General features: G+C 44.7%; 1 protein-coding gene across 1 annotated transcript; it reads right to left on the reverse strand.

The window, feature by feature from the left end:
* Positions 1-2,305: 2,305 nt before the first annotated feature.
* On the reverse strand, positions 2,306-42,594 carry LOC137370307 (potassium voltage-gated channel subfamily G member 2-like). The gene is made up of 2 exons (XM_068032687.1): positions 41,857-42,594; positions 2,306-3,085 (listed from the first exon to the last, which is right to left on the reverse strand). The coding sequence occupies exons 1-2, from the start codon at positions 42,592-42,594 to the stop codon at positions 2,306-2,308; spliced, it is 1,518 nt and encodes a 505-aa protein (XP_067888788.1).
* Positions 42,595-64,107: the final 21,513 nt, after the last annotated feature.

Below are 64,107 nucleotides of genomic sequence, written 5' to 3' on the forward strand. Positions count from 1 at the left end.
TAGCAAATGTCACTCCATTTTGTAGAAACAGAGAAATCAGGTTACTTTAATCCTCTCAGTTTAACATTGATTACAGGAAGGTTACTGGAATCTTAGTGACTGAATACTTGGACAAGTATTAGATGATCAAAGAGAGTAGCATGGAGTTATGAAGGAATCTTGGCTTATTCATGTCTGACTAATCTAGTTGAATTTTTTTTCTGGAGATCACGAGCATGGCGGAGAGGGGAGTGTCTGACAATATTGTTTATACCGACTTCCAGAAGGCATTTAATAAAATTCAGCATAAGAGATAATTAGCAAACAGGTAACCATGGAGGTAACCATGCAACATGGGTTCGTAATTGATTGTGAGGTAGGAGAAAAGAAGTAAGGATAAAGGATTTATTCTATGATTAGTAGGATGTGACAAGAGGTGTTTCTCAGGGATTTGTACTGGCGCCTTAATCTTTCACCATATAGATCAATAACTTGTATGAAAAAATAGTTACATATCCAAGTTTGCTGCTGACATTAAGTTAGAAGGTACAGAAAGTTGTGTGGATGGGAAGAGCAAGTTACAAAAGGACATAGACAGACTAAATGAGTGGGCAAAACTATGGCAGATGGAGTTCATTGTAGGGAAGGGAGAGGCCGGAATATTTTTTAATAGTGAGATTAGAAGCTGTGGGAGAGCAAAGAGATTTAGTGATCTGTGTGCATGGACATCTAAAATCTAGTAGACAGATACAAGAAGTGATCAAAAGGGTTACTTATCACAAGGGTATTGGAATAAATAAGTTAAGATGTAATGTTTCAGTGGTACAGAGCTTTGGTCAAACTCCACCTGGCGTATTGCATTCAGTTTTACCCACCAAACCTCAGAAAATATAGTTTGGCCTTAGAAGGTGTACAGCACAGATTCATCAGAATATTACCAGGGCTTACAAGGACATGATACATAAACTTTGCTTTTATTCCCTTGAGTTTAGAAAGTTGAGGACAAATTAAGGTGTTTGAAATTATACTGGGATGTGATAAGGTAGACACAGAGGAACTTTTTTTTTTCTGGTGGAGGAATCCAGAATAAGAGAGAATAATCTTAAAATTGGAGCCTGGCCATTTAGGAGTGAAATCGGGAGACTTTTTCACACAAGGGGCAGTGGAAATATGGAACTCACTCCTCCAAAAGGCTGGGAATGCTGGTCCGTTTGAAACTTCCAAGAGTGAGATTGATAGGTTTATTTAAAGTAATGGTAATGAGAGAAATGGTACAAAGGTGGATACATGGAGTTGAGGTACAGATCAGACTGATCAAATTGAAGAGTGGAGCAGACTCAAGGGGCTTAATAGCATAATCCTGTTTCTATGTTCCCGCTATAGGTTGGAAAACTTTGCCAGTAGGTCTGTGTACCTGATTCTTGGTGTTCCAGATTTTCTAGGCTTTTTTTTTTTAATATTGATTGGAAAATCTGGATTGCAATGAATTCAGCACATTGGTGCTTGTGCTTCTGATTCTCCCAATTGCATTGAGTGTGAATCCTCTGAAAATTTATTGGCAAATGCTAATTTATTCCATCACCCAGTGCCCAGCTGCTAGCATTTATTTAAGGTTGCCAAATATCTTATGAGAATAAGCATAATGATTACTTCTAATTAGGTCAGATGAAGCTTTGTGCAATTTTAGGAAACTGTGTTATCCAAGTTTGGAATTTGCAATTTTAACACATACAGCAGATTCGATAATAGTTAATTCTCAGTACTTCAGTCTAATCTTCCACATGGTGGGACTTTGGTAGACATTATTAGACAAGAAGTAAAAGTCTGCTGCAATCCATAATAAAAAAAAAAAGAGAATTTTAATATATCATGAATTCAAATTCATCTCCACCTCCAAATAAAATGTTAATCTGTCAGAAAGTGCAGGTCCTCATTATTAAATCAGTTAAAGAATAGACCAGCTAGAATTAAACAAAAGTAGAATATCAGAAAATGCACTGTGCCAGCAATATCAGTTTATCAGGAATCTTTAACTGCCAAGCACTTGAGCATAATTTGATTTTCCGCTTGAAATTCTACAAAGCTAACATGTAAAATGAGGTTCCCAGTAAGGTTATTTCTATGCAACATACAGGTGACAAATGGTCAACCCTATTCCCTTTCCTAGTGTTTTACATTGGGCATTAGCCCAGCCATAGTAGCACATCAATCACAAATATAGATTGGGTCAGATAGACATCTGTTTCAGCGACCTTGTATGTGGAGCTGGTGGTCATTCCCCTAAACAGCTGGAGATCCTTGATTAATGCTCTTCAACACTCTATAGTTATTCTCCTGTATTCTGAAGTGGAGAGCCTCCAAGGTCTGTTGGAAATGAGATGTCTGTTTCCTGAGAGCTGTCACTATTTTGAGACTTGGAGTTTCCTTTAAATTGGGCTTTGTTGCTTGAAATGCGCTGCTGCTGATCTTTCAGTTCCATGTAAGAACGTGAGAAGGTGTGAAAGATCGAAGTAACCGGGAAGGCCATGAGGAGAATGCCACTCAGGATGCTGCTCAAAGCTACCACCTGTCCAGGTATACTACGTGGGACCATGTCTCCATAACCCACAGTTGTCATAGAGATCACTGCCCACCAGTAGCTGCTTGGGACGCTGGTGAAATCATTTTTGGCACCCAATTCACTCTCCGCTAAAAATACCAGAGGCGAGAAAAGTGCCATGGCCACACAGAGAAAGAGGAGAAGGAGGCCAAATTCCCTTGTGCATCGTTGGACTGTGAGTCCCAGAGTTTGAAGCCCAAGGGAATGACGAACCAATCTCATCACATACAAAATCCTCAAAGCACGCAGAACTCGGAGGACTAGGCCTATTTTCTCCAAATCTAGGTTTCCAGGACCTCTTGGTTTCCCATCAACTGAAACGGCATCTATAATTAGGCTGATGTAGTAAGGCAAAATGGCTATTATGTCGATGATGTTCAGAGGAGTTCTCAGAAATGCACATTTGCTCTGTGCTTGGATAAACCGCAGCAGGAACTCCAACGAAAACCAGGCCACACAGACTGTTTCTAGAACAAAGATGTTGTAGCACTTCTGGGAACATTCACCCTAGAAAAAGAGAAAAAAGAAAATCAAAATAATTGTGTGTGAATACCGGGTGAGGATGATAAAATTTCTGTAACTTAATGATTTTTGATTGATAAGCTGATTACCACATTTCCCTAGTGACCTCATGGTATGGGACTGAGCCATACAGAACAAGAAAGGTCCCAAGTTTGATTCTTGGTCAGGGTTGAGGTTTGCTGACTTTGGCTGGGTCAGCAGTTAGATAGGGTACTATAATTAGGGGGGAAATCAGCCATGGGTCCTGCAATCCAGTAACCGCTGCTGAAAAGAGAGTATGACATCGATTTGGATGTCTGGCAATGATGGAGTTATGCTTGACTATGATGTCTCTCATGGTGGAACAGCCTTCTGGCACTCCCTGTCCAACTTGCACATAAAGAATGTCTTCTGCAAAGAATATCTAAAGGCTGCTACATTCATGGTACTCGGGAGGGAAAAGAGAGAAATAAAACAATATGATAGTATGGGATCCATTACAGGGGATTTTTTTTCATTAACATTTCTCTTCCTTATGGGTAGTTTAACTGGGAACTGCGCTCTCAGATTGCTGCTCATTTAGAGATGCAGCCTTATGAATGGCTATTAAAACCCTTTCAGAGCTGCTAAAGTATTGCGAGTGAAGGAAGTTGTGATTTCTGCCCAGCAGTTTTGATTGCAGATGATGCTGGTCAGATCCCCTTGCAGCCAGTACAATTGTGGGCTGTGCAACAAAGCTTATAAAGAAAATAATTAGCTGTGAACTAATGGTTCTGATATTGGAGTGCTCGAATGTTCATAAATCAACGAGCCAGTATGAAATGCATCTGGGAGAACTGAGAGAACTCGGGGTGGAGGTGCATACAGGGGCATTGGAAATTTGTGCAAAGCTCAGAAGAAATGTGATGGTACCAAAGGACTAGAAAGCAGCTAATGTGATTCTATACTTTAAAAGGTCAGGTCAGAAGCATGTACCTGTTAATTATACATCCGTTAGTCTGACATTTACAGTGGGAACTGTCTAGTAAAAGCACATAATAAAAGAGTCTAGGCAATAAATCCAAACCAACAATGCTTTATGAAAAGTAAACCATACTGCACGAATTTATTGGAATCTTTGTTTCATGGAGTCTTACAATCCATTTTCTCGCCTCCTTTCCTGATTGTGTTGGCTTATATTGAAATATCTTTCACAAATGCTGGCCATTGTCTGGTTCCCTCATCCCAAGGGGACATCCTTTATTGATGAATCAACAGAGTGGGGAGCCTGCTGGCGCACAATCATGGGAAGCATCACACCCAAACTGACACCAACAATGGCCAGAGCCATCCTCAAGTCCGCTCCCGTCTGACCTTTTCAGGCTGCCCAACATAAACCTTGTCTACGCTGCATATCCTGTGAAGTTACAGCAGTGCAGCATGAGTGGCACTGAGGAAATTCCCAGTCAATCTCTTAGCAGCAAAAGTCACTACACTGTAATCAGAGGGCTCAGTTCCACACTAAATAATGCATTTTCCAACTGAGAATATTAAAAAAAAATGTATTTGTTCGTGCGATACGAGCGTTGCTGGTTAGACCAGCATTTATTGCCCATCCCTAATTGCCATTGAGAAGGTGATGGTGAGCTGCCTTCTTGAACCACTGCAGGCCTTGGGGTGTAGGTACACCCACAGTGCTGTTAGGAAGGGAGTTCCAGGATTTTGACCCAGCGACAGTGAAGGAACGGTGATATAGTTCCAAGTCAGGATGGTATGTGGCTTGGAGGGGACCTTGAAGGTGGTGGTGTTCCCATGCATTTGCTGACCTTGTCCTGCTAAGTGGTAGAGGTCGTGGGTTTGGAAGATGCTGTCTAAGGAGCCTTGCTGCGTTGCTGCAGTGCATTTTGTAGATGGTACACACTGCTGCCACTGTGCGTTGGTGATGGAGCGAGTGAATGTTTGTGGCATCCCATCCAATCAAGCGGGCTGCTTTGTCCCGGATGGTGTTGAGCTTCTTGAGTGTTGTTGGAGCTGCACCCATCCAGGCAAGTGGAGAGTATTCCATCACACTCCTGACTTGTGCCTTGTAGATGGTGGACAGGCTTTGGGGAGGCAGGAGGTGAGTTACTCGTCGCAGGATTCCTAACCTCTGTGGAGAGGAATCCTCTAAGATCCTCTTAAGTCCCCGAAGGAGCCGGACCATATAGGTTTACAGCCTAGAAGGCAATCATTTGACCCATTTGGGTTTGTGCTGCTGTTTACTACAGCAATCCAAAACTACCACACTGCACTGATCACTTCTGATAAATATTTGAATAAAATAATGATGCACTGTTAGAAGATTTTCCCTTAAAATTTGTCCATAATCTCTGTTTTCTGTTGATGATTCCTCATCACTGCCTCCCCAACCTGAGGAAATACTATCAAAACTCTGAATAATTCTGAAAGCTTTTGTTAAATCTTCTCTTACCCTTCTCTTTTCCAGTGGAAATAGTCCAGTATCTCAAATCTCTCCTCATAATTATAGGCTCCTATGCCTGGCATTATCCTGTTGAATCTGCACTGCATTATCCCAATGATTCCATTATCTCTTTTCTAATAACACTAAACTCTTCTATAACTGTCCAAAACTTCAACTGTGACCAAACCAATGACTTGTATAAATTTAATATTTCTTTTCTCTTGCACTCTATATAGCAACTTGCATTTAGATAGCACCTTTAACAACTTCCAAGGCATTTCACAGGATCAATCCTCAAACAAGATGTGACACTGAGCCACAAAAGGGAATATTAGGGCAGATGATCTAAAGCTTAGTCAAATAGATTTTATCCCATTAATTATGAAACCCTAATGCTGTTGTCCTTTTTTGTGGCTTTATCTACCTGCACTTGCACTTTCAGCGAATTATGATTTGCAACTCTGTACTCTGTTAATCAATAGTCTTTGACTGCAAACTCCAATTCCTTGTTATTCCGTCCAAGATCTATTACACTCATTCTCCACATTAAATAGCATTTGCCATCTGTCTGTCCATTCCCCTAATCTACTTCTGTCTTACTGAAGTCTTTTATGGTCCTCCCTTGATGTTTGCAATCCCCCCCTTCTGTGCCTTCAGCAAATTTTGAGATAGTGTTCTCAAGCCTGCACCATCTGTAGATACTGAGAACAAAAGTAGACCCAACACTGTACTCTGGTGTACACCACTTCCAATCTGAGCAACATCCAGTAACCTCCAACCCTTTCCTTCCTGTCCGTTAATCGACTTTCTATCCCTGCTGCTACATTTCCTCATACCATACACTTATATCTTCATAACAAGTCTGCGAGACAACTAGGTAAATTATTTAGAAATCTAAATACATTTAGCAACTATGGAAGTGAATGGCAGATATTAATACTGAAAAAGGAAAGATTATGTAAATCAGTGCTAAGAAAGCAAAGCTGACTGAACAATTATTAAAATATTTGGGTATGCTAATTGTACACACACTATCAGCGTTAAAAGACAAAAGTTAGGAAAGTTTCCAGTAGAACCACATCCAAATGAGGAAGTCGATGTTTTGAGAAGGAAATTGTAAAATTGTAAAGGTCATGAAGAATAAGCTTAGCACCTGGAGTTATCCAGTTATGGCATCAGCTACCAGAGAGCAGTGAATGTGAACCATCAAAATTTAAATGAATGTAGTCTTCTTTCAATAACAAATGGAAGAATCTAAAACAGGCTAAACAACCAGTTGAGTGGAAGGTTGAAAACTAATTTGTATGGATTAAATTTAGATCTAAATGAGGAGATGGATTTCCTTCTCTCTACTATTGGCTGCCTAGGCACAAAACTCTGGAATTCCCTTCTTAAACCTCTCTGACCATCTACCTCACTTTCCTCCTTTTAGTCTCTCCTTAAAATCTACCTCTTTGACAAAACTTTTGGTCACCTGTTCTAATATCTTCTTATGTGATCGGTATCAAATTTTGGCTTACAATACTCCTGTGAAGCACCTTGGGACGTTTTACTGTATTAAAAGTACTATAGAAATGTAAGCTGCTGCTGTTGTTGAAATGTTTGACCTATTAAGTTATGATTCATGAGTACAGCAAACCATCAACATGATTGCAAAGAGTCCTGCTAATTGAGTGTGGCTCATCACATAACTTCTATTAGAGAAGATCCTGCTATATCTAGAGTAAAAACATTTTACAGCATATAAATAATAGAGGTGTGACCTTAGGGTAGGAAAATTCCATCTCACAACGGGCATTAAGTTTTTCAAAGCTTTTCTTCTGTAGGGGAGTGTGTGGGGAATGAGACAAATTTCTTATTTTGTATTTCCTCCCCTTCCCTTTTTTTTTTTAAGATCTCCTAATTTCATGAACCTTTCAGTGCCTGAATTATTTGGCATAGGATCTGCTTTTTGGCCATTCAGCAAAAGGCCACCAGAGTGAACCAGTTTGTCTTGTGAGCAACCCAGGTTAAACATGTAGAGACTAACTTTCTCTACTGAGCGGTGTCTAACCTGTATCACACATTTTGCCACCATGAAACACTGATTCAGTGGAAGCTTCACGCTGAAAATTGTGGGCACAAACACATCTTCTGGCACCTTGGCCTGATGCATTGGAACGCTATAGGGTTGTGCTAACAGAGTCCTAGAACACATTATGGAGTCTATTACAGCAAAAATGTACCGGCCTGCCAATAGTCTCAGTATGTTAATTCCCCACGCTTCATCTTGGAATACTGTGCACAGTTCTGGTTTGCATATTATAGAAATGACAGAGGCAGTGGAGAAAGTACAAAAAAGATTTAATAGAATAAAGCTGTGGTTAGGCCATAACTGGAGTATTGCATCCAGTTCTGGTCACCATACTTTAGGAACAATGTGAGGGCTCTTGAAAGGGTGCAGAGGAGATTTACTAGAATGGTTCCAGGGATGAGGGATTTTAGCTACAATGTTAGGTTGGAAAAGCTGGGGTTGTTCTCCCTGGAGCAAAGGAGATTGAGGGAAGATTTGATGGAGGTCTACAAGATTATGACCAACATAGACAAGGTAGACCAAGAAAAGCTGTTCCCATTAGCTGATGGTACAAGGACTAGGGGACACAGATTTAAGGCTTTGGGCAGGAAATGCAGGGGACACTTGAGGAAGAACTTTCTTGCACAGCATGTGGTAATGACCTGGAACTCGCTGCCTATAACGGTGGTAGAAGCAGACGCAATCAATGATTTCAAAAGGAAATTGGATGGGCACTTGAAGGAATAAAGTTGCAGGTCTACTGGGATAAAGCGAGGGAGTGGGAGTGACTGGATTGCTCTAGAGAGCCAGCATGGATTTGATGGGCTGAATGGCCACCTTTTGTGCCATGTGACTCTCTAATCCTTCCTAGTTTCTTTCACTAATTTTAGTGTCTGATCCTCTGAGACCCCTGGCTGCTCTTCCATATGCATGAGTTATCTTCTCATCGATAACAAGGGAGTAATTTATTCCTTTTTAAGAGTTTACTTTTCTCTATTTTAAGATCTAGTAATTGTTTTTGGTGTGAAATGTCAATTTTTGCCTCTTCAAATGTCTGCTTTTCCACTGACCTCCTGGAAACAGTTTAGAGCCACCAATAATTTTCCTGTATCTCAACCAAATGGCCATTCTTAGTTTTCTCGATATTCATTCATGTGAAGTGGCCATTGTGGGAATTTATTACCCATCCCTAATTGCCCTTGAGAAGGTGATGGTGGGTCACCTTCTTGAACTACTCCAGACTGTGTAGTGTAGGTACACCCATAGTGCTATTCGGGAGGCAGTTCCAGGTTTTTGACCCAGTGACGATGAAGGAACAGCGATATATTTCCAAGTCAGGATGATGAGTGACTTGGGGGTACTTGCAGGTGGTGGTGTTCACATATGCCTGATGCCCTTGTTCTTCGAGGTGGTAGAGGTTGTGGGTTTGCAAATTGCTATTGAAACAGTCTTGGCAAGTTGCTGCAGTGCAACTTGTAGCTGGTACACACTGCAGCCACCGTGCACTGGTGATGGAGGAGGGAATGAGTGTAGGAGCAGAGATGTCTTACTGCAGTTATACAGGGCCTTGGTGAGACCACATCTGGAGTATCGTGTGCAGTTTTGGTCTGCTTATCTGAGGAAGGATGTTCTTGCCATGGAGGGAGTGCAAAGAAGATTTATTAGGCTGATTCCTGGGATGGCAGGATTGACGTATGAGGAGAGATTGGGTCGACTAGGCCTATATTCACTAGAGTTTAGAAGAATGAGGGGGATCTCATGGAAACCTATAAAATTCTAACAGGACTAGACAGGCTAGATAGAGGAAGGATGTTCCCAATGGCTGGGGAGTTCAGAACCAGGGGTCACAGTCTCAGGATATGGGGTATGTCATTTAGAACAGAGATGAGGAGAGATTTCTTCACTCAGAGGGTAGTGAACCTGTGGAATTCTCTACCACAGCAGGCAGTGGAGGCCAAGTCATTAAATATATTCAGGAAGGAAATGGATATATTTCTTAATGCCAAAGGGATCAAGGGATATGGGGGAGAAAGCGGGAACAGGGTACTGAATTAGACAATCAGCCATGGTCTTTTTTTGAATGGCGGAGCAGGCCCGAAGGGCCAAACGGCCTACTCCTGCTCCTATTTTTCTATGTTTCTATGTTTGAAGTAGTAGATGGGGTGCCAATCAAGCAGGCTGGATGGTGTGGAGCTTCTTGAGTGTTGTTGGAGCTGCACTCATCCAGGCAAGTGGAAAGTATTCCATCACACTTCTGACTTGTGCTTTGTAGATGGTGGACAGTCTTTGGGGAATCAGGAGGTGAGTTACTCACCACAGAATTCCCAGCCTCTGACCTGCTGTTGTAGCCACTGTATTTATGTAGCTGGCCCAGTTAAGTTTCTGGTCAAGTTTCTTAGTGCATGAATCTAGAGTGTGAGTGTCAATGGGTTATTGGTCAGGGTACCATACAACTACATACACACACAATTAATTTAATCATCTTCACACACTGACTGACCAAGCAGTGAATATATTTAGAAGCATTTTTCTGTACTGTTTGAGCTACTGCAAAGATCTGATTACTAACTTTGAGGGTTGTTGGAGATAAAATTCTCATGCAGAAAGCTCAATAACATGTTGTGACTGTATTGTACTCACTATTTTATATATATATAGATTATCATTAATACTAGTAAGTAGTCCAAGTTTACACACTGGGGCAGAGATTAGCCTCAAAATGACAGTTCCTGATATTAACAGACATTGCTCTGTCTGCAATTATAACAGAGCCAGTAAACCATTTATTTTAAATAAATTAACGTCCCTATTCAAATAATGTTCCTAGATTATAGATTTATTTTATAAATGTATTTTAAATTAATGCTTCCATTAACACAGCAAATGGAGGAACATTATACAAATATTAAGCATTTGTTCACTAATATTAGAAATAGTAATTTCTTGGTTATGATCTACTTTGCTCAGAGAACAAAGGAACAGAAAGCATAGACAAATGTTAATCAATTATGGCATTCTGTTACTGAAGAAATCGTTTCAGACATTAATTAAATATATATATATATATATATATATAAAAAACACGCTCTCTGAGAACTTTATACTTTTTTATTTATTCATTCATGGGGTCTGAGCATCGCCAGCATAACCAGCATTTTTGCCATATCGAACTGCCCTTGAGAACATGATGGTGAGCTGCCGCCTTGAACTGCTGCAGTTTCTATGGTGAAGATGCTCCTACACTGCTATTAGATAGGGAGTTCTAGGTTTTTGATCCAGTGGCGATGAAGGAACGCTGACATATTTCCAAATCAGAATGGCGTGTTTTGCAGATGGCGGTGTTCCCGGCCACCTGCTGCCATTGACCTTTTGGGGAGGTGCTGTCTATGAGGCCTTGGTGAGTTGCTGCGGTGCACTCTGTAGATGTTACACACTGCAGCAGCCACATTGTGCTGGCGATAAAGGGAGTGGATGTTTAAGGGATGTCAATCAAGCAAACTGCTTTGTCCTAAGCTTCTTGAGTGTTGTTGGAGCTGCACTCATCCAGGCAAGTGGACAGTATTCCATCACACTGGTGACCAATGCATTGTAGATGATAGAAAAGCTTTCGGCAGTCAGGCGGTGAGAGTTATTTATTGCAGAATTCCCAGCATCTGACCTGCTCTTGAAGCCACAGTATTTATGTGGCTGGTCCAGTTCAGTTTCTGGTCCATAGTAAGCCCCATAATGTTGATTCTGGAGGAATTGGTGACGGTGATTCCATTGAATGTCAAGGGGAGGTGGCTAGACGCTCTTGTTGGTTTAGTTTAGTTTAGTTTAGAGATACAGCACTGAAACAGGCCCTTCGGCCCACTGAGTCTGTGCCGACCATCAACCACCCATTTATACTAATTCTGCACTAATTCCATATTCCTACCACATCCCCACCTGTCCCTATATTTCCCTACCACCTAACTATACTAGGGGCAATTGCTAATGGCCAATTTACCTATCAACCTGCAAGTCTTTGGCATGTGGGAGGAAACCGGAGCACCCGGAGGAAACCCACGCAGACACAGGGAGAACTTGCAAACTCCACACAGGCAGTACCCAGAATTGAACCCGGGTCGCTGGAGCTGTGAGGCTGCGGTAGTCATTTTCCTGGCACATGTGTGGCACAAATGTTACTAGCCACTTATTAGTCCAAGCCTGGATGTTTTCCAGCTCTTGCTGCATGCAGGCACAGACTGCTTCATTATCTGAGAAATTGGGAATGAAACTGAACACTGCAATCATCAGCGAACATCCCCACTTCTAACCCTATGTTGGAGGGAAACAGCTGAAGCTAGTTGGGCTGAAGACACTACCCCAAGGAACTCCTACAGTGATGTCCTGGTGATGAGATGATTGGCCTCCAACAAAAACAACCATCTTCCTTTGAGCTAGGTATGACTCCAACCAGTGGAGAGTTTTCCCCCTTGATCTGCATTTACTTCAATTTTACTAGGGCTCCTTTGTGCCACACTCAGTCAAATTCCAGTTTTGTTTTTAACAGGAAAGGAAATTATACTATGAATATGGGAAAAATAAGCAAGACTAGCCATCTACAGGAATATGAGAGAAAATGTCTATTTAAGAGTGCATTAACTGGCTGTAATGTTATTAAAGACAGAACATTCTTTTGCAGATCACAGGATTAGCACATTCTTAATAATGACACATCTAGTCAACATCTTCTAATTTCAATGCAGGCCATTTTCTGGAACTTGTACATTCATGAGGCACAACAGTCTTAATCAATGCAATTAAATATTCATATAACTCATGCCACTAACCAGTTTGCAAAATATCAGAACAATGTAATAACTTTTATACCTAGCAAGATTTTATCTTTATGCCTTTATTGTCATACAAGATTAAGCACAGGAAATCATCAATAAAGGAAGCATAGTCTAACAGGAACAAGATTAAGATCTGGGAACAAAATTAATAGATTTTGCTGAATGGAGATGACTTGACAACTGGGATGATTTAATTTTCATCACAGAATTCCATTTAACAACCATTAATTATCCATTATGTGCAGGAACTACAGCTGTGCCAGAAGAGACCTGCGCAAGTCTTAATTCTTAGCTGCAGAGTTATCTGGGATTACAATGTAAAGGGTAAAACAACCAAAGGACTGGCCAAGTGTTTTACACCATACTGGTATATCAGACTTGTGGTAGAAGAATTCTATTGTGCTCTGACAGATAGCGGTCAAAGAGGCATATACAGTCAGAAAAACAGTACTGTATACAGGCCTTGCACTCTTATAAGCAGGTGCCTTTTAAAGACAAAAACAGAAAGTGCTGGAGATCCTCAGCAGATCTGAAACATTAACTCTGTTTCTATCTCCACAGATGCTGCCAGACCTGCTGAGTATTTCCAGCACTTTCGGTTTTTATTTCAGATTTCTGGCATCTGCAGTATTTTGCCTTTTAAAGACATTTTGTTGTTTGCTGAAGGGAAACAAAGCAATCCCTTTGTCGAATCATAGACTCTTAGAACCTTATACTACAGATGGGGGCCATTCAGTCCATCATGCCTGTACCAGCTCTTTGAAAGAGCTATCCAATTAGTCCCACTCCCCTGCTCTTTCCCAATAGGCCTGCAAATGTTTCCTTTTCAAGAATTTATCCAATTCCCTTTTGAAAGTTATTATTGAATCCACTTCCATCACCCTTTCAGGCAGTGCATTAAAGATCACAACTCGCTGCATAAAAAAAGTTTCCCTCATCTCGATAAACTAGAAACTAAGGGATTGTGCTGTTATATTTGTCTTCATGTACAGTTATTGGCAGGTTTAAAATTAACATTCAAATAATCAGTATTCTAAAACAGATGCTTGCTTGTTAGAGCTCATTGACTGGTAATGATTTTCTAGCGTGTAACTGCAAAAGAGGTTCAGATAATTAGCAAGCTTGTTTATCACATTCTTTACCGTGGGGGTTGTTCTAATCAAAATTCATTTTTGTTAGGGCATGCTGTGTCACCAGCAGGATTAAACTACTTTCTTCTGCTAATGAGACTAGTTATCTATTTAAATTTCAAAGATCTGTGATACAAGGAATAATTCCAGCAAAAAGAAAGCTGGTTTCCTTTTGTAGATTATCTATCTGAATTTCACCACGTACCAGTTTGATCTTTGATAAATGTCCCAAGACATAATCATTATACATATTCAGTAATGATCCTAGTTCCAGGATCCATGAATAGTTGGTAATGGATAACAATTGCTATCATATCCAAAAAGTAAGTACTACACAGTCCTCATAAGGTTAGTCTCACCTAAAACGTTTGTACAACATGACAAAACTTAGAAGTATTGTGAACTGTGAGGAGGATAGTGATAGACTTCAAGAGGACATAGACAGGCTGGTGGAATGGGCAGACAAATGGCAGATGGAATTTAATGCAGAAAAGTGTGTTGTGATTCATTTTGGTAAAAAGAACAAGGAGAGGCAATATTAACTAAAAGGTACAATTCTATAGGGGATGCAGGAGCAAAGGGACTTGGGGGTATATGTGCACAAAACAATGAAGGTTGCAGGGCAGGTTGAGAAAGTGGCTAATAAAGCATGTGGGATGCTGGGTTTTATAAATAGGGGCATTGAGTACAAAAACAAGGAAGTTATGATGAACCTGTATAAAACACTAGTTGGGCTTCAATTGGAGTATTGTGTCCAACTCTAGGCACCACACTTTCGGAAGGATGTTAAGGCATTGGAGAGCGTGCAGAAAAGATTCATGAGAATGGTTCCACGGATGAGCAACTTCAGTTATATGGTTAGGTTGGAGAAGCTGGGGCCATTCTCCTTGGAGAAGAGATGTTTAAGAGGACATTTGATGGAGGTGTTCAAGATCATGAGGGGTCTCAACAGAGTAGATAGGGAGAAATTGTTCCCACTGGCTGAAAGATCCCAAACCGGAGGACACCGACTTAATTTGATTGGTAAAAGAAGCTACAGTGATATGAGGAAAATCTTTTTTATGCAGCAATTGTTAGGATCTGGAATGCACTGCCTTAAAGTGTGGTGGAGGCAGAATCAATGGAAGCCTTCAAAAGTGAACTGGATAATTATCTGAAGAGAAAACAAAATTGTAGGACTACAGGGAGAAGGCAGGCCCGTGGGACTAGGTGATTTTCTCTTGTAGACAGCCTGCAAGGACATGACAGACCGAATGGCTGCCTTCTGTGTTGTAACCATTCTACGATTCTATAAGTTTAAAATGATGCAGGTCTTCAACACTTCGGAATCAGGAAAGGAGCAGTCACATGGAATTGTTCGTTTTCCGATGGAACATAATCGTATGCATCAAGCTGTTCTAGTACAGCTACAACACCGGCATCTATCCAGCAATGTGGAAAATTGCTCAGTTATGTCCTGTGCACAAAATGCAGGACAAATCCAACCCGGTCAATTACCACCCTATCAGTCTACTCTCGGTCATCAGCAGTGATTGAAGGTATCGTCGACAGTGCTGTCAAGCAGCATATGCTAAGCAATAACCTGCTTGCTGACACTCCGTTTGGGTTCCGCCAGGGCCACTCAACTCCTGACTTCATTACAGCCTTGGTCCAAACATGAACAAAAGAGCTGAAAAGAGTTGAGGTGAGAGCGACTGCCCTTGACATCAAGGCAGCATTTGACCGAGTATGGCATCAAGGAGCCTGAGCAAAACTGGAGTCAATGGGAATCAGGGGGAAACTCTCTGATGGTTGGACTCATATCTAGCACAAAGGAAGATAGTTGTGGTTGTTGGAGGTCAATCATCTCAGTCCCAGGTCATCAGGGGCATATGCGTGGAAAGTTCTTTACGCAGAGGGTGGTGGGTGCCTGGAACATGTTGCCAGCGGAGGTGGTAGACGCGGGCACAATAGCGTCTTTTAAGATGTATCTAGTCAGATACATGAATGGGCAGGAAGCAAAGAGATACAGACCCTTAGAAAATAGGCGACAGGTTTAGATAGAAGATCTGGATCGGCGCAGGCTTGGAGGGCCGAAGGGCCTGTTCCTGTGCTGTAATTTTCTTTGTTCTTTATCACTGCAGGAGTTCCTCAGGGTAGTGTCCTAGGCACAACCATCTTCAGCTGCTTCATCAATGACCTTCGCTCCATCTTAAGATCAGAAGTGGGGATGTTCGCTGATGATTTCACAATGTTGAGCACCATTTGCAACTCCTCAGATACTGAAGCAGCCCATGCCCAGATACAGCAAGACCTGGACAATCTCCAGGCTTGGGCTGATAAGTGGCAAGTAACGTTCGCGCTACACCAAGTGCCAGGCAATGACCATCTGAAACGAGAGAATCTAACCATCTCCCCTGATGTTCAAGGCATTATCATTACTGAATCCCCCACTATCAACATCCTGAGGGTCACCATTGACCAGAACCTGAACTGGACCAGCCACATAAATACTGTGGCTGCTAGAGCAGGTCAGAGGCTGGGAATTCTGTGGTGAGTAACTCACCTCCTGACTCCCCAATGCCTGTCCACCATCGACAAGGCACAAGTCAGGAATGTGATGGAATACTTTCCACTTGACTGGAAGGGTGCAGCTCCAACAACACTTGAGAAGCTCGACGCCATCCAGGACAAAACATCTCGCTGGATTGGCACCCCATTCAACACCTTCATCATTCACTCCCTTCACCACTAACACACAGTGGCAGCAGTGTGTACCATCTACAAGATGCACTGCAGCAACTCAACCAAGGCTCCTTTGACAGCACCTTCCAAACCTGCAAACTCTACCACCTAGAAGGACAAGGGCAGAAGATGCATGGAACACCACCACCTGCAAATTCCCCTCCAAGTCACACACCATCCTGACTTGCAACTATATCGCCGTTCCTTCGCTGTCACTGGGTCAAAATCCTGGAACTCCCTTCCTAACAGCATTGTGGGTGTACCTACCTCACATGGACTGCAGCGGTTCAAGAAGGCAGCTCACCACCACCTTCTCAAGGGCAATTAGGAATGGGCAATAAATGCTGGCTTAGCCAGTGATGCCCATATCCCACAAATGAATAAAAAACACTAGCACTGTTGAGTCAAAATAGCTTCTATTGCCAAGACCGCCTACTTCCTCTTAATATTCCATGTGATATTGCCAGTCACCCATCATCTGCTGTTGAAAGCTTCATCCATTCCTTTGTTATCTCTAGACTTGACTATTCCAACACTCTCCTGGTCAGCTTCACACCTTCCACTCTCCATGAACTTCAGTTCGTCCTATACTCTGCTGCCCATATCCTAACACACACCAAGTCCTTTTCACCCATCACCCCTGAGCTTGATGACTAACATGAGCTCCCAGTTCAACAATGCCTCATTTTAAACATTTTCATTCTTGTTCTCAAATCCCTCCATGGCCTCACCCCTCGTATCTCTATAGTCTTCTCCAGCCCTTCAACCCTCCGAGATCGCTGTAATCCAATTCTGGCCTCTTGCGCATCCCCGATTTTAATTACTCCAGCATTGATGATTGTGCCTTCAGCTGCTTAGGCCCTAAGCTCTGAAACTCCCTCCCTAAATCCTTCCACCTCTCTGCATCTCCCACCTACTTTAAGATGCTCCTTAAAATTGACCTCTTTGATCAAGCCTTTGGCCGCCTCATTATGTGGTTCAGTGTCAAATTTTGTTTGATAACGCTTCTGTGAAGCACCTTGGGACATTTCAGTACGTTAAAAGGCACTGTATAAACGTGTTGAAACTAAAATAATAAAGCTGGATTGACTTGGACACCAATTCATGCACAACAAAGGCTCAATAGATATCTCAGACCTTCCTTCCTTGTTCTTCTTCCCCCCACTCCTCCCTTTCACTTGCTCGAAGACTGTTACATTTCTAACTTTTCCCAGTTCTGATGAAGGGTCATGGACCTGAAATGTTAACTCTGTTTCTCTCTCCACGGATACTGCCAGACCTGCTGAGTATTTCTGGCACTTTCTGTTCTCATTTCAGAGATCCAGCATCTGCAGTATTTTACTCTTATTTTAGTGTTTAATTCACAGACACTTCTCTTCCAGGAATGCCTACCTTGAAGAAGTTTTGCTCTTCTCTCTGACAGGATTTCCGTTTGTCTCTTTTATTTTGCTCACATTTGTTGTTTTCCATTTCCCTCCTGGTGTGTGATAAGGTGTCTGCCAAAACTCATTTTCACAGCCACATTTCCTTCCTCAGTGACTGTCTCTGGCTCCGACTTACTCCGCATAGATTCCAACTGAAATTCCATCCTTCATGCTTAGAATCCACCCTGGATTACAGGTATCTCTGAGAAATGCAATGTTCCTCGGACTGCTGTTCTCTCCGCATCCTGAGATCCACACTCAGTGCCATCCACTGGCACATGTACACACTCGACCTCCCTCTCCAGCAGCACTGACTCACCCTATCTCAAAGCTTTCCTGCTCTGCAGTTTCATTTCATCCTTCGTCTTATCCGACACATTAAAAAAAAACTTTTTCTCTTCCTTTCAGGTGTTAAGGAACGCAAGCTCCAGCAGCTCATGGGGACCAATGCCCCTCACTTCCCTCTGACCCCACCCCTTCTCCTAATCTCACCCCTGGCTGTGTATTCACAATACCCTCTGACTTTCCTCTCTCTGATGCTGAATGATCTGTACTTAGCAGAGACTCAGTTTTATACCCTTACGCCCCCACCTCAATGAATTTCACACTCAGCGTGACGTTGAGCTCCTTTTCCATTGCTTTAGTCTCTGGGCTCACTTCTTTGGCCAGCAGTCCTCCCCTGACCAGCAGATCCATTCACCTGCCTCCAGTATTCTCCCTCCACCTGGACCCCTTCCTCTGGCTTCTTACCCGCTCTTGATCTTTTCATTGAAAACTGTTGACGTGACATCGGCCATCTTAATTTCTCTGCTCCCCTCACTCACTCTAATCTGTCTCCCTTTGAACTTGCTGCACTCCGTTCTCTCAGAGCTAACCCCGACATTGTGATCAAACCTGCAGACAAGGGTGATGCTGTTGTTGTCTGGTACACCGACCTTTACCTTGCAAAGGCTAAGCGCCAACTCTCAGACACTTCTTCCTACCTCCCTCTGGATCATGTCCCCACCACCAAACATCAAGTTACTGTCCACAGGACTGTCACTGACCTTATCTCCTCTGGAGATCTTCCCTCTACAGCTTCCAACCTCATAGTCCTGCAACCCCTGACAGCATGCATCTACCTCCTTCCTAAAACCCACAAATAGGACTGTCCCCTACTAGACTCATCATTTCAGCCTGTTCCTGTCCCACTAAACTTATTTTCTCCGATCTTGAGTATTTTTTTCTCCCCCTAGTCCAGTCTCTTCCCACCTACATCCATGAATCTTTTGATACCCTACGTCATTTCAACAGTTTCCAGTTTCCTGACCCTAACCGCCTCCTCTTCACTATGGACGTCCAGTCTCTCTACACCTCTATCTCCCACCAGGGCGTTCTGGGGCTCTCCGCTTCTTCCTTGAACAGACACCCAACCAGTCCCCATCCACCACCACCCTCCTCCGCCTGGCTGAACTTGTACTACTTTCAATTTAGTAGACTGTATTTGCCACTCACAATATGGTCTCCTCTACATTGGGCAAACCAAATGCAGTCTGGTCAAAAAAACTCATGGGATACAGGGGAATATGGCAAGTTAGATCCAAAATTGGCTCAGTGACAGGAAACAAAGGCTAGTGTTCGGATGCTTTTGCGAATGGAAAGCAGTTTCCAGTGGCATTGCACAGGGCTTAGTGTTGAGTCCCTTGCTGTTTGTGGTATATATTAATGATCTGGACTTAAATGTGGGAGACATGGTTGTGAAATTTACAGATGACACAAAAATTGGCCGTGTATTTGATAGTGAAGAGGATAGCTGTAGACTCCAGAATGATATAATTGGTTTGGTTGAGTGGGTCGAAAAGTGGCAAAAGGAATTCAATCCAGATAAGTGTGAGGTAATGCATTTGGGGAGGGCAAATAAAGCAAGGGAATACACAGTAAATGGGAGGATATTGAGAGGGGTAGAAGAAGTGAGAGACCTTGGAGTGCATGTCCACAGGTCCTGGAAGGTGGCAGGACAGGTGGATAGAGTGGTGAAGAAGGCATATGGAATGCTATCCTTTATTGACCGAGGTATAAAATTCAAAAGCAGGGATGCAATGCTGGAACTGTATAAAACGCTGATTAGGCCACAGTTGGAGTATTGCATACAGTTCTGGTCACCATGTTACAGAAAGGACATAATTTTTCTGGAGAGAGCACAGAGGAGATTTACAAGAATGTTGCCAGGCCTTGCAAGTTGCAGCTATGAGGAAGGATTGGATCGGCTAGGGTTGTTTTCCTTAGAACAGAGGAGGCTGAGGGGTGACTTAATTGAGGTGTACAAAATTATGAGGGGCCTAGATAGAGTAGACAGGAAGGACCTGTTTCCCCTAGCAGAGAGGTCAATTACCAGGGGGCACAGATTTAAGGTGATTGTTAGAGGGATTAGAGGGGATATGAGGAAAATCTTTTTCACCTAAAGGGTGATGAGTGTCTGGAATTCACTGTCAGGATTGGTGGTGGAGGCAGAAACCCTCAACTCATGTAAAAGATACCTGGATATGCACCTGAAATGCTGCAACCTGCAAGGCTATGGACCAGGTGCTGGAAGGTGGGATTAGATTGGGGCTAGTTTTTTCAGCCGGCGTGGACACGATGGGCTGAATGACCTCCTTCTGTGCCGTAACTTTTCTATGATTCTATGGATGACCGCTTTTCAGAACACCTCCGCTCAGTCTGCAGGCATGACTCCGAACTTCTGCTTGCTTTTCATTTTAATTCACCAGCCTGCTCTCATGCCCAGATTTCTGTCCTTGGCCTCCTCTGTTCTAAGGGATCAGGATTCTTGAGGTGCATTCAGGTGAACCTTTTTGGCCAGTATGTAGCAAGTCCAACAAGAGAGGGCATAGTTCTGGAGAAGGGTCACTGACCCGAAACGTTAACTCTGCTTCTCTTTCCACAGATGCTTCCAGACCTGCTGAGTGATTCCAGCATTTCTTGTTCTTGTTTTTGTTTCAGATTTACAGCATCCGCAGTATTTTGCTTTTATTATATTGGCATAGTTCTGGACTTGGTTTTAGGTAATGAAGATGGGCAGGTGGAAGGAGTGGCAGTGGGAGAGCATTTTGGTGGTAGTGATCATAATTCAGTCAGTTTTAACATAATTTTGGAAAAGGACAAGGATAGAACAGTAGTTAGAGTTCTCAATTGGGGCAAGGCCAATTTTACTAAGCTGAGGAGTGATTGAGCAATAGTGGACTGGAAACAGCTACTTGAAGGTAAATCAGTGTCAGAGCAGTGGGAGGCATTCAAAGGGGAGATTCAAGGGGTTCAGAGTAAACATGTTCTCACAAAGAAAAGGGTGGGACAGCCAAATCTAGAGCCCATTGGATGTCAAGGAGCTTACAGGGTAAGATAAGGCAGAAAAGGAAAGCTTATGTCCAACACCGAGAACTCAATACTACTGAAAGCTGAGAGGAGTATAGGAAGTGGAGGGGTGAAATCACAAAGAAAATTAGGAAAGATAAGAGAGGGCATGAAAGAATTTTGGCAAGCAAAGTCAAGGTGAACCTAAAGATGTCTTATCAATACATTAAGAGTAAGAGGATAACTAAGGAAAGAGTAGGGCCCATAAAAGACCAAAAAGGTAACCTATGTGTAGCGGTGGAAGATGTTGGTATTGTTCTTTATGAATACTTTGTGTCTGTCTTCACAAAAGAAGGGGACAATGCAGATATTGTAGTTAAGAAAAAGGGGTATGAAGTATTGGATGTGATAAACATAGGGAGAGAGGAAGTATTAATGGGATTAGCATCCTTGAGAGTGGATAAATCACCAGGGCCAGATGAAATGTACCCCAGGCTGTTAAAAGAAGCAAGAAAGGAAATATCAGAGCATCTGACCATCATTTTCTGTTCCTCACTGGATACAAGTGTGGTGTCGGAGGATTGGAAGACTACTAACATTGTACCTCTGTTTAAAAAGGGAGCAAGGGATAGACCGAATAATTACAGGCCAGTCAGTCTAACCTCAGCAGTGGGCAAATTATTGGAATCAATTCTGAGACACAGGATAAACTGTCACTTAGAAGGGCACAGATTAATCAAGGATAGTCAGCATGGATTTGTTAATGGGAGGTCATGTCTGACCAACTTGACTGAATTTTTTGAAGTTGTGACAAGGAAGATAGATGAGGGTAGTGCAGTTGATGTGGTCTACATGGATTTTAGCAAGGCTTTTGACGAGGTCCCACATGGCAGACTGGTTGGTTAAAAAAATTGTATCCCATGGGATCCAGGGAAATGTAGCAAGGTGGATACAAAATTGGCTCAGTGCAGGAAACAAAGGGTAATTGTTGACAGGTGTTTTTGCAACTGGAGGGCTGTTTCCAGGGGGGTTCTACAGGGCTCAGGACTGGGTTCCCAGCTTTTTGTGGTGTATATTAATGATTTGGATGTCGATGTATGGGGCATGATCAAAAGGTTTGCAGACGACAAAAGACTGGCCATGTGGTAGATAGCGAGGAGGATAGCTGTAGGCTGCAGAAAGATATTGCTGGTCTGGTCAAGTGGGCAGAGAAGTAGCAAATGGAATTCAACCCAGAGAGGTATGAGGTGATGCATTTGGGGAGGTCAAACAAGGCAAAGGAATACATGATTAATGGGAGAATACTGTTACAAAAATGCTTCCAGTTTCTTAATTTTTTTTTTTAAGGACTTGTGTTAAAACTGAAAAGATTTCATGGATGTGTTTTCTTTTTACCAAGTTCACCAACAGGACAAGTTGATGTTTGAAAGCCACCTGTGTTGGTGGTCATCTGTAACCTGGTTCAGAGAACAGCAGAACCCTTGATGACCTGGGTAAAAATGGCTACAGAGAATCCACATGTCAAGGTTTGTGGAGGTCAGGAGGTCAACTCTTTCTTTGGGGTTTGAACATTGGTTTCAGTTTTCGTTGTTGTGCTGTGAACTGTTTGAAGACAGTTGGTGTTTTCCTGCCAAGGAGAAAGAAACCACCCAGCTCACCACCTCCGCTAGCTTTTTGAAGAAATCCTGCCAAGATCCAGTGTGGGAGAAAAATCCCTGGTGCTGCCTAGCCCGAGTAGCTGGGGAAAAAAAACCATGCAATTCAAGTGTGTGCGAGCAGAAAACCCTGATGCCACATTTCTCCTAGAAAGCCTACTAGAATAATTCTCGACATCTCCAGAATGGACTGTTTCTGTAACAATCCCAGTGACCCATCTCCATATTCCAGGATGCCAGACCAAAAAAGGGACAACTAATTTCCTTCCATATCTTTTTTGTCAAGAATTAGCAAGTATTTGGCCAAAGTAGTTTTTTGTCTTGCTTTTTGTAACAGACCTCTGCAGAGTTAATTTCTGTACTTTTTTTCCAGTGTGTGTGTGTGTGTGTGTGTGTAATTGGAGAATTTTAAAATATTTTAATTGGTGTGTTAATGCTTTGCTTCGTTACTGGTTAAGTCTTATTTCATAATAAACTGACAATTTTGTTGTTTGTTAAAGAAACCTGGTTGGTGTATTTTATTGAGGGGTTAAAAAAAAAGTATATGATTGGCTGTATCGGTAACCAGGTAAACATTTAAGTAGATGTTGTGACCTGTGGAGAAGTGGAACTAGAAAAGACGATGCACTCCTCCCACCTCGGTCGTAATACTGAGAAGTGTAGAGGAAGTGAGGGACCTTGGAGCGAATGTCCACAGATCCCTGAAGGTAGCAGGACAGCTCGATAAGGTGGTTAAGAAGGCATATGGAATCTTTCCTTTATTAGCCGCTGTATAGAATATAAGAGCAGGGAGGTTATGCTGGAACTGTATAAATCATTGGTTCGGCCACAACTTGAGTACTGTGTGCAGTTCTGGTCACCTCATTACAGAAAGGATGGAATTGCACTAGAGAGGGCACAGAGGAGATTTACGAGGATGTTGCCAGGACTGGAAAAATGCAGCTATGAGGAAAGATTGGATAGGCTGGGGTTGTTCTCCCCGGAACAAAGAAGGCTGAGGGGAGATCTAATTGAAATGTACAAAATTTTGAGGGGCCTGGATAGAGTTAATGTGAAGGGCCTCTTTACCTTAGCAGAGAGGTCAGTGAATAGGGGGCATAGATTTGAAGTGATTGGTAGAAAGATTAGAGGGGATATGAGGAAATTTTTTTCACCCAGAGGGTGGTGGGAGTCTGGAACTCACTGCCTGAAGAGGTGGTAGAGGCAGAAACCCTCAACTCATTTAAAAGATGTCTGGATATGCAACTCAAGTGCCATAATCTGCAGGGCAATGGACCAAATGCTGGAATGTGGGATTAGGCAGGGTGGCTCATTTTTTGGCGGGCACAGAAACGATGGCTTCTTTCTGTGCTGTAAACTTTCTATAATTCTAAGAGGTCTCATGGCATCAGGTCAAACGTGGACAAGGAAACCTCCTGTTCATTACCAATACCGCCCTCCCTCAGCTGATGAATCAGTACTCCTCCATCTTGAACACCACTTGGAAGCAGCACTGAGTGTAATAAGGGCACTGCATGTACTTTGGTTGGGGAACTTCAATATCTGTCACAAAGAGTGGCTTGGTCACATAACTACTGACCGAGCTGGCCAAATCCTGAAGGACATACCTGCCAGACTGGGCCTGTAGCAAGTCGTGAGAGAACCAACATAAGGGAAAAACCCATTTGATCCCGTCCTCACCAATCTACCTATGTAGATGCATCAGTCCATGACAATATTAGTAGGAGTGATGACCGCAGAGTCCTCTGGAGACAAAGTCCCATCTTCACACTGAGGCCACCCTTCATGTTGTGTGGGACTGTAACTATGTTGAACGGGATAGATTCAGAATAGATCTAGCAGCTTGAAACTGGACATCCATGAGGTACTATGAACCATCAGCAGCAGCAGGGTTGTATTCCACCACAATCTGTAACCTCATGGCCCTCCCGTCATATCCGTCATTCTGCCATTACAATCATGCCAGGAACCAACCTGCTTCAATGAGGAGTGTGGAAGAGCATGCCTGGAGCTAGAAATGAGGTGCCAACCTGGTGACGCTACAATATAGATTCAGCTGTAATACAATATGCATGCTAAACAGTGGAAACTGCATGCTATCTGCAGAGCTAAGCAATCCCAAAACCAACGGAGCAGTTTAAAATGTCTGCAGTCCTGCCACATCCAATCATGAATGATGGTGGACAATTCATCAACTAATGGAAGGAGATGGGTCCACAAACATCCCCATCCTCAATGATGGGGGATTCCAGCACGTGCAAAAGACAAGGCTGAAGCATTTGCAACCATCTTCAGCCAGAAGTGCTGATCCATCTTGGCCTCCTCTCGAGGTCCTCAGCATCACAGAAGCCAGTCTTCAGCCATATGATTCAATTCATTCCATGTGATATCAAGAAATGGCTGAGCGCACTGGAGACAGCAAAGGCTATGGGCCCTATCAACATCCTAGCTGTAGTACTGAAGAATTGTGCTCCGGAACTAACCATACCCCTAGCCAAATTATTCCAATACAATTACAATACTGACATCTACCCGACAAAGTGGAAAATTGTTCAGGTATAACTGTCTTCACAAAGCAAGCAAATTATCACCCCATTAGCATACTCCCAATTATTACCAAAGTGATGGAAGGTGTTGTAGACTCTGCTATCAGTCAGCACTTACTCAACAATAACCTGTTCAGCAAACCTCAGTTTGGGTTCTGTCAGGGCCACTCTGCTCCAGGCCTCATTCCAGCATTGATCCAAACAGGAACAAAAGAGCTAAATTTCAGAGGTGAGGTGATACTGACATCCCTCGGCACCAAGGCAGCATTTGACTGAGTGTGACATTAAGGTGCCCTAGCAAAATTGAAGTCAATGGGAATTGAGGAGAAAAATCTCTCCACTGGCTGGAGTCATACCTAGCATAAAAGGAAGATGGCTGTAGTTGTTGGCCAATTATCCCAGCCCTAGGATATTGGTTCAGGAGTTTCTTGGGGTAGTGTCTTAGGCCCAACCATCTTCAGCTGCTTCATCAATGACCTTCCCTTTAACATAAAATCAGAAGTGGAGATGTTTGTTGATAATTGCACAATGTTCAATAATTCGCAACTCATCAGATAACAAAGAAGTTCGTGTCCATATGCAGCATGATCTGGACAACATTCAGGCTTGGACTGATAAGTGGCGGGTAATATTTAAGCCACACAAGTGCCAGGTGAATGACCATCTCCAAAAAGAGAAAGCCTTACCATTGTCAAAACCCGCACTATCAATTCCTGGGGGTTGCCATTGTTCAGAAACTTAACTGAACAAGCCACATAATTGCTGTGGCTATAAGGACAGGTCCGAGACTAGGAATTCTGTGGTAAGCGACTCACCTCCCAACTCCCTAAACCCTGTCCACCATCTACAATGCACCAGTCAGGAGTGTGATGGAATACTCTCCACTTGCCTGGATGAGTGTGGTTCCAACAACACTCGAGAAGCTCAACACCATCCAGGACAAAGCAACCCAATTGATTGGCACCCCATCCACCACCTTCAACATTTACTGCCTCCATCACCAGTACACCATGGCAACAGTGTGTTCCATCTACAAGATGCACTACAGCAACTTGCCAAGGCTTCTTCGACAGCACCTCCCAAACCCATGACCTCTACCACCTCGTAGAACAAGGGCAGGGGGCATATGAGAGCCCAGCGCCTCCACGTCACATGTCATCCTGACTTAGAAATATATTGACGTTCCTTCATTGTCACTGGGTCAAAATCCTGTAACACTCCAACAGCACTGTGGATGTACCATCAGCACACAGACTTCAGCAGTTCTAGATTATGGTAAGGTTCCATCTGACTGGAAAGTAGCAAATATAATCCCTCTGTTCAAGAAGTGGGGGAGGGGCAGAAAACAAGTATCTAGAGGCCAGTTAGCTTGACATCTGTCATGGGGAAAGTGTTAGAATCGGTCATTAAGGAGGTTGTAGCTGGGCACTTAGAAAAACTCAAGGTAATCGGAAATAGTCAGCATGGTTTTGTGAAAGGGAAATCATATTTAACCAATTTATTGAAGTTCTTTGAAGGAGTGACATGTGCTGTGGATAAAGGGGAGCCCGTTGACCTACTGTACTTGTCTTTCCAGAAGGCATTTGACAAGATGCCGCATAAAAGGTTATTGAGTAAAGTAGGAGCTCATGGTGTAGGGGGTAACATATTAGCATGGATAGAAGACTGGCTAGTTGGCAGAAAACAGAAAGTATGCATAAATGGGTCCTTTTCAGACTGGTAGGATGTGACGAGTGGAGCCCGCAGGGGTCTGTGCTGGGGCCTCAACTTTTTACAATGTATATCAATAACTTACATGAGGGGAGCGATGGCATGGTAGCTAAATTTGCTGATGACACAAAGATAAGTAGGAAAATATGTTGTGAAGAGGACATAGGGAGATTGCAGACTGATATAGATAGGTTGAGTGAATGGGCAAAAATCTGGCAGATGGAGTATAATGTGGTAAAGTGTGAAGTTGTTCACTTTGGCAGGAAGAATAAAAAAGCAGAGTATTACTTAAACTGAGAACAACTGCAGAATTCCGAAGTGCAGAGGGATCTAGGTGTTCTAGTGCAGGAGTCACAAAAAGTTAATATGCAGGTACAGCAGGTAATAAAGAAGGTGAATGGAATGCTATCCTTTACTACGAGAGGAATTGAAAATAAAAGTAAAGATGTTTTGCTTCAGTTGTACAGGGTATTTGTGAGACCACATCTCACATACTGGGTACAGGTTTGGCCTTTTTTAAGAAAGGATGTAAATGCGTTGGCGGCGGTTCAGAGTTGATTTACTAGATTGATACCTGGAATGAGCAGGTTGTCTTATGAGGAAAGGTTGGACAGACTGGGCTTGTTTTCACTGAAGTTTAGAAGAGTGAGGAGAGACTTGATTTGAAGTTTTATAAGATCCTGAACGGTCTTAACAAGGTGGATGTGGAAAGGATGTTTCCTGTTGTGGGCGAGTCCAGAACTAGGGGTCACTGTTTTAAAATTAGGAGTTGCCCTTTTAGGACAGAGATGAGGAGAACGTTTTTCTTTGACGGTTGTGCGACTTTGGAACTCTCTGCCTCAGAAGGTGGTGGAGGCAGGGTCATTGAATATTTTTAAGGCGGAGGTAGGGAGATTCCTGTTAGGCAAAGGAATCAAGGGTTATCGGGGGTAGATGGCAGTGTGAAATTCAAAGCACAAACACATCAGCCATGATCTTATTGAATGGCGGAGCAGGATCGAGGGGCCGAATGGCCTACTTCTCCTAATTCGTATGTTCATATGTTCATAGAAGGTAGCTTATCACCAGCTTCCCAAGGGCAATTAGGGATGGGCAACAAATGCTGGCCTTTCCAGCAATACCCACATCCCATGCTCATAAGAACATAAGAAACAGGAGCAGGAGGAAGCCATTCAGCCCTTTGACCCACTCCCCATTCAATAAGATCATGACTGATTTTCTACTTCAACACCATTTTCCTGCGCTAGACCTGTAACCCTTCATGTTTTTAATATGTAGAAATCTATTAATCTCAGTCATGAACATACTCAACAACTGAGCCTCCACACTCCTCTGGGGCAGAGAATTCCAAAGATTTACCAACCTCTGAGTGAAGAAATTCCTCCTCAGCTCAGTCCTAAATGGCCTGCCCCTTATTCTGAGTCTGTTTCTTTATTCGTTCGTGGGATATGAGCGTCACTGACCAGGCCAGCATTTATCGCCCATCCCTAATTGCCCTTGGGGAAGGAGATGGTGAGCTGCCTTCTTGAACTGCTGCAGTCCTTGGGGTGTAGGTACACCCATAGTGCTGCTAGGGAGGGAGTTCCAGGATTTTGACCCACTGACAGTGATGGAACGGCGATATAGCTCCAACTCAGGATGGTGTGTGACTTGGAGGGGAACTTGCAGGTGGTGCTGCTCCCATACAGCCGCTGCCCTTGTCCTTCTAAATGGTAGAGGTCAGGGGTTTGGAAGGTGCTGTCTAAGGAGCCTCAGTGCATTGCTGCAGTGCATCTTGGAGATGGTACACACTGCTGCCACTGTGCGTCGGTGGTGGAGGGAGTGAATGTTTCTGGATGGGGTGCCAATCAAGTGTGCTACTTTGTTCTGGATGGTGTCGAGCTTCTTGAGTGTTGTTGGAGCTGCACCCATCCAGGCAAGTGGAGAGTATTCCATCACACTCCTGACTCGTACCTTGTAGATGGTGGACAGGCTTTGGGGAGTCAGGAGGCGAGTTACTCCCTGCAGGATTCCTATCCTCTGACCTGCTCTTGTAGCTACGGTATTTATATGGCTATTCCAGTTCAGTTTCTGGTCAATGGAAACCCCCCAAGATGTTGATAGTGGGGGATTCTACCATTGTAATGCCATTGAATGTCAAGGGGAGATGGTTAGATTCTGTCTTGTTTGAGATAGTTATTGCCTGGCACTTTGTGTAGTGCAAATGCTACTTGCCACTTATCAGCCCAAGTCTGGATATATTCCAGGTCTTGCTGCATTTCTACACGGACTGCTTCAGTATCTGAGAAGTCGTGAATGGTGCTGAACATTGTGCAATCATCAGCGAACGTCCCCACTGCTGATCTTAAGATGGAGGGAAGGTCATTGAGGAAGCAGCTGAAAATGGTTGGGCCTAGGACTCTGAGGAACTCCTGCAGTGATGTCCTGCAGCTGAGATGATTGACCTCCAACAACCACAACTATCTTCCTTTGCACTAGGTATGACTCCAGCTAGCGGAGAGTATTCCCACTGATTCCCATTGACTTCAGTTTTGCTAGGGCTTCTTGATGCCATACGCAGTCAAAAGCTGCCATGATGTCAAGGGCAGTCACTCTCACCTCACCTCTTGAGTTCAGCTCATTTGTCCATGTTTGAACCAAGGTCAGGAGATGAGTGGCCCAGGCGGAACCCAAACGGAGCGTGACTGACCAGGTTATTGCTAAGCAATTGCCGCTTGATAGCACTGTTCGCGATACCTTCCATCACTTTACTGATCATTGAGAGTAGACTGATGGGGCGGTAATTGGCCGGGTTGGATTTGTCCTGCTTTTTGTATACAGGACATACCTGGGCAAATTTCCACATTACCAGGTAGATGCCAGTGTTGTGGCTGTACTGGAAGAGCTTGGCTAGGGGCACGACAAGTTCTGGAGCACAAGTCTTCAGTACTATTGCCAGAATGTTGTCAGGGCCCATAGCCTTTGCAGTATCCAGTGCCTTCAGTCACTTCTTGATATCACATGGAGTAAATCGAATTGGCTGAAGATTGGCATCTGTGATGCTGGGGACATCCAAGGAGGCTGAGATGGACCATCCACTCAGCACTTCTGGTTGAAGATTGTTGCAAATGCTTCTGCCTTATCTTTTGCACTGATGTGCTGGGCTCCTCCATCATTGAGGATGGGAATATTTGTCGAGCCACCTCCTCCAGTTAGTTGTCCTCTGGTTCTGGACTGCCCAGCCGTCGAAACATCTTTCCTGCATCAACCCTGTCATGAACTGTAAGAATTTTGTATGTTTGAATGAGATCACATCTCATTCTTCTAAACTCCAGAGAATAGAGGCCCAGTCTATTTCATCTTTCTTCATAGGACAATCCATCCATCCCAGGAATTAGTTGGTGAACCTTCGATGCACTCCCTCTATGGCAAGTATATCTTTTCTCAGGTAAGGAGACCAAAACTGCACACAATACTCCAGGTGCGGTCTCATCAAGGCTCAATATAATTGCATTAAGATGTCTTTACTCTTGTACTCAAGTCTTCTTGTAATGAAGACCAGCATACAATTTGCTTTCTTAATTGCTTGCTTGCTAGTTTTTAAGTGAACATGAACAAGGATACCCAAGTCCCTTTGAAATTCAACAATTCGCAGCTTCTCACCATTTAAGAAATACGTTGTAGTTCTGTTTTTCCTAACAAAGTGGATAACCTCACATTTCTCCACATTGTATTCCATCTGCCAAATTTTTGCCCACTCACTTAGCTCTCTAAATCCCCTTGAAGTGTCTTTGCATCCTCCTCACAACTCACACCTAGTTTTGTGACATCTGCAAACTTGGAAATATTACATTTAATCCCCACATCCAATCATTGATATAGATTGTGAATAACTGGGACCCAAGCACTGATCCTTGCGGTACCCCACTAGCCATAGCCTGCCAATCTCAAAATGACCTATTTAGTCCTATTCTCTGTTTACTCTCTGTGAACCAGTTCTCAGTCATTGCAAGTATATTCCCCCCAAACCCATGTGTTCTAATTTTGTTTACCAACCTCTTGTGGGACCTTATCAAAAGATTTCTGAAAATCTAAATATACCATTTCTAGTTACATCCTCAAAAACGCCAACAGGTTTGTTAAACATGATTTCCCTTTCATAAATCCATGTTGACTCTGCCCAATCCTACCATTATTTTCTAAGTGTCTTGGTTATCACATCCTTTATTATAGATTCTAGCATTTTTCCTCCGACTGATGTTCGACTAACAGGTCTGTAGATCCCCGTTTTCTCTCTTCCCTCCTTTCTTAAATATAGTGGGGTTACATTTGTAATAGTGGTCAATGATCTAAAAAAAAGCTGTTGTTGTATAGTCACCAGTTCAGTACATTTGTTTGCCTGTTTCTTCACAGATTAATAACTTCCCTGCCTGTTAGTTTTGTTGGTGCTCTGGACAAGATCGTATAGAATTGAAGCAATTGGCTCCCCTTGCTTTTGATCCAGAGGAGACCTGCCCACTAGCATGTGTTGAAGCTAGCTTGCCAAAGCTAAATAGAGACACACAATATTCTGGATATGTATTTTGCTCTATGTATATAGTTAAGGAAAAATCTTATTAAACATTGGGGATTTAAAATAACAATTTAGCATAATAAATTTTCTTTACATTTACAGAGGGAGTGATAAATACTGCCCGGAGTTATGCTTGATTGCCTATAGAGATCATGTAGTACTGATGCGGAACTATCATTAAGACACTTGGCAATTCTAAGATTTAAATGCTCTATGATTGATTTTACAGCTGCAAGCAATTTAAATCAACAAAACTAATCTGAGAAAGAAAAAATGATACTAGTGCTCATTATGAACTTTTCTGAAGCGGGTTTGGTAAGAAGTTTTACTTTAAGTTGTGCAGAACAGTTCGAGTATTCTAAATCAGTTATCCCATTCAATCTCTTTTTAAAAATAACTTGAGCTTCTTTAAGTCACACAGCAAAGAGCCAATTCCTTATCTGGAAAATGGGATCTCTCTAATAATCATGTTAAGCAACCCAAGACAAAAATAAACCAGGAAAGGAGCAACATCTGCTGCCTGAATTTATCTAAAATTCTTTGAGGGGTTGTTAAGCTGGATGTTTTTATTGGGTTCAGTACATTACTGACCATTCCCATAGATGTACCTCACATTATGCACAAGTGTATACCTTTACCTAGCCAATATCTAGATAAATGTAGGAAGACTGACAGGGCAAACAGAGAACCCTCATCATTTGGGGCGGCACAGTGGCGCAGTGGTTAGCACCGCAGCCTCACAGCTCCAGCGACCCGGGTTCAATTCTGGGTACTGCCTGTGTGGAGCTTGCAAGTTCTCCCCGTGTCTGCGTGGGTTTCCTCCGGGTGCTCCAGTTTCCTCCCACAGCCAAAAAAAAGACTTGCAGGTTGATAGGTAAATTGGCCATTATAAATTGCCCCTAGTATAGGTAGGTGGTAGGGACAGGTGAGGATGTGGTAGGAATATGGGATTAGTGTAGGATTAGTATAAATGGGTGGTTGTTGGTCGGCACAGACTCGGTGGGCCGAAGGGCCTGTTTCAGTGCTGTATCTCTAAATCTAAATCTACTCAAATCCCTCTATGGGCTTGTCATTCGCTAACCCCCTGCAGTCCTCCAACCCTCCAAGATCTCTGCACTCCTCCAATTATGATCTATTGTGCATCACCAATTTTAATTACTCCAGCATTGGTGGCAGTGCCATCAGCTGCCTTAAGGTCTTAAGCTCTGGAATTCCCTCCCGAAGCGCCTCTATCTCTCTCTGCTCCTTTAAGATGCTCCTAAAAACCTACCTGACCTGTTCAAATATCCCCTTACATGGCTTGGTGTCAATTTTTTTTTTAAAGAGATACAGCACTGAAACAGGCCCTTCGGCCCACTGAGTCTGTGCCGACCATCAACCACCCATTTATACTAATCCTACGTTAATCCCATGTTCCTACCACATCCCCACCTCCCCTTAATTCCCCTACCTATACTAGGGGCAATTTACAATGGCCAATTTACCTATCAACCTGCAAGTCTTTGGCTGTGGGAGGAAACCGGAGCACCCGATGAAAACCCACGCAGACACAGGGAGAACTTGCAAACTCCACACAGGTAGTACCCAGAATTGAACCCGGGTCGCTGGAGCTGTGAGGCTGTGGTGCTAACCACTGCGCCACTGTGTTGCCCAAATTGTTGTCCGAAATTTCTCCTGTGAAGCTCTTTGGAACATTTTACTACGTTAATGGTGTTAGATAAAAACAAATTGCTGTTATCATTGCACCCTGATTTACTAGAATATATTATTGCATTGTGATCTCCTTTCGGTAAGTGGAAGAATATAAACTCTACCAAATCACAGTTCAGGCTTTAAACCAACAGAAAAATCTATTGAATATTAAACAGATAAATGCAAAATACTTAACTCAAATAGAGCATTTACAGCAATTAAACACATTACTATTCTCAAAATATATAAACACTTCTCCTGCACTAATCCTTGACATAAAATTGACTGTAGAAACATACTATGTGGCTATATATTACCATGAACCCTTCTGATTAATTCCAGACCTCTCATTACCATAGTCTGATTAGTGTGCTAAGGCACAGCCAGCTAAATAGAAACTTACAACCTGTATCGTTTGGCTATGGATCAGGGTCTAAAAGAATCATGTCCATACCTCTCACACAGACCTGCTGCATGTCTTCAATAGAGATATAGCTGTCAATTAAATCTATTACTTTAAAGAAACTTGCAGGTTGTCAATCACCTAGGGGGTTTGAGTCATTTGATCAGTTTCTAAACATTTATATGACAGTTCCCCATCCAAGGACAGCAGCAGCCACCAACCTACACGTTAAGACAGAAGCAAATACTGCAGATCCTGAAAATCTGAAATAAGAACAGAAAATGCTGGAAATATTCAGCATGTCTGGCAGCATCTGTGGAGAGAGAAAGAGTTAATATTTCAGGTCGATGATCTGCCTTCAGAACTGGAAATAGAACTATGACAGGTTTTATGGAAGTACAGAGGCAAGGAAAGGGAGGTGGGCAGGGAGGTGAGGGGGACAAAAAGAACAAAAGGGAAGGTCTGTGTTTGATCTTTTCTGTTTTTACTACACATGTTAAAGCCTTGTCTCCAGGAACACCAATCTGGGATGTATGTTCACTAGCTCTCCAAAACTGTTAACAGTAGCCAATTATTAACCATGTGGGTGCTGTGACCAGTAAGAAATAACAACATCTGCATTTATATAGCACCTTTAATGTAGTTAACCATCCCAAGGTGACCGTTATCAGACAAAAATGGATCATATCGTCAGGTGAGGAGGAGGTCACAGGCTCCCCTCTTGCCCTTCCTCTTATTTGACCACAACAGGGTTTATTTCTTTTAAACAGTGGATGTTCTTACTACCGTCAGTCAGTTTTTTACCTTTTACCTTTAATGTAATCGTGATAGAACCAACCAGACAGGTTTTCTTGAGTTTAAACAAGAAAGAGGTAAGTTTATTACACTTATCAAAACTGGATTTAAAATAATAAAAAATACACTACACATTCACGCACACATTCGCACGCAAATCACACACACACACACAAATAGATTACAGAGTGGAAATTAGATTTTGTGGTTGGATTAAAGTCCAGAATAAATGAAACTTAAATACACAGTCTGAAAGCTTGGATGCTTTGGTAGTCTTCTGGCTGAGGTTGTATTCTTGAAGTCTTTGGCTGGTCAAAGTGCACTTTGTGGCTGGCCCGCTTGGCTCAGGGCTTTCTTAGAGGCAGATTTGTAGGTGGCTCTCCTCCACTGGTCTCTGTAGCAATCTGTAGGCTTGAAGGGCCCACCATCACAGGTTTTCAAACTTGATGTTTTCTAGAGAGAGAGACAGACAGAAAGGGAGGCACACAGCCTTTTCTGCTTCCTCACACTCAGCTACTGCTCATCTCTTTGTGTGAAACAAAATTCCCAGTTTTTTCAGAATGGACAGATGGTCACATGACTGCATCAGTGTACTCCCTGGAACCTTTTAATGAGATACAAGGTTCAGAATTGGCTCCAAAGGCCCCAGGATGCATATGTTTTCACTTGGAGGGTTGGCTCTTTCAAAGTCAAGGTGTCAGGATTGCCTTGACTGCCATGCTAATGAAGCAATCCTAGGTAATTCAATTACTTACAGCAAGCCATTGTTCTGGGTCCAGGGCTTCTCAGACTTCTGTCTCTAGTTGAGCCTTGGAATGGGCAAAGGCGTTTCAGATGCAAATTGCGGTGGCCATCTTGGCTGCCAGTTTTTAAAAAGTTAACTGTAGGATTTTCTCCATTAAAAGTTGAATGCAAATTTCTAACAGACGAATTACTATTTCTCATTTGGCATATCATGCTTTCTTGTCACCTCTGCACTACACGGAATGAAATGTGATGATAGGAACATTTCATTAAAATAAAAGCAAAAGCAAAATACTGCGGATGCTGGAAATCTGAAATAAAAACAAGAAATGCTGGAACCACTCAGCAGGTCTGGCAGCATCTGTGAAAAGAGAAGCAGAGTTAACGTTTCGGGTCAGTGACCCTTCTTCAGAGGTTCCGAAGAAGGGTCACTGACCCGAAACGTTAACTCTGCTTCTCTTTTCACAGATGCTGAGTGGTTCCAGCATTTCTTGTTTTTATTTTAGGAACATTTCATTAGTTGTGCAAAAGAAAAAAAAGAAAACACATTCATTCTCAACACTCACTCCTCAAATTCACTCATTAATCTTAGAATTGCTGCAGCTGGATTTGTCTGCAACAGCTATGCTGATTTAAAAAATTTTTGGAGTTTGCCTTGGATAGTTATGTGTTGGGTTAGACCCTGGACAATGCATCAGTGATTAAATTGTTTTTTTTCCTGCAATGCAGTTTTAACCATCCAGGTTTCAGCAGCTTGATAATTTTTCTCCCGGTAGTGACTCAGTGGGTAATAAATTGTTTTTTAGCCCCTGTGAGGTGTCTGAGATTTCCTTTGGGCCCTTGTCTGGGCTGAATTCTGAAATGTAATTGCTGGGTTTGATTACCTTTGGGTTAGGGACCTGATCATTGAGTTCTTCAGTGGGTAGATCCATACTGACTCACTTTTAGTTTTCTGGTGAGTCACACAAGTGCTGTTAACTTTAGGGCATTTTCCCTCCCCTTTTCCCTTTCCTGTGGGTAGGGGAGGCTCTTTTTGCTAATCTGCCCCATGTCCTCTGGGATATTCCTGCTCACAGGTATCTGTCCAGCTTTCACTGCACTCTCCTGCAGCACTTTAACTAGGCGAGGCAACGCCCTCACTGAAGATATGCCTTTTTAAGAATTTTCCTTGTCTCTGCAGGTTTTTGTAAATGCTGTTAGCAGCCTTAGTAGGGTTCCTCTTTGGCCTGCATTTAAGTAGGAGAGTGTGGAGTCTAATTTTCCCAACATTTCAAGGTTGGCTAACCAGACAATAAGGGGTGCCACAACAGTTTGTTCAGTTTGCTTACCCACTGTTTTTTTCAGGTTGTTTTTCTTCAGGTTTGCACTTGCTGCTGTTCAATATTCAGTGTATTCACACCTAATCTGTACTAATGCTTTGTCTTTCAACACACCATTAACATATTGTTTGCCTGTTCTCCGTGACCTTTTGGTCAGCTATGTGGCCTGGTCCAATCTGCACCTTCTCCTTTGTTATCTCTTGCCCCACCCCCACCTCACTTGTTTATAATCTGTGACTTTTCTAATATTTGTCAGTTCCGAAGAAGGGTCACTGACCCGAAACGTTAACTCTGCTTCTCTTTCCACAGATGCTGCCAGACCTGCTGAGTGATTCCAGCATTTCTTGTTTTTGTTTCAGATTTCCAGCATCCGCAGTATTTTGCTTTTATTATAATAAGGGGTGCCAGTTGGGAATCCTCTCAGCCCTTCTTTAACCTGTCCTCACTGTCCTTTTTACCCCCTTCTTCCCTAACTGTCTGACAGAGCTGTGCTTGTCTGTCCCCTTCCTGGCTGTGAAATTGTTTTAACATGTTAATGTGGCACAGTCTTTGATTGACACCCCAGACTGAAGGAAAGAACAAATAATTTACCTGGCTAATCCTTTTTGCCACTCAGTATGGGCCACTGAACTGGGCTTTCAGGGGTTCACCCTGAATTGGGAGTAGTACTAATATATGGTCTCCGGGCTGAAATCTTCTGGCCTTGGCATATTTAGCTGCCTGCCTTTTCATTGTTGTCTGGGAGGTTTTTAGATGCTCCTCAGCCACTGCACAGGCTCTTGTGAGCCGCTCCCTGAACTTGGAGATGTAGTTTAACATGGAATACTCATCCCTGGGTCCCAAAAATCTCCCCTTAATTAGTTTAAGAGGACCTCTCACCTCGTATCCAAAAACTAATTCAAGGAGTGTAAAGCCAGTGGACTTATTAGGTTAGTCTCTGGTAGCTAACAGGAAAAATTTCCAGCCCTTTGTCCCAGTCATGGGGGTGCTCGTAGCAGTATGCACTGATCATAGTCTTTAGGGTCTGGTTCCAAAGCCCCTTGTGACTGTGGATGGTAGGCTGAGAAATTTAGCTGGGCTATGCCCAGATTACCCGTGACTTTTTGAAAGATCCCAGACATGAAATTTGTGCCCTGGTCTGATTGGATCGCGGCTGGCAGCCCATAGCGGGTAAAGAATTGGGTTAGCCCCGCAACCACTACCTTTGCAGAGAGAGTTCTTAGGTGAATGGCCTCTGGGAATCAGGTAGCTACATCCATAATGGTGAGAAGATACTGGTAGCCACCTTTTGTTTTCAGCAGGGGTCCCACACAATCCCCAACATTCTGCTGAATGGTTCCCCTAAAGCCAGTATGGGAATTAGGAGTGCAGGTTTTATTGCAGGTTGGGGCTTCCTCACAACCTGGAACATGTGGCAGGTTTTACAGAACTCCACCACATTTTTGTGGAGTTTTGGCCAGTCAAAATGCTGTCTTATGCGGGCTTGGGTTTTTCTACACCAACATGTCCAGCCATTGGAATTTCATGGGCCATTCTTAGTATTTCTTTATGATACCTCGGTGGCATCACTATCTGGTGAACCACTGTCCACTCTTTGTCCGCAGGTCTGTGAGGAGGTCTCCACTTCCTCATCAGCACCTCATTCTTTAAGCAGTATCACTCAGGGACTCCCCCTGCTTCAGTTTCTGTTTGGGCAGTCTGTACTAACTTCTTTAATACTGGGTCGGCTTGCTGAGCCTCAACTAGGGAAGATCTGTCTAACCCATCCTTTGAGTCCTCTAACTTCCCAAAGAAGGTTTCAGGTAACCAGACAGTAGAGTCATCTGTCTGTACTGCAGTTCAGCCTCCTCTGATGGTGCTTGTTTGGCCAGTGACTGAGTCACCACACAGTCAGGAAAAATGCTGGGGACCATCTCCTGTAACTGCTCCATCTTCCCGACTTCTTTTGGTCTCTCTAAAACTACTGCAGAAGCTACTACCTTTGCCCCTCGCCAGGAGCAGGTTGGCCCCGTCTACAGGTAAACTAGGGACAATCTCCATGGTTACCAGTCCTGAAACTAGGTTGCACTCCAATTGCATCTGATATAAAGGTATGGGCATACACCGCTCTCCGATACAATGCACTTGCACCCGAGCATTCTCTGAACTCTCAGGAGGAAAGGCCCCCTTGGGGCAAGGACTTTTGTACAAGGGTAAATTCATCGGCCAGAATTGGGCACTGCCTGGCTCTTTGAACCTTTTGTTCCTCTATGTGGGTTTTAATAGAAAGGAGAAGTGAGTTTTTAAACTCCAAGAAGAATTACCTCTCTGAGGTTTTCATATGTGGGCTGTACTTTAAGTGCCCTTATCCACTGGTCAAACGCAAGTTGTTTAACTGTTTCAAACTCGAGGCAAGTTTGGTCAGGCTGCTTTCAGAGGATTCAGAATTTTTGGCAGTGCGCTTCTGGTACTAGTTCATATGTCCCCAGGATGGCATTTTTAGTCATCTCATAATCTGATGAACTTTCATCTGGCAACAGTGAATAAACCTCATGGGCTTTTCCTACTGGCTTGCTTTGTAACAATAGAGTCCAACTCTCCACCGGCCATTTCAGCTGTCTTGCAAGCTTTTCAAAAGTGACAAAAAATGCTTCCACATCCCCCTCATTGGACTTTGAAATCAACTGGGAGAACTTTAAGAGCTCGGCACACGATCCTGAGCTAGGGGTAACTTTCTCACTAGTCACGCCTTCACTAGGTGTAGTGGGTCTCCCCCGAGTTAATTCAAGCCACCTTAACTCTCTTTCCTCCTTCTCCTTTTGGAAAGCTCTCTCTTTTTCCCTTTCTTCCCTTTCTTGACACTCTCTCTGCTCTTTCTCTCACTGGAATTCTAATTCTAGTCTCCTTTGTTCCAACTGTACTTTAGTTAACATTACCTGTCTGTTTCTGACTCCAACTCTGTCTCTGAATCTTCAGGTTCAAGTGAAAAATGGTTAGCCACAAGTCTTAGGATTTCTGATTTCTTAGATTTTGAACAGAAAGTAATCCCGAACTGCCCAGCTACATTCCTCAACTCTTCAATCGATAGGGCCTTTAAGCTGTCTCAAGTTACTTCATCCTGGCTTAGGAAGGTACTGGCCTCGAATGTGGCGATGTTAGTATTCGAGCAGTGGAAACCACAAGAAAACCTGCATTGAAGTTTCTTCATTTTTTTTTTTACTAGGGATCAATTTGGTTTCCCACTTCAAATTTCTCATTTGTCATTAGGTTACAACCACAGACTAGAGCCCCCAAATTTCTGTTATGGCCAGGTGAGGAGGGGTCATAGTCGCCCCTCTTGCCCTTACTTGATCACAACACGGTTTATTCCTTTAATAAACAGTGATTGTGCTTATCACCTCAGTGAGTTTTTAAAAACCTTTTACCTTTAATGTGGTCGTGAAAGAACCAATCAGGCAGGTTTTCTTGAGTTTGAACAAGAAAGAGGTGTGTTTATTATACTTAACAATCGAAACCCGATTTAAAAATAATAAACACACACCTGTATTAAAGTCCAGAATAAATACAACTTAAATACACAGGCTGTGAGCTTGGATGATTCAGTGGTCTTCCAGCTTGAACAACACGCAAGAAGCCCGACATCATCAAGGACAAAGCAACCCGCTTGATTGGCACCCCACCCACAACCTTCAACATTCACTCCCTTCACCACTGACGCACAGTGGCAGCAGTGTGTACCATCTATAAGATGCACTGCAGCAATGCACCAAGACTCCTTTGACAGCACCTTCCAAACCTGTGACCTCTACCAACTAGAAGAACAAGAGCAGCAGATGCATGGGAACATCACCACCTGCAAGTTCCCCTCCAGGTCACACACCATCTGACTTGGAACTATATCACCGTTCCTTCACTGTGGCTGGGTCAAAATCCTGGAACTCTCTTCCTAACAGCACTGTGGGATTACCTACACCCCAAGGACTGCAGCAATTCAAGCAGGCGGTTCACCACCATCTTCTCAAGGGCAATTAGGGATGGGCAATAAATGCTGCCCTAGCCTGCGACGCCCACATCCCATAAACCAATGAAAAAAAAAGGAGCAGCCTGTTTTCAAATTTGATGTTTTCTGGAAAGAGAGAGAAAGGGAGGCTCACAGTCTTTTTTGCTTCTGTACACTCAACTACTGCTCGTCTCTTTGTGTGAAACAAAGCTCCCAGTTTTTTTTTAAGAGCTGGACAGATGGTCACATGACTGCTTCAATGTATTCTCTGGAACCTTCTAATGAGATACAAGGTTCAGAATTGGCTCCATAGGTCCCAGGATGCCAATATTTACACTTGGAGGGGTTTGCTCTTTCAAAGTTAATGTGTCAGGATTGCCTTGACTGTTGTGCTAATGAAGCAATCCCAGGTAATTGAATCACCTACAGCAAGCCATTGTCCTGGGTCCAGGGCCTCTCAGACTTCTGTCTTTGGTTGGGCCTTGGAATGTGCAAAGGTGTTTCAGATGCAAATCGAGGTGGCCATCTTGGCTGTCAGTTTTTTTTTTAAAGTTATTTGTAGGATTTTCTCCATTAAAAGTCTAATGCAAGTTTCTAACCAATGAATTAATATTTCTCATTTGGCTTATCGTGTTTTCTTGACAACGTAAGAAGATATTAGGATAGGTGACTAAAAGCTTGATCAAAGGGGTAGGTTTTAAGGAGTGTTTTAAAGGAGGAGAGAGGGGTAGCAATGCAGGGAGGTTTAAGGAGGGAATGCCAGAGCTTAAATAAAGACAGACTCGCATTCATACAGCACCTTTCACAACTTCAGAATGTCCCAAAGGGCTTTGCAGCCAACTAATTCCTTTGTGACGTGTAATCACTGTTGTAGTGTAGACAAATCAGTCCATGGCCTCAGCCTTCCCTATCTCTGTAATCTTCTTCAGCCACACAACCTTCTGAGATATCTACACTTCTCTAATTTTGACTTCTTGAGCATCCCCAAAATAAATCCCTACACCATTGGTAGCCATGTCTTCAGCTGCCTAAGCTCTGGAATTCTTAAACTTCTCTCTCTCTCTCCTCCTTTAAAAGACTCCTTAAACCTACCTATTTGAACAAGCTTTTGGTCATCTGCCCCAATATCCCCTTGTGTGGCTCAGTGCCACATTCTGTTTTATAATATGCCTCTGTGGCATATTATTACATTAAAGGTGCTATATAAATACAAGCTTTTATTGAAAGTTTAGGGCCCAGGCAGATGAAGGAATGGCTGCCAGTGGTGGAGTGATGAAAATCAATAATTAATCCACCACAGCAAAGATGTGTAATTTTTGTTACGAAAGGATAATAAAAGAATTGAACTTGCACATGTAGAATTATTTGCAATATTCACAAAATACCAAGCAACCTAAAATAGTCATGTTTGCTGCACTGATAAAGCGGTTTGAAGCTGAACTCTAACAGTAAAGGGAGACTTACCCGCTCCTCCTCTTCTCTCAGATCAGGCATGGTGCTGATGCAGAGACTAACTGTAGTGATCGTGACAAATATAACTGAAAGGCAAGCAAAGAGCTTTCCTGGGATTCCCGAATCAGGATTTTCCACCATGTCCCTGAGGTTCTTCATGCAGTGACCCAGGCGAGTCGTGTCACCAAAGGCACCCTGTGATTCTTCGGTAAGTAGCACTTCGTAATCCCTCTTGATTTCTTCTAGATCCTCTACTTTCTGATACAGTTTACGGCGACAACACCACTCCAGATTTTCATCCTCAATGCCCCAGTAAATCAGCTCCTCCTGAAAGGAGAGAGCACACATTTCTCTGAGGAGCCTTAGTTTCCCAGCCGTCAGGAAAGTCATAATAGTTCTGAAGGCACAAGGATTGCGGTCAAAGAAAAATTCATTGCGGTTTACATCGTAATCATCACAAATGTCCATGATTTCATCATAATCGCTGCATGCTTTAAGTTTGCCTAGACGTGCTAATGGAATCTGGTCAAGTGTAATCCATGGAATCCTATACTTAATACCTCCAACATTAATGATCGCATACGGAATTCTGTCGTTGAGCTGGGTGACACAGCAGACATCCTCATCTGGCTGAAGCAGTTTGACTTTATGGTAATAAATTCCCGTCTTGATGCGGGTCTCCACACTCTCCAAGGTGCAGGTGATGGTGTTGAGCTCCTGTTCAGATCTGCCCTCAGCCAGCAGAGCCATCCTAATTTTATCTCGTGATTTGCAGAACTAGTCAGTCGCTCTACCTCATGGAAAATGACACGATGGAATAAAGTTGTTGCATCTGTAACAAGAAAAGATTGATCTTAAACTAAATAAATAGTCAGTCAGAAACATAGACAAGGCTATCTGTCACATGGGACACTGGGGATGGCCAAGAAGCATTAAGGTATTCTCTCTTTCCTTATCATTTTCCCCCTTTTTTTTGCCTTCTCCATTTCTTTTCAAAACTCACCTGGTTGTTGGCAGGGGAAGAATATCTTACTGCTGTCTCTTCATGGATGGTGAATGAAAACAATAGGTTGCTATGGAGGTAGGACTATCCCTGCATTCATGGTGAAAGCTCTTTGGCACGATACACTTTGGTAGGAAAATTGGGAACATCACTTACACCTTAGAAAACAAGAAACTAAAATGGGGTAGAAGAGCAAAGAGATCTAGGAGGTACAGGCAAACAAATCATTAAAAACAGCATCGCAGGTCCACAAAGCAATTAAAAATGCTAAGAAGAACTGGGATTTCATAGAATCATGGAAATTTACAGTACAGGAGGCCATTCAGCCCATCATGTCCATGCCAGCTGACCAGTAGCCATCCAGCCTCATCCTACTTTCTAGCTCTTGGTCTGTAGCCTTGTAGGTTATGGCACTTTAAATACATATGCAGGTACATTTTAAATGTTATTAGGGTTTCTGCCTCTAACACCCTTTCAGGCAATGAGTTCCAGATTCCCACCACCCTCTGGGTGAAAAATTTTCCTCTCAATCCCCTCTAAATTTCCTCCTACCCCTTTCCCTAAATCTGTGCCCCCCGGTTATGGACCCCTCCATCAAGGGGAATAGGGCCTTCCTAACCACTTCATCCAGACCGCTCAATTTTACACACTTCAATTAGATCTCCCTGCAGCCTCTTCTGTTACAAAGAAAACAGCCCTAGCCTACCCAGTCTTTCCTCATAACTAAAATTCCCCAGTCCAGGCAACATCTCTCCCAGAACTACATGCAGTACTCCAGCTGTGGCCTAACTCGTGTTTTATACAGTTCCAGCATAACCTCCCAGCTCTTATATTCTCTGCCTTGGATAATAAAAGCAAGTATCCCGTATGCCTTCTTAATCACTTTATCTAGCTGTCCAGCCACCATCAGGGATCTGTGGACATGCATTCCAAGATCCCTCTGTTTCTCTACACTTCTCAGTATCCTACCATTTATTGTGTATTCCCTTGCCTTGTTAGCCTTCCCTGAATGCATTACCTCACACTTCTCCAGACTGAACTCCATTTGCCACTGTTCTGCCCACCTGACTAGACCATTGATATCTTCCTGCAGTCTACAGCATTCTTCTTCATTATCAATCACACGGCCTATTTTTGTATTGTCTGCAAACTTCATAATTATACCCCCTACTTTCAAATCTAACTCATTGATATATACCACAAAAAGCAAGGGACCTGCTACTGAGCCCTGCGCAACCCCGCTGGAAGCAGCCTTTCAGTCACAAAAACACCCATCAACCATTCCAGGTGTATAGAATTCAAAAGTAGTGAAGTTATGTTAAATTTGTATAGGACCCTGATCAGGCAACACTTTGAGCACTGTGCACAGTTCTGGTCTCCATAATATAAAAAAAAAGGACATAGAAGTACTGGAGAAAGTGCAAAACAGATTTACAAGTATTGCACCAGAACCGAGAGATTTCAGCTATTGGGAAAAATTGAACAGGTCGGGCCTTTTTATTTTAGAAAAGAGAAGACTTAGAGGTTTTTCAAATTATGAATGGATTGATCATGGTAGATGTGGAGAGAATCTTCCACTTGAAGAATCCAAAACTAGGGGCATAAATATAAGATAGTCACTAATAAATCCAGTAGGGAGATAAGGAGAAATTTCATTACTCAGAGTGGTTAGAATGTGGAACTCGCTACCATAGGATGCAGTTGAGGCAAATAACTTCAATGCTTTCAAAGGGAAACTAGACAAGCACATGAGACATAAAGGAATAGAAAGATATGCTGAAAGACTCAGATGAGGGAGTTAGAATGGGAGGAGGCTTGTACGGAGTATAGATACCAGCACAGAGCAGGTGAGCCAAATGGCCTGTTTCTGCACAGTAGAATCTATGCAATGTTGCAAGCTTTTGGTAAGCAGACTGAGTCTTGTTGGCCAGGGGCTGCAAGAAATACAGAATCAGTTACAAACTGCTGGGATTGTTTGTGACCTGTAGTAACCTGGAGCTCAAACACTGGCCTTTGCTGGTAAAAACCAGTTTGAACTAATTAATTTATGGGACAAGACAAAGGAGCGATCACAGGAAAAGAGCCTTATTTGGACACGGTGTGATACCGGGGTCTTTGGGCCTGGGCCAATTAGAAGAAGATGCGAACGAGGTGAGCAGCTTTAAACCAACCGGAAAGACACAGCTCAGTTTTGGAGAGATAAGAAAGAGAATAAGAGGAGAGCTTTTTGGGCATAGAGCCAGCGATAAACTCCGGAGATCAACCATCGTGGAAGTGGAAGACCCTGCGTGAGCAACGCGGCGACGACGTAAAAGAGAGAGAGAACGGAACACCTGGCCAGCGTCAACTCTCCCTTTTTCGGGTATTATCCTTTGTTTTCTGTGACTAGGTCAGGGAAAGGTCAGAGGACCCTAGTGGGTGTGCTCATCAATTCTAGCTAGCTTTGTTATTAACTGTATAACTCAGTTTGAGTTGCATGCTTTTGTCTAGCTAAGTGTATAAGCCTTATTCTTACATTGTACAACAACATGAATAGAGTAAATTGATAGTTAAAGAAAGAACTGAGTTTCCTCTTCTTTGTACTAAGCCATTAACTGTAGCTGTGGATTAAGTGGAGGGTGGCTCTCCTGTAACCCGATATCCCAAACACCCAGCCTGAATTAAGAGGACTTAGTCCCACGTGACGGCCAGGATCAAGTGGGTGCAGGGAATAAAGGGGCCAAGGGGGAGTTGACTCCGCGCCACGGTTTACAGTCTCCTATAAACTAAACTGCACCCCAATGCATACTGTGTGTTGGTAGCATGCCACAGTTATGTCTGTTAGACTTTTTATAGATTTTAGTATATTCCATTCCAATTTACTCTGAAAAGCCACAGTTATCACGCGGTATTAGAAATTTACATTAAGTCTAAGATTAATAGTTGTTTTTATTTAGAAGTAAGATTATTACATAAAGATAAAAAGATAGAGCATGTTATTCATGATTCAAATACTTAGAAAAGAATTTAGACAAAATCATTCCACTAAGGCTTAAGATGTCTTCTTAATGAGTATATCTGTTACACAGTCCGATATTTTGTGAGATTTCTGGAGGAAATACAATCTTTAGTAGTCAATGTGTTGTTTATACGTGGGTGGGGTGATATTCCTGAGTTTCAATTCAAGAAACAAAGCTGAAAACTCAACACTACATTTCAACAATGAGCTAAAGATACTGAAGAAATTGTATATTCACTAAATAAATCAATTAATCAAGTTCAAAGAAGGGTACAAAGATAAGCCCAGCAACTAGAGACCAATCAGTTTAACCTCGGTGATGGGGAAGCCTCTAGAAATGATAACTCAGAACAACTTGGGCAAATGCAGGTTAAATATGGAAAGCTAGCATGGTTTGTTAAGGGTAAATCGTGTTTAACTAACTTGCTGGAGTTTTTTTGAAGAGATAACAGAGAGGATTGATGAGGGCAATGTTGTTGACGTGGTGTACATGGACTTCCAAAAGGTGTTTGATACAGTGCCACACAACAGACTTGTGAGCAAAGTTATAGCTCATGGAATAAAAGGGACGGTAGCAACATGGATACGAAATGGGCTGAGTGACAGGAAACAGAGACTAGTGGTTAGTGGCTGTTCTTCGGGCTGGAGAAAAGGTTTGTAGTGGAGTTCCACCGGGGTCAGTGTTGGGACCCTTGCTCTTCCTGATATATTAATGAGCTAGACCTTGGTGTACAGGGCACAATTTCAAAATTTGCGGATGATACAAAACTTGAAGCAATTGTGAACTGTGAGGAAGATAGTGTAGAACTTCAAAAGAAAATAGACAAGTTGGTGGAATGGGCAGACAGGGGTAGATGAAGTTCAATGCAGAGAAATGTGAAGTGATTCATTTTGATAGGAAGAACATGGAGAGACAATATAAAATAAAGTGTACCATTCTAAAGGGGGTGCAAGAGCAGAGGGACCTGGGTGTATATGTGCATAAGTCATTGAAGGTGGCAGGACAGATTGAGAGAACAGTTAATAAAGCACACAGTATCCTGAGCTTTATTAATTGGGCATAGAGTACAAGAGCAAGGAAGTTATGTTGAACTTGTATAAGACACTAGTTCAGCCTCAGCTGGAGTATTGCATCCAGTTCTGGGTGCCGCACTTTAGGGAAGATGTGAAGGCGTTGGGAAAAGAGTGCAGATAAAGTTCACGAGTGGTTCCAGGGATGAGGAACTTCAATGATGAAGATAGACTGGAGAAGCTGGGATTGTTTTCCTTAGAGAAGAGAAGGCTGAGAGGTGATTTGATAGAGGTATTCAAAATCATGAGGGGTCTGGACAGAGTAGTTAAAGAGAAACTGCTCCCATTCGTGAAATGACATCCCCTACCCATAACACCACCAAACTCTCACGCTGCTCAATGCACCCACACCCCCAACACTCATCCAGCACCAGTCCCTGGCAATCAGGAGTCATGCCTAACATCCACATACTCCACCTCACCCTCACACACTTACCAATGATGCCAACCACACAGCCATCACCACACAACAGACTTATGAGCAAAGTTACAGCTCATGGAATAAGAGGTGAAGTGAGAGTGACTGCCCTTGACATCAAGGCAGCATTTGACAGAGTATGGCATCAAGGAGCCCTAGCAAAACTGGAGTCAATGGGCATCAGGGGGAAAACTCTCCACTGGTTGGAATCATACCTAGAGCAAAGGAAGATGGTTGTGTTTGTTCGAGGTCAATTATCTCAGCTCCAGGAAATCACTGCAGGAGTTCCTCAGGGTAGTGTCCTCAGCCCAACCATCTTCAGCTGCTTCATCAATGACCTTCCTTGAATCATAAGGTCAGAAGTGGGGATGTTCGCTGATGATTACACAATGTTCAGCACCATTCGCAACTCCTCAGATACTGAAGCAGTCCGTGTAGAAATGTAGCAAGATCTGGACAATATCCAGGCTTGGGCTGATAAGTGGCAAGTAACATTCACGCCACACAAGTGCCAGGCAATGACCATCTCCAACAAGAGACAATCTAACCATCTCCCCTTGACATTTAACAGCATTACGATTGCTGAATCCCTCACTATCAACATCCTGGGGGTTACCATTAAGCAGAAACTGAACTGGAGTAGCCTTTAAAATACCGTGGCTACAAGAGCAGGTCAGAGGCTGGGACTCCTGTGGCAAGTAACTCACCTCCTGACTTCCCAAAGCCTGTCCACCATCTACAAGGCACAAGTCAGGAGTGTGATGGAATACTCTCCACTTGCCTGGATGGGTGCAGCTCCAACAACACTCAAGAAGCTCGACACCATCCAGGACAAAGCAGCCCGCTTGATTGGCACCCCGTCTACAAACATTTACTCCCTCCATCACCAACGCACAGTGGCAGAAATGTGTACCATCTACAAAATGTACTGCAGAAACGCACCAAGGCTACTTAGGCAGCACCTTCCAAACTCGCAACCTCTACCACCTAGAAGATCAAGGGCAGCAGATACGTGGGAACACCACCACCTGCAAGTTCCCCTCCAAGCCTCACAGCATCCTGACTTGGAACTATATCGCCGTTCCTTCACTGTCGCTGGGTCAAAATCCTGGAACTCCCTTCCTAACAGCACTTTTGGTGTACCTATCCCACATGGACTGCAGCGGTTCAAGAAGGCAGCTCATCACCACCTTCTCAAGGCAATTAGGGATGGGCAATAAATGCCTGGCCAGCGACAACCACATCGCATGAAACAAATAAAATATAAAAGGGACAGTAGCAACATGGATACGAAATTGACTGAGTGACAGGAAACAGAGTAATGGTTCATGGATGTTTTTCAGACTGGAGGAAGGTTTGCAGTCGAGGTCCCCAAGGGTTGGTGTTAGGACCCTTGCTGTTCTTGATATATATTAATGACCTAGACCTTAGTGTACAGGTCACACTCACAAAATTTGCGGATGATACAAAACTTGGAAACATTGTGAGGAGGATAGTTTTTTTTTTATTCTTTCATGAGATGTGAACGTCGCAGGCCAGACCAGCATTTATTGCCCATCCCTAATTGCCCTTGCTAGGCAATTTTTGAGGGCATGTAAGAGGCAACCACATTGCTGTGGATCTGGAGTCACATGTAGGCCAGACCAGGTAAAGACAGCAGATTTCCTTCCCTAAAGGACATTATTGAACCAGATGGGTTTTTACAACAATCGACAATGGTTTCATGGCCATCATTAAACTAGCTTTAAATTCCAGATTTATTAATTGAATTCAAATTCCACCTTCTGCTGTGGTGGGATTCGAACCCATGTCCCCAGAGCAATACCTGGGTCTCTGTGTTACTAGTCCAGTGACAATACCAGTACACCACCGCTTCCCCTTCAAAAGGACATAGGCTGGTGGATTTTTTTCTTTATTCATTCATGGGATGTGGGCGACGCTGGCCAGGCCAGCATTTATTGCCCATCCCTAATTGCCCTTGAGAAGGTGGCGGTGAGCTGCCTTCTTGAACCGCTGCAGTCCATTTGGGGTAGGTATACCCACAGTGCTGTTAGGAAGGGAGTTCCAGGACAAGTGGCAGATGAAATTTAATGCAGAGGTGTGGAGTGATTCCTTTTGGTCGCAAGAACGTGGAGAGACAATATAAAATAAAGGGTACAGTTCTAAAGGGGGTGCAGGAGCAGAGGGACCTGGGTGTATATGTGCATAAATCAGTGAATGTGGCAGGACAGGTTGAGAGAGAGGTTAATAGAGCATATAGTGTCCTAAGCTTTATCATTAGGGGCATAGAGTACAAAAGCAAGGAAGTTATGTGAAACTTGTTTACAACACTGGTTCAGCCTCAACTGGAGTATTGGCTGGAATTTTACATTGTGGCGGAGGCCCCGCCCACCGGCTAAATGTTTGGGAGCAAGCCTACCTCCGCCGGGCCATGAAACCATGCAGCGATTTTACATGGCCCAGGCTCTTAATAGGCCTCAGTCAGGGTGTCTGCCCCTCTGAGGCAGGAGGTCCTGCCTCCAAGTGCTGCCGGCCAATCAGAGGGCCAGCAGCTCCTCAGTGGCCGCTCTTGGTGGCCACTGCTGGGACTGCACCCAATGAGAGGAGCATGGATGCTGTCCTTGAAAAAGGTGAGTGGGATTTCTGGCCTTGCTGGGGACAATCGGCTGGGCCCAGGCGAGGGGGGTGGGGGTCGATCAAGAGGGCGATGGGGAAGTGTTCCAGCGGGAACAGCTTGTGCCATTGAGGGAACTTCTGTGGGGCATAGGATGCCCAATCAGGAGGGGCCCTGGCCCCAACCAACAGGAGGCCGCCAGGTTTAAGTGGCTAGTCGCCCCAGGCGGCAAGGTGCCAAGCCGCTGCTGGTAATATACAGCGGTGGCAGGAGGAGGGTGTAAAGTGACAATTTACTAGCCACTTTGGCCTAGGGCAGATGGGCCATTTGCCACCTCCTCCACTGCTGGTATAATGCCAGAGGGGGCGGGTAGGTGCTGGGAACAGCACCTCCCACCTCTCATGATTTTACAACCCCCCTACCCCAGCTGCCAAGCCCACCCCTGGGGGGGTGAGGGGGACGGATGTAAAATTCCAGAAGTTGTGTCCAGTTCTTAGCCACACACTTTAGGCAAGATGTGAAGGCATTGGCGAGAGTGCAGAAAAGATTCTCAAGAATGGTTCCAGGGCTGAGAAACTTCAGTTACGTGGTTAGATTGGAGAAGTTGGCACTGTTTTCCTCGGAGAAGAGAAGGTTGAGAGGTGTAACAACAGAAAGTGCCGGAAATACTCAGCAGGCCTGGCAGTATCTGTGGAGAGCGTTAACGTTTCAGGTCTGCAACCTTTCAATCAGAACTGAGAGGAGATTTGATAGAGGTGTTCAAATTCATGAGGGGTCTGGACAGAGAGAGAGAGAGAGAGAGAAACTGTTCCCATCGCAGGAAGGATCATGAAGAAGGAGGCACAGATCTAAGATAATTGACAAAAGAAGCAATAAATGACAATTTTTTCATGCAGCCAGTGGTTAGGATCTGGAATGCACTGCCTGAGAGTGTGGTGGAGGCAGGTTCAATTGACACACTCTAAAGGGAATTGGTCTGTTATCTGAAAAGGAGGACTGTGCAAGGCTACGGGGAGAAGGAGGGGGAGTGGCACTAGGCGAATTGCTCTTTCGGAGAGCCAGTGCAGACACGACAGGCTGAATAGCCTTCTTCTGTTCTGCAACAATTCTGTGATTCTGTGAAGATTCCATGGTGCATCCTTTGTGTAAATCACTTAATAAGCAGCAGTGCACACCCTGTCTAGCCTTGTGTCCCTATTAACGATTTGAACAAATGTAACTAGATTAGCAATAAAAACAGAAAGTGCTGGAAATACACAGCAGGTCTGGCAGCATCCGAGTTAACGTTTCAGGTTTCTAACTTTTCATCAGAATCTGTGTTTTCATCTTAAATACATTTACTCCGTGTATCTGAAACCATATAAAGATATATTCATTGTCCTGTCTGACACAAAAGTAAATCTGCTTTCATTACATCCTCTATAAAATGCATCGACTCTCCCATTTATAGAAAGGGCCTTCACTGCCACAAGGAATCCTAGGATATTGAAACTCCATGGTGTTCCATTACTTCATTGTGATATCCCAGCCAAGGAAAGCAAGAAGGAAGCTAGGAATTGCCAAATTAGATGAGCTACTATTCACAGATACAGGTAACTACAATTTTCAGGTGGAAGATCAGGGATCAGTATTTCTTGGCAGAAGAGACAGTAAGCCTGAAATAGACAAATAAAAAAAGAGAGAAAAGCAACATTGCACATAAGTACTTGATAAACCAAATGTTGGTATGCTGGATCACAAAGGAATTGAAGAAAGGCATTTCTAAAATAAATCACAGCTTCAAATAAGGCATTTCTGGAGCACTGACAACTACAGAAGAACACTTCCAAGCTAACAAAAGACTGAAAAACAGAATATTAGTGGGGGAAGAATGTTGACACCATGGAGTGGTCTCTGTTTGCAGAGTTCCAGTGACAAGTGGGTCATAGGAACAGATACTGAATGAAGACAAGGTTTTCACCAGAGGAGGGAGGGGGGAGGGGGTGGGAAGAGGAGAAGGAGGAGGGGGGCGGTGAAGAAACGAAGGGGGTGAAGAGAGCAAGGAGGGAGGAAGAGTCGAAAGTAAGGGGGCAGGAAGGAAAGGGGCACTGGAAGGAAAGGGAGGAAAGAAGGATGGAAGGAAAGGGGAGAATGAAAGGAGGAAGGAAAGGGGAAAAGTAAGTAAGGAAAGGGAGGAAGGAATGAAGGAAGAAATGGGGAGAATGAAGGAATTGGGAGAAGGAAGAAAGGAAAAGAGGAAGAATGGAAGGAAAGGGGGAAGGAAGAAAGGAAAGGGGGGGAAGGAAGGAAGAAAGGAAAGGGGGGGAAGGAAGGAAGAAAGGAAAGGGGGGGAAGGAAGGAAGAAAGGAAAGGGGGGGAAGGAAGGAAGAAAGGAAAGGGGGGGAAGGAAGAAAGGAAGGAAAGGGGGAAGGAAGTAAGAAAGGAAAGGGGAGAAGGAAGAAAGGAAAAGGGGGGGGAAAAGGAAGAAAGGAAAGGGGAGAAGGAAGTAAGAAAGGAAAGGGGAGAAGGAAGAAAGGAAAAGGGGGGGGAAAGGAAGAAAGGAAAGGGGAGAAGGAAGAAAGGAAAGGGAGGAAGGAAGGAAAGGGGGAAGGAAGGAAGGAAAGGGGGAAGGAAGGAAGGAAAGGGGAAGAAAAGAAAAGGGAGAAGGAAGGGAGGAAAGGGGGAAGGCAGGAAAGGGTGAAAGAAGGAAGGAAAGGGGGAAGGAATGAAGGAATGGGGAAGAAAAGAAGAAAAGGGAGAAGGAAGGAAGGAAAGGGGGAAGAAAGGAAGGAATGGAAGACGGAACAAAGGAAAGGGGGAAGAAAGGAAGGAATGGAAGACGGAACAAAGGAAAGGGGGAAGGAAGAAAGGAAAGGATCGAAGGAAAGGAAGGAAGGGGGAAAACGAAGGAAGGAAAGGGGTAAGGAAGGAATGGGGGAAGAAAGGAAGGAAGAAAGAAATGAAGGAAAGGGGGAGGAAGGAAAGAAGGGGGAATGAAGGAAGGAAGGAAAGGGGAAAGTGAGGAAGGAATGGGGGGAAGAAAGGCAGGAAAGGGGGAAGAAAGGAAAGGGGAAGAAGGGAAGGAATGGGAGAAGGAAGGAAGGAAATGGTCCAAGGAAAGGAAGGAAGGAAATTGGCGAAGGAAGGAAGGAATGGGGGAAAGGACAAAAGGAAAGGGGGAAGGCAGGAAAGGGTGAAAGAAGGAAGGAAAGGGGGAAGGAAGGAAGGAAGGAAAGGGGGAAGGAAGGAAGGAAAGGGGGAAGAAAGGAAGGAAATGGGCAAAACGAAGGAAGGAAAAGGGGAAGGAAGTAAGGAAAGTGGGAAGGAAGGGGAAGGAAAGAAGGAAGGAAGGAAGGGGAAGGACGGAAGGAAGGGGAAGGAAAGAAGGAAGGAAATCGGGCAGGAAGGATGGAAGGAAAGTTGGGGAGGAAGGTAGGAAAGGGGGATGAAGGGGAGAAGGAAGGAGAGGGGAAAGGAAGGAAATGGGCGAAGGAAGGGAAGGAAGGAATGGGCGAAGGAAAGGAGGGAAGGAAGGAAGAGTGAAGGAAGGAAGGAGGAGTGAAGGAAGGAAAGGGGAGAAGGAAGGAAAATGGGGAAGGAAGGAAAGGGGGAAAATGAAGGAAGGAGAGGGGAAAGGAAGGAAATCGGCGAAGGAAGGGAAGGAAGGAATGGGCGAAGGAAAGGAGGTAAGGAAGGAAGAGTGAAGGAAGGAAGGAGGAGTGAAGGAAGGAAAGGGGAGAAGGAAGGAAAATGGGGAAGGAAGGAAAGGGGGAAAATGAAGGAGGGAAAGGGAAAAGGAAGGAAAGGGGGGAAAGAAGGAGGAAGGAAAGGGGAAAAGTAAGTAAGGAAAGGGAGGAAGGAATGAAGGAAGAAATGGGGAGAATGAAGGAATTGGGAGAAGGAAGAAAGGAAAAGAGGAAGAATGGAAGGAAAGGGGAAGGAAGGAAGGAAGGAAGGAAGGAAAGGGGGAAGGAAGTAAGAAAGGAAAGGGGAGAAGGAAGAAAGGAAAAGGGGGGAAGGAAGAAAGGAAAAGGGGAGGAAGGAAGAAAGGAAGGAAAGGGGGAAGGAAGTAAGAAAGGAAAGGGGAGGGGAAGGAAGAAAGGAAAGGGGAGAAGGAAGAAAGGAAAGGGAGGAAGGAAGGAAGAAAAGGGGGAAGGAAGGAAGGAAAGGAGGAAGGAAGGAATGGGGAAGAAAAGAAAAGGGAGAAGGAAGGGAGGAAATGGGGAAGGATGGAAGGAAAGGGGGAAGGCAGGAAAGGGTGAAAGAAGGAAGGAAAGGGGGAAGGAATGAAGGAAAGGGGGAAGGAATGAAGGAAAGGGGGAAGGAATGAAGAAAAGGGAGAAGGAAGGAAGGAAAGGGGGAAGAAAGGAAGGAATGGAAGACGGAACAAAGGAAAGGGGGAAGAAAGGAAGGAATGGAAGACGGAACAAAGGAAAGGGGGAAGAAAGGAAGGAATGGAAGACGGAACAAAGGAAAGGGGGAAGAAAGGAAGGAATGGAAGACGGAACAAAGGAAAGGGGGAAGGAAGGAAAGGAAAGGATCGAAGGGAAGGAAGGGGGAAAACGAAGGAAGGAAAGGGGTAAGGAAGGAATGGGGGAAGAAAGGAAGGAAGAAAGAAATGAAGGAAAGGGGGAGGAAGGAAAGAAAAGGGGGAATGAAGGAAGGAAGGAAAGGGGAAAGTGAGGAAGGAATGGGGGAAGAAAGGCAGGAAAGGGGGAAGAAAGGAAAGGGGAAGAAGGGAAGGAAATGGTCCAAGGAAGGAAGGAAGGAAAGGGGGAAGAAAGGAAGGAAAGGGGGAAGAAAGGAAGGAAAGGGGGAAGAAAGGAAGGAAAGGGGGAAGAAAGGAAGGAAAGGGGAAGAAAGGAAGGAAGGAAATGGGCAAAACGAAGGAAGGAAAAGGGGAAGGAAGTAAGGAAAGTGGGAAGGAAGGGGAAGGAAAGAAGGAAGGAAGGAAAGGGGGGACGGAAGGAAGGGGAAGGAAAGAAGGAAGGAAATCGGGCAGGAAGGATGGAAGGAAAGTTGGGGAGGAAGGTAGGAAAGGGGGATGAAGGGGAGAAGGAAGGAGAGGGGAAAGGAAGGAAATGGGCGAAGGAAGGGAAGGAAGGAATGGGCGAAGGAAAGGAGGGAAGGAAGGAAGAGTGAAGGAAGGAAGGAAGGAGTGAAGGAAGGAAAGGGGAGAAGGAAGGAAAATGGGGAAGGAAGGAAGGGGGAAAATGAAGGAGGGAAAGGGAAAAGGAAGGAAAGGGGGAAGGAAGGAAATGGAGGAGGAAAGGGGAAGGAAGGACAGGTGGGAAGGAAGGAGGGAAAGGGGGAAGAAAGGAATGAGGGGAAGGAAAGAAAAGTGGGAAGAAAGAAAGGAAAGGGGAGGAAGGAAGGGAATGGGGGAATGAAGGAAGGAAGGAAAGGGGGAAGAAAGGCAGGAAAGGCAAAAGAAGGAAACGGGAGAAGGAAGGAAAGGGGGACGGAAGGAAGGAAAGGGTGAAGGAAAGGAAGGAAGGAAATGGGCAAAGGAAGTGGGAAAACGAAGGAAGGAAAGGGGGACGGAAGGAAGGAAAGGGGGAAGGAAAGGGAGAAAGGAGGAAGGAAAGGGGAAAGATGGAAGGAAAGGAGGAAGGAAAGGGAAGAAGGAAATGGGGAAGGAAGGAAGGAAAGTGGGAAGAAAGAAAGGAAAGGGGGGACGGAAGGAAGGAAAGGGGGGACGGAAGGAAGGAAAGGGGGGACGGAAGGAAGGAAAGGGGGGACGGAAGGAAGGAAAGGGGGGACGGAAGGAAGGAAAGGGGGGACGGAAGGAAGGAAAGGGGGGACGGAAGGAAGGAAAGGGGGGACGGAAGGAAAGGGGGAAAGAACAAAGGAAAGGGGGAAGAAGGGAAGGAATGGGAGAAGGGGAAGAAGGGAAGGAATGGGAGAAGGGGGAAGAAGGGAAGGAAGGAGAGAGGGAAGGAAGGAAGGAAAGGATGGAAGGAAGGAAAGGGTAAGGATGGAAGGAAGGAAAGGGTAAGGATGGAAGGAAGGAAAGGGTAAGGATGGAAGGAAAGGGGAGAAAGGGTAAGGATGGAAGGAAAGGGGAGAAAGGAAGGAAGGAAAGGGGGAGGGAAGGAAGGAAAGAGGGATGGAAGGAAGGAAGGAAGAAAAGGGGGAAGGAAGGAATGGGAAAGAAAGGAAGGGGAAGGAAGGAAGGAAAGGGGGAAGAAGGGAAGGAATGGGAGAAAGGAAAGGGGGAAGGAAGGGAAGGAAGGGGAATAAGGGAAGGAATGGGAGAAGGAAGGAAGGAAGGAAATGAAAGAAAAGGGGAAGGAAGGAAAGGGAGAAGGAAGGGCAGAAAGGGGGAAGGAAAGAAGGAAAGTGGGGAAGGAAGGAAGGAAAAGGGGAAGAAAGGATGGAACGGGGGAAGCGGAAAAGAAGGAATGAAGGAAAGGAGGGAAGGAAGGAAGGGCAAGGAAGGAAGGAAAGGGGGGATGGAAGGAAAGTGGGAAGGAAAGAAAGGGGGAACGAAGGAAGGAAAGGGTGAAGGAAGGAATGGGGGAAGAAAGGAAGGAAAGGGGAAGGACGGAAGGAAAGGGGGATGGAACGGAGGAAATGGGGGAAAGAAGGAAGGAAAGGGGAAGGACGGAAGGAAAGGGATGAAAAGAGGAAAGGGGGAAGGAAGGAATGGAAGGACGGAGTGTTGGGAGGGAGGGGGAAGGGAGAGGAAGAAAGGGAGGGAAGGAAGGAAGTAAGAAAATCGGAATATACGAAGGAAAATGGAAGGAAAGGGGAAGGATGGAAGCAAAGGATGGGGTGAGGGAGAAGGGAGGAAAAGAGAGGGAGAAGGGAAGGCAGAAGAAGGGAGGGAAGGAAGGAAGAAAAAGGGAGAAAGAAGAAAGGGGAGAAAGAAGGAAGGAAGGAAAGGGGAGAAGGAAGGAAGGGGGAGAAAGAAAGAAGGAAGACGGGAAGGGGAAAAGGAAGGAAGGAAGAGAAAGAAAGAAGGAAGACGGGAAGGGAAAAGGAAGGAAGGAAGAGAAAGAAAGAAGGAAGACGGGAAGGGGAAAAGGAAGGAAGGAAAGGGGAGGAGGAAAGAGGGAAGAAAAAGGGGCAAGAAATGGGAAAAAGGAAGAGGAAAGGGGAAAAGGGAAAAAGGGGGAGAAGGAAGGAAAGGGGAAAAGGAAGGAAGAAAGAAAAAGGGAGAAGGAAGAAGGAAAGGAAGAAAAAGGGGGAGAAAGAACAAAGGAAAGGGGGAAGGAAGTGGAGAAGAAAAGGAAGGAAAGAGGGAAGGAAGGAATGGGGGAACTAAGGGGAAGGAAGGAAAGAAGAAAAGGGGAGAAAGAAGAAAGGGGGAAGGAAGAGAAAGGGAGAAGCAAGAGGGAAAGGGGAAAAAGGAAGGAAGGAAGTGGGAGAAGGAGGGAAGGAAGGGGGTGAAGGAAGGAAAGTGGAGAAAGTAGTAAGGAAGACGGGAGGGGGAAAAGGAAGGAAGAAAAGGCGAGGAAAGAGGGAAGAAAAAGGGACAATGAAATGGGAAAAAGGAAGAAGGAAAGGGGAACAGGGAAAAGGGAGAAAGGAAGGAGGAGAAGGAAGGAAGAAAAAGGGAGAAGGAAGAAGGAAAAGAAGGAAAGGGGAAAATGGAGAGGAAAGGAGGTAGGAAGGGAGAAGGAAGGAAAGGGGGAAGGAAAGAAAGAACAGGGGAAGAAAGGGAAGGAAGGGGAAGGAAAGAAAGGGAAGGAAGGGAGAAGAAAGGGGAGAAGGAAGAGGGAAAGGGGAAAAAAGGAAGGAAGGAAGTGCAGAAGGAAGGAAGAAGGGAAGGGGAAAAGGAAGAAAGGAACTGGGGAAGAAGGAAAGGAGAAAAAGGAAGGAAGGAAAGGGGAAGGAAGGGAGGGGAGAAGGAAGGAAAGGGGTAGGAAGGAAGGAATGGGGAAGGAAGGAAAGAAAGGGGAGATGAATGGAGGGGCGGAAGGAACGGGGGGAACGAACAAAGGAAGGGGGGGACGGAAGGAAGGAAAGGGGAGGAAGAGAAGGAATGGGAGAAGGTAGAAGGAAAGGGGGAAGAAAGGAAGGAAAAGAAAGAAAAGGGGAAGAAGGGCGGAAAGGGGAAGGAAAGAAGGAAAGGGGGAAGCTAAGAAGGAAAGGGGGAAGGAAGGAAAAGAAAGAAAAGGGGAAGAAAGGAAAGAAAAGGGGAAGAAAGGAAAGAAAGGGGGAAGAAAGTAAGAAAAGATAGGGGGAAGGAAGGAAGGAATGGGGCAAGTAGGGAACAAGGAAGGGAGGGAAGGGAGGGAGTGTGGAGGGAGATGGGAGGTAGGGAAGGATATGGGAGGGAGGGATAGAGTGAGAATGGAAGGAAGGAGGGATGGGAGGGAGGAAAGGGGAAGGATGGGGTAAAAGGGTGAGGTGAGGGAGAGAGGAGGAAGAGAGGGAGGAAGAAGGAAAGGTGGAAGAAGGAAAGGTGGAAGAAGGGAAGGAGGAAGAAGGAATGGGCAGGGAAGAGGCAAAGGGAGGCAGGGAAGGAAGGGAGAAAAGAAGGAATGAAGGAAAGGAGTGAAGGAAAGGAAGGAAAGAGGGAAGAAATGAAGGAAAGGGCAAAGGGAGGAAGGAAAGGGGGACAGAAGGAAGGAAAGGGGGACAGAAGGGAAGGGGGAAGGAAGGAAAGGATCGAAGGAAAGGAAGGAAGGAAATGGGCAAAGGAAGGAACGGAGAAAAGGAAGGAAGGAAAGGGGGGAAGAAAGGAAGGAAAGGGAGGAAGAAAGGAAGAAAGGGGGAAGGAAGGAAAGGGGAGAAAGAAGAAGGAAAAGGGAGAAGGAAGGAAGTGAGGGATGGAAGGATGGAAGGGAGGGAGGGAAGGAAGGATGGAAGGAATGAAGGGATGAAGGCAAATGAAGGAAAGGAAGGATGGAAAGGGGGAGGGAAGGGAGGGCGAAGGCAGGAAGGAAGTGAAGGAAGTGGGGGAAGGAAGGAAAAGGCAAAAAGGAAGAGGGGAAGAAAGAATGGAAGGAAGGGAGGGAGGGGGAAGGAAGGAAGACAAAAGGGAGGGAGGTAGATGGGAGGTAGGGAAGGATATGGGAGGGAGAAGGGTAGGAAGGAGGGAAGAGAGGGAGGAGGGGGAGAAGGAAGGAAAGGGGAGAAGGAAGGAAGAGGAAAGGGGGAAGGAAAGAAAGGGGAGAAGGAAGGAAGGAAAGGGGGAAGGGGAAGGGAGGAAAGGGAGAAGGAAGGAAAGGGGGAAGGAAGGAAAGGGGGAAGGAAGGAAAGGGGAAGGAAGGAAAGGGGGAAGGAAGGAAAGGGGAGGAAGGAGGAAGGAAGGAAAGGGGGAGAAGGAAGGAAGGAAGGAAAGGGGAGAAGGAAGGAAGGAAGGAATGGGGAGAAGGAAGGAAGGAAAGGGGGAGAAGGAAGGAAGGAAAGGGGGAGAAGGAAGGAAGGAAAGGGGGAAGGAAGGAAGGAAAGGGGGAAGGAGGGAAGGAATGGGTGAAGGAAGGAATGGGAAGAAAGGAATGGGGCAAGAAAGGGAAGGAAAGGGGGAAGCAAAGGGGAACGAAGGAAGGAAATGTGGAAGGAAGGAATGTGGAAGGAAGGAAAGGGGAAAGAAAGAAAGGAAAGGGGGAAGAAAGGAATGGGGAAGAAAGGAAAGGAAAGGGGGGAAGGAAGGAAAGGAGGAAGGTAGGAGGGAAAGGGGAGAAGGAAGGTAGGAGGGAAAGGAAGGAATGGGGCAAGGGAGGAAGGAATGGGGGAAGGAAGGAAGAATGGGGAAGGAGGAAGGAAAGTTGGTAAGGAAGGAAAGGGGAAGAAGGGGAAGAAGGGAAGGAAAGGGAGAAGGAAAGGGAGAAGGAGGAAGGAAAGTTGGTAAGGAAGGAAAGGGGAAGAGGGAAGGAGGGGAAGAAGGGAAGGAATGGGAGATGGAAGGAAAGGAGGAAGAAAGGAAGGTAAGGGGAGAACAAAGGAAGGAAATGCAGAAAGGAAGGTAAGGGGAGAACAAAGGAAGGAGGGAAAGGGGGAGAAGGAAGGAAGCAAAGGGGAGAAGAAAGGAAGGAAGGAAAGGGGGCAGGAAAAAAGGAAAGGTTGAAGGAAGGAAGGAGAGGGGGAAGAAAGGAAAGGAGGAGAAGGAAGGAAAGGGGAAAGGAAGGAAAGGGGGAAGAAGGGAAGGAATGGGAGCAGGAAGGGAGGAAAGGGGGAAGGAAGAAATGGGGAAAAAAAGGAAAGAAAGGGGGGATCGAAGGCAGGAAATGTGGAAGGAAGGAAGATAAGGGAAAGAAAGAAAGGAAACGGGGAAGGATGGATGGAAAGGGGGAAGGAAGGAAGGGGGAAAAGGAAGAAGGAAGGAAAGAAAGAAAGGGGAAGCAAAGGGGAAAAGGAAGAAAGAGGAGAAGGAAGGAAGGGGAGAAGGAAGAAAGGAAAGGGGAGGAAGGAACGAAAGGGGGGAAGGAACGAAAGGGGAGAAGGAAGGAAGAAAAAAAGTAGAAGGAAGGGAAGAGGGAAGGGGAGAAGGAAGAGGGAAAGGGAGAAGGAGGAGGGAAGAAAAAGGGACAAGGGAAGAAATGAGAAAAAGGAAGAAGGGAAGGGGAAAAGGAATTAAGTAAATGGGAGAAAGAAGGAAGGAAGAAAAAGGGAGAAGATGAAGGAAAGGAAGGAAGAGGGGAAAGGAATGAAGGAAAGGGAAAGGAAGGAAAAGGGGAAGGAGGAATGGAGGAAGAAAGGAAGGAAAGGGGTGAAGGAAGGATGGAACGGGGGAAGGAAGGAAAGTGGTGAAGGAAAGAAAGGGGGAAGGAAGGAAAGGGGGAAGGAAGGAAAGGGGGAGAAGGAAGAGAAAGTGTGAAGGAAGAAGGAAAGGAAGAAGGAAGGAACGGGGGAAAGGAAGAAAGGAAAGGGGGAAGGAAGGGAGGGAAGGAAAGGGAGGAAAGGAACGAAGGAAGGGTGGAAGGGAGGAAAGGAGTAAAGGAAAAAGAAAGGAAGGGAGGGGAAGCAGGGAGCAAGGAAGGGGAGGAAAGGGAAAGGAAGAGAAAAAGGGAGAAAGGTGGAGGGAGATGGGAGGTAGGGAAGGTTATGGGAGGGAGGGACAGAGGGAGAATGGAAGGAAGAGGGATGGGAGGGAGGAAAGGGGAAGGAAGGAAGGAAAGGGGAAGGATGGGAGAAAAGGGTGAGGTGAGGGAGAGAGGAGGAAGAGAGGGAGGAAGAAGGAAAGGTGGAAGAAGGGAAGGAAGAAGGAGGAATGGGCAGTGAAGAGGCAAAGGGGAGGCAGGGAAGGAAGGAAGGGAGAAAAGAAGGAAGGAGGAAATGGAAAAGAAGGAGCGAAGGAAAGGAAGGGAGAAGGAACGAATGTGGAGAGGGAAGGAAGGAAGAGGGAAGAAAGGAAGGAAAGGGCAAAGGGAGGAAGGAAAGGGGCGAAGGACAAAAGGAGAAGGGGGGAAGGAAGGAAAGGAAGGAAGGAAATGGGCAAAGGAAGGAACGGAGGAAAGGAAGGAAGGAAGGGGGGGGAAGAAGGAAGGAAAGAAGGAAGGAAAGGAAGGAAGGAAAGAAGGGAAGGAAAGAAGGAAGGAAAGAAGGAAGGAAAGAAGGAAGGAAAGAAGGAAGGAAAGAAGGAAGGAAAGAAGGAAGGAAAGAAGGAAGGAAAGAAGGAAGGAAAGAAGGAAGAAGGAAAGGGGAGAAGGAAGAAGGAAGAAGGAAAGGGGAGAAGGAAGAAGGAATGGGTGAGAAGGAAGGAGGGAGGGGAAGGAAGGATGGAGGGATGGAAGAAGGGAGGGAAGGAAGGGGAGCAAGGAATGAAGGGATGAGAGGCAAGATGGAAGGAAGGACGGAAGGAAGGAAAGGGGGGGAAGGTGGAGGGCGAAGGCAGGAAGGGAAATGAAGGAAGTGGGGGAAAGGAAGGAGAAGGCAAAAAGGAAGGGGGGAAGGAAAGGAGGGAAGGGAGGGAGGGTGGGGTGAAGGAAGGAAGAAAAAGGGGAGGGAGGGAGTTGGGAGGTAGGGAGGAAGGGTGATGGAAGGAGGGAAGCGAGTGGAGAGGACGGAAGGGAAGGGGTTGGAAAGAAGGAAGACAGGAAGGGGAGAAGGAAGACTGGAAAGGGAGATGGGAAGGAAGGAAAGGGAAAGGGGGAAAGGAAGGAAGGAAAGGTGAGGGAGGAAAGGAGGAAGGTAGGAGGAAAGGGGAGAAGGGAAGGGAAAGGGGGAAGGAGAAGGAATGGGGGGAGGGAAAGGGAGAAGTAAGGAAGGAAAGGGGGGAAAGAAAGGATTGGTGGAAAGGTGGAAGGAGGGAAGGAAAGGGGAGAAGAGGAAGGAAGGAAGGAAAGGGGGAAGGAAGGAAGGAAAGGGGGAAGGGAGGAAGGAATGGGGCAAGGATAAAAGGAAAGGGGGGAAGGAAGGAAAGGGGGAAGAAACGAAGGCAAGGGAGAAGGAACGAAGGCAAGGGGGAAGGAAGAAAGGAAGGATCAAAGGAAAGGAAGGAAGGAAATGGGCAAAGGAAGGAAGAAAAGGGGGAAGAAAGGAAGAAAAGGGGGAAGAAAGGAAGGAAAGGGGGAAGAAAGGAAGAAAGGGGGAAGAAAGGAAGGAAAGGGGGGAAGAAAGGAAGGAAAGGGGGAAGAAAGGAAGGAAAGGGGGAGGAAGGAAGGGGAGGGAGGAACGAATGAAAGGGGGAAGGAAGGACAGAAAGTGGGAAGAAAGGAAAGGGGGCAGAAGGAAGGAAAGGGGGAGGAAATAAGGAAATTGGGAAGGAAGGGGAAGGAAGGAATGGGTGAAAGAAGGAAAACCAGGGGGAAGGAAGGAAAGGGGGAATGAAGGAAGCAATGGGAGAAGGAAGGAAGCAATGGGTGAAGAAGGAAAACTAGGGGGAAGGAAGGAAAGGGGGAAGGAAGAAAAGGGGAAGGAAGGAATGAAGGATGGAAGGAAAGTGGTGAAGGAAGGAAGGAAAGTGGGGAAGGAAGGAATGAAGGAAGGAAGGAAAGGGGGAAGAAAGGAAGGAAAGGGAAGGATGGAAGGAAATTCAAAAGGAAGGAATTTGGGAAAGAAGGAAAGGGGAGAAGGAAGGAAGAAAAAGGGACAAGAAAGAAAGGGGAGAAGGAAGAGAAAGGGTGAAGGAAGAGGGAAAGGGGATAAGAAGAAAGGAAAGGGGAGAAGGAAGAAAAAAGGGAAAAAGGAAGAAGGAAAGGGGAAAAGGAAGAAAGGGGGAAGGAAGAAAGGGGAAGGAAGGAAAGGGGGAAAGGAAGGAAGGAAGGAAGGAAAGGGGGAAGAAAGGAAGGAAAGGAGGAAGGAAGGAACAAAAGGGGGAAGGAAGGATGGAAAGTGGGAAGAAAGGAAAGAAAGGGGGAGGAAGGAAGGAAAGAGGAGGAAAGAAGGAAATTGGGAAGGAAGGAAGGGCAACAAAGGAAGGAAGGAAGGAAAGGGGAGAAGGAAGTTAGGAAAGGGAGGAAGGGGGAAAGAACTAAGGAAAGGGGGAATGAAGGAAGGAAAGGGGGAAGAAGGGAAGCAATGGGAGAAGGAAGGAATGGGGGAAGGAAAGAAAGAAAGAAGGATGGAAGGAAGGGGAAGGAAGAAAAGGCAAAGGAAGGAAAGGGGGAGGATGGAAGGAAAGTCGGAAGGAAGGAATTTGGGAAGGAAGGAAAGGGGAGAAGGAAGGAAAGGGGGAAGAAAGGAAGGAATGGGAAAAGGAACGAAGGGAAGGGAGAAGGAAGAAAGGAAGGAAATGTCGAAGGAAAGTATGGAAGGAAATGGGCAAAGGAGGGAAGGGGAAACGGAAGGAAGAAAAGGGGGAAGAAAGGAAGGAAGGAAAGGAGGAAGGAAAGGAGGGAGGAAGGAAAGGAGGAAGGAAGGAAAGGAGGAAGGAAGGATGGAAAGTGGGAAGAAGGAAAGAAAGGGGAGGAAGGAAGGAAGGAAAGAGGAGGAAAGAAGGAAATTGGGAAGGAAGGGCATCAAAGGAAGGAAGGAAAGGGGAGAAGGAAGTTAGGAAAGGGGGGAGGAAGGAAGGGGGAAAAGAACTAAGGAAAGGGGAATGAAGGAAGGAAAGGGGGAAGGAAGGAAGGAAAGGAGGAAGGAAGAAAAGGCAAAGGAAGGAAAGGGGAGAAGGGGGAAGGAAGAAAAAGGGAGAAGAAAGGGGAGAAGTAAGAGGGAAAGGGGATAAGAAGAAAGGAAAGTGGAGAAGGAAATAAGAAAAGGGGGAAAAGGAAGAAAGGGGGTTGGAAGGAAGGAAAATGGGGAACAAAGGAAGGAAATGCAGAAGGACGGAGGAAAGGGGAGAA

This window comes from Heterodontus francisci, chromosome 5 (assembly GCF_036365525.1).
Source record: "Heterodontus francisci isolate sHetFra1 chromosome 5, sHetFra1.hap1, whole genome shotgun sequence".
In the NCBI taxonomy this organism is placed as follows: domain Eukaryota; kingdom Metazoa; phylum Chordata; class Chondrichthyes; order Heterodontiformes; family Heterodontidae; genus Heterodontus; species Heterodontus francisci.

Coding starts and splice junctions, on each gene's coding strand:
- LOC137370307 (XM_068032687.1), bottom strand. CDS start 42,594: ATGGCTCTGCTGGCTGAGGGCAGATCTGAACAGGAGCTCAACACCATC. Junction 3,086..41,856: donor TGAGAGAAGAGGAGGAGCGG/GTAAGTCTCCCT, acceptor CTCTTTTTCTAG/GGTGAATGTTCCCAGAAGTG.